General features: G+C 45.4%; 5 protein-coding genes and 1 pseudogene across 5 annotated transcripts; 3 read left to right on the top strand and 3 right to left on the bottom strand.

The window, feature by feature from the left end:
* The first annotated feature begins 11,289 nt into the window (after positions 1–11,289).
* irf6 (interferon regulatory factor 6) lies at positions 11,290–15,872 on the top strand. Its single transcript, XM_068743007.1, has 8 exons — positions 11,290–11,480; positions 11,638–11,812; positions 12,436–12,631; positions 12,711–12,809; positions 12,896–13,150; positions 13,353–13,745; positions 14,232–14,350; positions 14,486–15,872. Exons 2-8 carry the CDS (start codon positions 11,639–11,641, stop codon positions 14,714–14,716), a joined length of 1,467 nt encoding a protein of 488 aa, XP_068599108.1. The 5' UTR covers positions 11,290–11,480; position 11,638; the 3' UTR covers positions 14,717–15,872.
* A 951-nt stretch (positions 15,873–16,823) lies between these two features.
* Positions 16,824–22,528, top strand: eps8l3a (EPS8 signaling adaptor L3a). Its single transcript, XM_068742091.1, has 18 exons — positions 16,824–16,888; positions 16,988–17,061; positions 17,133–17,197; positions 17,268–17,426; positions 17,843–17,992; positions 18,634–18,698; positions 18,858–18,903; positions 18,981–19,097; positions 19,197–19,302; positions 19,377–19,450; positions 19,521–19,595; positions 20,268–20,413; positions 20,920–21,165; positions 21,279–21,375; positions 21,459–21,563; positions 21,652–21,737; positions 22,257–22,389; positions 22,471–22,528. Exons 1-18 carry the CDS (start codon positions 16,824–16,826, stop codon positions 22,480–22,482), a joined length of 1,821 nt encoding a protein of 606 aa, XP_068598192.1. The 3' UTR covers positions 22,483–22,528.
* Positions 22,529–25,339: 2,811 nt separating this feature from the next.
* Positions 25,340–42,385, bottom strand: LOC137897995 (AMP deaminase 2-like). The gene is given in 19 exon segments (XM_068741991.1): positions 25,340–25,555; positions 26,214–26,324; positions 26,425–26,598; positions 27,002–27,122; positions 27,218–27,381; positions 27,469–27,595; positions 27,793–27,956; positions 28,033–28,164; positions 28,246–28,440; positions 28,540–28,669; positions 28,761–28,850; positions 28,920–29,061; positions 29,468–29,654; positions 29,747–29,858; positions 31,372–31,440; positions 31,931–32,061; positions 32,574–32,704; positions 41,949–42,247; positions 42,249–42,385. Coding segments are annotated over 19 exon segments (2,832 nt in total).
* Positions 42,386–46,463: 4,078 nt separating this feature from the next.
* LOC137898096 (G-protein coupled receptor 61-like) lies at positions 46,464–47,867 on the bottom strand. The gene has a single exon (XM_068742090.1). The coding sequence runs from the start codon at positions 47,865–47,867 to the stop codon at positions 46,464–46,466; it is 1,404 nt and encodes a 467-aa protein (XP_068598191.1).
* Positions 47,868–56,034: 8,167 nt separating this feature from the next.
* LOC137898808 (amphoterin-induced protein 1-like) lies at positions 56,035–57,810 on the top strand. Its single transcript, XM_068742859.1, has one exon. It carries the CDS (start codon positions 56,035–56,037, stop codon positions 57,538–57,540), a length of 1,506 nt encoding a protein of 501 aa, XP_068598960.1. The 3' UTR covers positions 57,541–57,810.
* Positions 57,811–63,164: 5,354 nt separating this feature from the next.
* Positions 63,165–67,176, bottom strand: LOC137898390 (RNA-binding protein 15 pseudogene; annotated as a pseudogene).
* Positions 67,177–71,269: the final 4,093 nt, after the last annotated feature.

Here is a 71,269-nt window from a genome sequence, read left to right as displayed (position 1 = left end):
GGCGGAGGCTCCACATTAGGTCTCGTCAGGACCTGTCGCTTCGGTTTGGAAATAACATCTGGAGGTGGGAGCCTTGGACATAGTGGAGGTTTAGCTTTCGGAGGAGGCGGGGGAACTTTAGCTGGAGGGGGAAGGCTAAAAGTCTGCGTTGGAGCCGTCCTGGGAGGGTCAGGTGGAGTGATGAAAGGAGGGGGCTCCATCATCTCAGCGAAATCCTCAAACTCTGGAGGCGGAGGGAGTAACGGCATACTCAACTCCTCTATTTCATCCTCGTGCTGTGTGGAGGGAAACTTTGAGGGCCTTCGCTCTTCAATTTGTGTCGGCCCCCTCAGGTTGGTTGTAATTTGGGATGCAGCCCTTGCATTGGGTGTTTCACTGGCAAGTGTTGGACCGCTGGGTATCCCTTGAGTATGCTCTCCTGGGCTGGCATGCTTTAGACTCTCCTGCATTAGGTCTTGAGATGTTAGAAAAGAGGACGAGCGGGGCCTCGGGGTGACGAGAAAGGAGTTGGGCCGTGTATCACTTGGATGAATGCTTTCGCTCGGCTGCTCGTTCGTTTTGGTGCCGCTATCGTGCGACGGCGTTTGAGCTAACCTGTGATTCTCTCTCTCTTTTGCTGCCATTAAAAGAGCCAGTGGGGAAGATGCAGGTCCGTCTCGCGCTCCGTTGGTTTCACTATTCTTCAGGTCGCGGAGTTTACGATCTAATAACGGACTGAATGTGCGATGTTTCCCCGCAGAACCTTGATGCTTGTATTGGTTTGTCTCCGGTTTCGTCCGAGTCCTGTCCACATCCTGAGACCGTGGTGAAGACTGATGTAGCGTTTTGAGACGGTCGTCTTTCTCCACCGGCGCTGAAACAGTTCCCGCCTTCGCTTCTTTGGTTGGCTCAGGCAGCGGTGATGGAGGTGATTGGGTCATGTGTAAGTTCTCCTTCAGCGCCGGCATGTCTTTGGACTCTGTTCTAGATGGTGGGGCAATTATAGGTGCTTTCCCATTGGTCTGGGTAAGCACAGGAGCGGATTTAACAGATCCAGTATCCTCCAGGAGCAACATTTGCTTCGGTCTTGCATTGGGTTTGTCGTACCCACGGAGAACTGAGGTCTGGGGAACGCTGTAAAGCTTTGCTGCGTTTTGGGGATTGAAGGTTGACAGCATGGGCGTCTGCACAAGGTGAGTTTGTGCAGGAGTCTGTGGTGGCGAGTCAAAGGTGGGCACAGAGGATTGTCTAATGGGCGTTGGCGGCGGTGCCTTATAAGTCTTAGTCGGCATTTCTGAAGGGGGCAGGGGTGGAGGAAAATGTGGACGCTGAAAATCTTTGTCAGGTGGTGGACTAGAGATTGGTAAGGAAGGCGCAGCGGGACGAGGCTTTGGTAGAGCCACTGATGGAGGTTTTAGAGAGGTTAGCTCTTCCTCCTTCATGGACTTTGCCAACAAACTTGGCTTTGGAGCAGGCATGGGAGGCGGTTGTGGGTTCTGCACGTCTAGACTGTTCAAGTGTCCCATGAAGTTTGGAGGAGGGGGGATAAAAGGAGGTGGCGGAGGTGCCATAGAGGGAGGAGGAGGAATAAATATTTCCCCCTGCCCAAAGTCCGGCACAGATATAACCGACCCGCTGGACAAACTATCTTCACCAACTGTGGAATCAGCAAAGAGAGAATAGTAAAGGTTCAGTGTTGGTTCATAGTGTAACAGAAGCACATGCAATATTTAAACGTGTTTCACTGTGGAAGACTTCAGAGCTATTTGAGAAACGTTAAGCATGTTCATAACACAACAAAAAGAACTTCTGAAGCTGCTTGTGTTTGTCACCGGGCATTTTACATCAATGGACACACTCATCAAAGAGAGCCTACCTTGAGAAGGAGGAACAACTTTAAAGAAACAGTTAAAGTTAATGGAAAATAAGTCATGCAGCCTAAAGCCTGATAAATATATATATATATGATAAGAATCTTGCAAAGATTTAGGAGTGAATGTTATCCTTTCATTTTACAAATGGGAACACTCCCATTCAGTAAATATTTTTTGAGCCACAGAGAGTTATTGAGCAATTCTCTGGACAAACATTCACCTGCCCTCCAGTTTAACCCTCGATGAACACATTCTGATTGTGATCCATCAACTAACTGAGTTTGAGTAAAGGCAACACAAATGATCTGGGTTCCTTCAGAGTGTAAATAATAGAGTCCATGCATTACCAATGTTAAACGTAAAGCACATATCAGAGGTTAGTCGATGCACACCTGACCCGTTGATCTTGCCACCATTGGCAGTGGGGAGGAGGGGGACTTTGGGTGTTGGTACGGCAAACCCATGGAAATTGTCGAAACCAGGGGACTGCATGTTAAAAAAAAAAAGATCATATGTTGAAATCTGAAGCACAAACAAAGCAAAGTTAGAGAGCAATGCAAAACATGAAAAGAATGTTATATCCCACACTTAAAATAGATTTTAATGGCTTGTTTTTTTTCCTCAGCTTTAACAAACCAGTTCTCACATTGTGAATATCTACAGTCATTTACAACAGCTCTGCATGCTCAGTTTCTATTACATTATTAACAACAATGGGCAAGTAGTAGATGCCAAAGGCTTCCTTGCATCAATATTCACAAATGCTTTATTAACTCGCAAAGGAAGTTTGCTTGTTTGTTTGTTATTTGTCTGTGCATCTGAGGGAATGCACAAAAACTGCCAGACAGAGTTTCATGTTGTTTTTTGGGGGGTTTTTTCACTTTCTTTAACATTGCAAGATGGAGTTTTTCTCATCATGTTGAATATTGCATAAAAACCTTGATGATGTTTTAAGGAAAACTCTGTAGAAGGCAATGCAGCAAGGACAAACCCATCAAATTACAAGATAGAGCTGATTAGACCATTTTCATCTGTTATGCATTAACCTGTAGATGGGCTTTCATGGCACTGACATCAACCTGAAACCTGAAAGAAGCTATTTCACTCGCTGGAATTTGGATTTGATTTCGCTTACAGGGACAGGTGGACCTTTGGTGAAAGGATGTGAGTGTTGAAAGTTTCAAATACGCTGAAGTTGGATTGGTTAAACAAGACTGTGTAGAATATCAATTAGACTTTGCTTTGTCATCACTAAAGGCTTCTAATTTTATAATCATCACACTCCCATCACACATTCATGTTGATGATTTATGTACGAAGGACTTTCAACGGAAACAAGACCGCATGAGCTTTTTTTAAATGCTCCTCTTAGACAGGATATTTGACTGTACTTGTACTGTAATACATTCTATTGTTTGACTGTACTTGTACTGCTCTAACATTCTATCTAATAAATGTATTCATCATCCCACATACTTCACACATGAGAACTTGATGAATCAGAGGTAACGCCTGTTATTCAACTCATTGTCAGAATCTCAGACTGTCACTTAAATACGCGTGTGTGTGTGTGTGTGTGTGTGAGTGTGACAACTTGCCACCATCGCAACAACAGAGGAGTCACCAGAATAAACAGAGACTGTATCTGCTGCCATGCATGCACATGCGATGTAACTGGGTATGTGCTCCTCCACATAATCAGGAAACCCTTCCAGCAACATGAAATACATTTAAGCGTTGTGGCTCCTCTTTACGTAACAGCGCTGCAGGCCATTTGAAAAGAATACTTTCACTTTTTCCACTTCGCAACTTCTTAAAAAGGCCGATCGAGTTTGAGTTTATTCAAAACAACGAAATGTTGTGCATCTGAAACCTAACACTGGATCGCACTGATTTGCCTTCATTAATAACACCTCTGTTGTGGTTTCCTAAAGAGACGTAAGCACCAAGGGGCGTGATTGGTTCCTGCAGTCGTGACTCACTGCCGTCTCTGACACAGGTCTGAGCCGTCCTCGTCACGCTGCTGGGTGCGCCGCATCCAAAGCATGCCACATATTCCCTGACCGCTCCCCAACGCCGAGGTGTGTGAACCAGAGCGCACCTGCTCCCTGAAGTAAAGAATTCTGTGCTATATCTTATGTGTTTTATCTTATGTAACCCTAACCCAGAGCACACAGGCAGCCTTTCTGTCTAAATATGCGTGTGTGTTTAGCATGTAAGTAAATCTGCTATCGTTTGTTGTTCTAGTGATACATTATCTATGATCAAGTGTGAAAACATTTCCCAATAGATAAAGTACAACGTGATCATTTGCAATTTTCCTAACCATTTGTCCTGATTAGGTCTCCCAGCATTAACATTTGGTGGCGGCTGGGAATGGAACCCATGCAGACATGTAGAGAACGTGAGAACGTCAAACTGAAAAGGACTCGAGCAGATTTGAACCGAGGACTTTCATGCTGTGAGGCAACGGTGCTTCCCACTGTGCCACAGTCCACGCTGTATTCATTTAAATGGTCCTTATCGGCTCGTTTCAATCAGTCCAGCTTAGCAAATAAGTAGTTTTGCAAGTCAATAACAGGTTGCAGCTGTGGCGAGACGCACACGGCGGCACGCCCTCCGTGGCAGTAACACCTGACGCTGCCTGACAAACGGAAACAGGAAGAGCACCGTACGCTACTCACGGCGTGGTGTTTGACGGTGGGTCTGGCCCTCACGCTGGCGGTGCCTGACTCGGTTATTGCTGCTGACTCCAGCACCAGCTCTGCATTGTCTGAGGAGATAAAAAGAGACAGGCCGTTGGATTTTCTTACCTTTGCCGGCGTTTATCTGTCTGTCTGTTTGTCTTTCTGTCGGCGACGTCACCCAAAACGTTACCGACGGATCTTAATGGCATTTTCAGGAAATGTTGTGAATGTTACCAGGTGACTGCTTATTACATTTTGGTGATGATCCAGAAGAGATCCTGGATTATGGATCACTTTGACATTTGTGTAACCATTGCTGTCAATTAAAGCAAGTTCTTCAGTTTCTGCTTAAAGCTCGGAGAAGCAAACATTGGGATCGATTTGAACCACAAGAGGAACATGTATTTTTCAATTAAAAAAACTCAGTTTTTCTGGAACATTTTACAGACACAATGGTTCACTTTTCAGAAAACAATTAGTTTTTTTATTACATTTTACTCATAAACTCCTATTTGTTACCCTTCTTCTGTAGAATTATAATGTATTTTGTGGTCCTTGTGCAGATGAGAACAAACAGGCAGCCATGTGTTCATGTTGATACTCAACCTAAGGATGCGCTGTCACATGTAGTTTAGTGGCAACTCAATTATTGAGGGCCACTGAGCAGGTGACTTTTTTATATTTCAACACTATTTTGAAATAAAAGGTTGACTCTGGAGAAAACCAAATAAATTACAGATGACAGAAATTTGCAAGTGATTCAAACTTCATCTGCCTCATCTGACAAGATGACTGGAGAACGAACAAGAGAAAAAGATGACTCGGTAATCGACTCCTGTTCTGCAGCTGCTTGATTTAAATACACAAATGCTCGCTCTCATTTTCAGCTTTGCATAACTCTTGTTTCCTGTTTTGGGCAGTCTCGTGGAACAAACTAACACCATGTTTTGCAGGAAGGATAATCAGCCGACCTGTATCGTCCTGTACAGTAAATATGGTCTGTCTGTCTATCTGCCTGTCTGTCTTGCATATGAACAGACGGATGAACTTTATAGGGATCTAATGAAACATTCCAGTGGCTCTTGGTGGTGATTTGCTTCATCTGATGTTGGATTCTTTGCCATTATCGGGGATATTGCAAGATTATTGCGTCTAACCTGAAGGCTATTCCAGCAACACATGAACAATGATATTATCATAGCATCTACCGCACATCAGCGTCTGGTCAGAGTCCAAAATGCACCACTGTGTGATAACAAATAATAACAGTAAGGATGTATAACTAAGATTAACTTCTGATTCAGTTTGCAGTCAACTAAAACACACAGAGCTTGATAATGACGAAAATATCCAACAGTGAAATATTAATTATTATTAATAAATAAATGTTGCCAAAGAGATTCCCACTTCTATGGGTAGGTTTTATGGTAAAGGTCAAACTATGCTTTGCCAATTGCTTTCAAATAAATGACGTTCTGTCAACTCTTGCTGCCTGTTTACATTTAGTTCACATCGTTTTGTTAATAAAAGCTCTTCTTACTTTCTTTTTTTTAAAGCATTGCATTCCCCGAGGACTTTACTACATTGTAATGATGCATACAGTACAGTATATACTAGTAATGTCGATACTGCTGGTGTATAATAGTGTATAAGCAGTATCATTAAGTGTTACTATCATATTATTAAGTTAATAAGCTTTTATATTTTCAGCATAATATTACTAATAATAATAATAAAACCATATATATATGCCATAAATACAGCTCGTTTAGTTATAGAATATAAGTAGAATATATATTCTACTTATATAAAATACTAGATGGGTTATTGGGTATTCATTTGCAGTGACTTCTCCGACCTGCCTTGTGTGATTGGACGGTCCTGTACAGAAAGGTACAATCAAGGTACAGTCTCTGACGTCACTAAAGTGTTGTTGTTGTTGGAACCCAAATCTGTTGCTATACATTTTGACACATGAATGAAACCTGCTGCCGCTGGTCCATCAGGACATGCCGTTAAAAAGAAGCCGACAGCCGCGCCAGGTACAAAGGTGGCTTTCCGCTCCGCTGAAGGTGAACCCGACGCGCTCTACTCACCCATGTCCTTCATTTTGACGCTGGTGTCGAAAAGAGACTGGTTTTTCCGACCCAGAATGTTAAACGTTGCCTTCTTCATGATTATTGGTTAGTGCGTAAATACGACTAAAAAAGTCTTATTCGTGCATTTTCAAAGGATAAATCCGAGGTAAGGCGGCGGCTGGGTTTACGCACACACACACACACACACACACGCACACACACACACATATATATATAAAAAATAAAAAAAAGGTCGCAGCAGGTGTACAGCTGCGCGCGAGGTGAACCTGATTCCAGATTTGTTCAAACATTTCTGGACAGACAGAGAAAATGGAGCAAGCCCCGCCCACTCTCCTTTCAGACACTCCCAAAGGTGAGGCCCCGGCCGGAGCAAGCCCCGCCCACTCTCCGTTCACTGCGCCTCCCTCCTTTCAGACACTCCCAAAGGTGAGGCCCCGGCTCTCCGATTCAGGGCATTCCGGCATAGAGCACACCTGAGGTTGTTTGAACAGCCTGCTTTTTTTTTTTCACATTAGCAATCCGGATTGACATAATTTATGATGACGTCATCATCATCATAAATACTTCAAGTACCCAGTCTCTAGGTTTCCCCACCTGACACAGGATCAGATCATTAACACCGTCATGACCGTGGACAGGAAGTAACACGGCGCTGCTTCCAACATGTAATAAGGTGCTGTTACCGTTAGTCTTAAACGTGTAATAAACAGTCAGGGTGTAAACTTTATTATACTCGATATCTGTAGCACCTATTAAAAACAAAGTCATGAATTGATCGGAATAGATAAGAATATTTATTTTAAGAATGCACAACTGTATTTAGAAAACAATAATTTACAACAAAAATTAATAATCCTGTAATATAACAATGGCAAGTTTCATTATGGAGTGCAATATTATGTAGTTTAATTTAAAGTACATTTGATATACATGCACTTTAACATGCAGGCACACACATGCTTCCAACACAGATGAAACAAGAAATTCAGGTAATCATCAAACGAAGAAACAAAAAAGGAAAAGAACAACTGGAGAGTAAAGTTTTTTAAAAAAAATAAAAAAAACCACTGGCGTGTAAAGGTAGATTTTAAAAAGTGAATTAGGCTCATAACAATAATAATGAAGGCGAGCAGTGCGGGAGGTGAAACTGTACGAGCATGACTGTCTTGTGTTTGGTCTGTTGAACTTTTATTTGGTCTTGAAAACACATTTTAAAGCTTTTTAAAGTGTAAATCATTCAGGGCTGGGGAGATTGGTTCTTTAAGTTTAGCGTTTGTCAGAAGTATTCAGAAACAGTATTATTCATTCCTCTGGGAGTTATTTATTAACTAAGGCTGCATTTATGTAATTACTTTAGCTATAATAAATTCCATGGCAGTAAGTACGGTGAAGCGAGTCTTCTAAGTATAACTGAAGATGCCTCACCTGATTACCATCTGATCTAAAGCTGATCAATGTTTCTTAATGTTGCACCAAGGAGGCAAAGTCATAAATCATTACCTTGGTTGCATCACGTGTTATTTATAAACTAGCAATATCTCTTCCATCACTGCTTTATCCACTTCCATGACTTTTACTTACACAATAATTACAAGCCATTTCCTTGATCAAATTGATATTAATAATAATAATAATATATAGTATATCATATCATAATATATCAACAATGCTTTACTTTGTGCATTATTCATTCACTCCACACTTGGTGGTGGTGAAGCTAATTATCGTAGCAACCAAACCACCAACCAGGACGACCCGCTCAACCACCTGCGCCACCGTCGCCCCATATTAAGTAAAGGAAGATACTTAAATTCCCACCGTATGCTTTTAATTACATTCATACAGTTTATTAAAGGCGCCAGCCCTAATGTTTCCATCAAATCTGTCTGTCACACCTCGGCTTGAGTGAGACAGAAACCAGACCGGTCGGTCTGGTCGGTGCTCATGTCTGCTGATGCTGAATAAAATGTAAAAGAATGCGCCGGTGTGAGCTTCACATGCGTCATTGTGCCGAACGCGCCGCACAGCTCCAGGTAGTTATTCAGCTAATTGCTACTTGCCTACAGACTTTAAAGGTCTGACTCATCTTAACACAGGTTTATTTTTACACCTTGACACAAAGTCAAAAGGCCTTTTATTGTATATATATATAAAAGGGGTGTTTTTTTGGCTTCCAACAGTATAGATGCTGACATGAAATCAACTGACAAATGTTCTCTTATGATTGTACTTTTACTCAAATTTTAAATAACGTTTATCATCTTCTTTCTAATCCTATCCAACCTGCAAGGAGAACCTCAGCATCTTCATCTCCTCCACTTTTAGCTCCGCCTCCTGTCTTTTCCTCAGAGCCACTGTCTCTAAGCCGTCCATCATGGCTGTCCTCACCACTGTCTTGTAGACCTTTCCCTTCATCCTCGCTGACACTCTCCTATCACAGAGCACACCTGATACTTTCCTCCACCCGTTCCAGCCTGCCTGCACACGATTCTTCACCTCCTTTCCACATTCTCTCCATCACTCTGCACTGTTGACCCTAAAGGTACCTGAAGTCCTCGACCTGCTTTACGTCTATTCCTTGTAACTTCACTGCTCCCCCTGGGACCTTCTCATTTACACACATGTACTCTGTTTTTCTCCTGCTCACCTTCATTCCTCTCTTTTCTAGAGCAGACCTCCACTTCTCTAAAAATCAGGTTAAAGTGTCTTCGTATTGGGGCTTGTTATAGATAAATGTTTGGCGCCATATCATTAATTTATTATTATAGTAATGGTATATTGAATGAATAGGAAATATTACAGTTGTTGTTGTTTTTTAATCGCTTCATCCTCTGATTGGCCAGCCCGGCCCACCAGGAAGTAATGTCCTCAGACTCCTCTGGGGTAAATGGGATAGTCGGAAAACTCCTCTTGGTAGTAATAGAATAGAAGCTGAAATAATGCTGACACCTGCTGGTTGAAGTCGGAACCGCAATAATATGTTTTTACGGTGATTGGAGTATTTTAGAACTTTTACTCCAAGTAAAATTAGCAGGACAACAACAATCACTGTATACAAAACTATCAAAACGTTACACTGAGCTAGCTAAAGTATTAACAAAACAAACTGAGCCTATGATATGTGATTACATTTATCATTATTTGGTCGCACTTCTTGCTTTTTTTTTTCTTCTTTCTTCTTCTTTCTTTTGAGCTGTTATGATAATGTGGAAATTTTTTGTAAAGTATTCACAGCAAAACTGTTTTGTAATTAAAATAATTTACTAAACTATTCAAGAGTTGTGATTCATTCAGATTCACCTTTCAGGGGGGCAGAAACAGAGATAGTCATCACGACTCTCCCCGGATCAAACCCCCCACCCCCTTTTTTGTCCACCTACGTTGTACATATTATGTGTTTTTTTAATTATAATTTATGTTATTTTGCATCTGTGGAGTAATTTATTTTTATTTTTATTGGTATTGTTAAATGTCGATGATTTATGTACGAAGGACTTTCAACGGAAACAAGACCGCAAGGGCTTTTTAGAAATGCTCCTCTTAGACAGGATGTTTGACTGTACTTGTACTTGTAATACATGCTACTGTTTGACTGTACTTGTACTCTAACATTATATCTAATAAATATATTCATCATCATCATTATTCATCGGAATTGTTTTTTTCTTTAATCAGACTGACTCTGTTTTCTATAGGATAACTATCAGGAAGTGTGAAGCTCCAAATATATATAACACTATAATGTGTTAAAAGAAAGCAGCTGGAAACAACAAGCCAACAATATTAATAAAATATTAATAAAATGAAAGAAACCCGGAGTTCGCGTCATCTCCTTTCACATGCTAAATCCAGGTGGCACCATTTGACGCACCAAAACACCATCGGTCCTCCAGACACGCAGCCCCACTCCACTCCACTCCAGAACGCAAAACGCGTATTCAGCGTCACGCACGGCGACAGGCTCGAGTTTATCACGCCGAAACCAGGAGCGTCGGAGGGAAAGGTGCGCTCCAAAGGACGAGGGGAGTTTCAGGGGGAGGTTTATTATTGTCCCGGGTTCCGGTTCATCCCATTTATCTGTGCCGCCATCGTGTTTGGGACGTTCTAGTTTATCTGTCTGCCGACGCGTCGGTCATAAACTGCATGAAACGTGAGTTCTGTTCAGGAGAGATCATTTTTTCTCATAATAGGATGTATTATTTTGTAGTCGTTAATATATAAAATATCAAAAACTAAACGATGTAATAACTTTAGTGCCTTTCTTTATTGTGATTATCTGCATCTTACAAAATTATTTGGAGAAACTCCTATTTCCCCGATTATAAACAGACGGTAGAGACATATTTGGAGTGTTTGTTTGTTTTATTTGTTTTGTTGGGCATTAACTCGGTAAAAGTAAAAACAAACAAACTGGAAAGCAATGACGTCATAAATAATAAAGTAATAATAAAAGTCTTTGGAGTGTTTATTTGTGCGTGTCAGCGCAGCGCCGCGTTGCGTGTGACGCGTGCGTGGATTCATCTGCTGAACCCTTTTTGAAGAAGCCTCCGGACGTGTCTGCTTCCTGCTGTCCTCCAGCTGCTCAGAAAAGGTGTGTCACCGCTGTGACGTCACGCCCCTGTACCTGAGTTTCGGTGAGGGGGGGGGGGGGGTAAACGGATCAAGGCGAGCCAGCTGCGCTGCGGTTCGGCTTTCCTCTCGCCGTCGTTAACGCGATCATCGGTTCATTTTGGGAATTCAACTTTTGGGGTGACGATCGGCGGAAGACACAGACTCCGTAGCGGCGGACCGACGGACCGACGCGGACAGACGTCGGTCTGTAACTTCCTGGTTCTGCTCAGGTATGCGCCGTCCTCCTTCCAGCGCCTCGGATTTGGCTTCCATTGATCAGATCACCAATGCGCGAGCTGCGGATCAACAGATAGAGTCTTCCCGTCAAACGTGTTCGACGCGCGCAGCTGGGAAAGTGGAGACGATCCATTCTTCTCGTCCACGCAGGATGTCGGTGACCCCACGGCGCGTGCGCCTGAAGCCCTGGCTGGTGGCCCAGGTGGACACCGGACGGTACGCGGGTCTGGTGTGGATCGACCGGGACGCCATGCGCTTCAGGATCCCGTGGAAACACGCCACGAGACACACGCCCCAGCACGAGGACGAGGACACGATCTTTAAGGTTCGATTATCTTTTTTTGGCAGAGATGATAAACTCATTAAAACGGTTTGTTTAACCCGGATCAAACAGACGCAACGCGTAAACGCTCTTACTTGGACACACACACACACACACACACACACGCACCATTTTTTCCAATTTGTGTTGGAGATAGTTTATTATTTATTTATTTTTATTTTAAAGCATAAAAAACAAGTCTGTTCTTTGACTGTGATGTAATGTTTGTTATTGGGGGGGGGGGGGGGGGGGGCTTTCTGGCTTCATGGCTTCCAGGAGTAGTAATAATGGCTCATGGCTCAGGGTATATGGAGCAGAGGGGTAGATGCACCTGGGGGGGGGGGGGGGGGGCGAGTTTCTTCTTGCTGAAAAAGAGAGTTTGTTTCAGGTTCAATAGAATCTTAAAAGATCACTGAACTGAATATGCAAATATATCATCTTGATGACATCATCTGCTTGTGCTGCCCGTAAGCACATTTCACATTTCCGCCTGCACGAGGGCAGGAATGAAACCATCCTCTTGTTATCTTAAATGTTCTTTACGTAATGCGTAAGACGCGTTTAGGGGAACGGCTGAGCGGCGTGATGACATTGACGCCTCCGGCTTCCTTTCTCTGTGCCTTCAGGCGTGGGCCGTGGAGACCGGGAAGTTCCAAGAAGGAGTTGATGAACCTGATCCCGCAAAGTGGAAAGCTCAGCTGCGATGCGCTCTGAATAAAAGCCGAGAGTTCAACCTGGTCTACGACGGCACCAAAGAGGTCCCCATGAATCCGTTGAAAGTGTACGATGTCTGTGACATCCCGCAGCCGCTCGGTAACCAAGGTGATAAGAGGCCCTGGAATGTGACTCCCATTGCTCTGTGATCTGTGTGTTATTGACCACTTTAAATCCCACTGCCCAGGGTCTTCAGATGCTGGGTCGTATACTCCGCACGATGAAGATATTTGTGAGGAAGACATTCCAAATACACCGGAGTCTCTCCCTCCGTACCCATCGAATGGTGAATGGCGTCCCATGTATTACTTGTACATTGTGTTCTTAGTAGGACTGCCGCTAAGCCGCTCCTTCATCTCGTTCGCCCTGCAGGCACGAGTCCCTCTCCTCTCATTATGTGGTCTCCCATGAGCTCAGAGTCCTCCTTGCATCCGCCTTCGAATGAAGTCTGGATCAAAGAGGAGCCGGTCAAGGTCTGGCCGAAGGAGGAGCCTGTGGATGTGGAGATGCACACCACACCCCTGGGAGACATGCCCCCTCCGCCTTTGCCCGATCACTCGATGCAGCCTCCATCCCTGCCCGAAACCCTTTTCGCCTCCCCGGAGACGTGGATCAGCTCGCTCCCGAGTAAGTCCACATCCTCAGCGGGAGGATGCTGCCATTCCACACACGTGATGCGTGATGCATTTCACTATCTCTGCACTTTTGGGGGGAGGCGGAGCAAACCGGTGCCCGATTACGTCTTCATTGGCCTGTTTTGGGATGAACTTCCTGTTTCTTTTTTTAAACGCTGCCTTGCTTGAGTTGTGTCTTCATGCTGTGTGACCAGTGACCGACCTGGAGGTGCAGTTCCAGTACCGAGGGAAGGAGATGTGTCCCACGGCGAACGTCAGCAACCCGCAGGGCTGCAGGCTGTTCTACGGCGACCTCGGCCCCATGGTCAACCAGGAGGAGCTGTTTGGGCCCGTGAACCTGGAGCAGCTGCGCTTCCCAACCACGGAGCACATCACCAATGACAAGCAGAGGGTTTTCACCAGCCGCCTGCTGGACGTGATGGACAGGGGACTCATCCTGGAGGTGAACGGCCACGACATCTACGCGGTCCGTCTGTGCCAGTGTAAGGTGTACTGGTCGGGGCCCTGCGCTCCAAACCAAGCCGCCCCAAATCTCATAGAACGCCAGAAAAAGGTCAAACTGTTCTGCCTGGAGTCTTTTCTCAGCGGTGAGTGAAATCTATTCTTTGGCTGAAGTTATTTCACCGGAAAAATGTTTTCATGTTTCCTGTCTTTGCTTGTTTTAATTCCTTTATGAGGTATCTTAATTTCATGATGATGATGAAGAAAAAATATATTTCTTGACATATTATTACACCCTGAAAACCTCATACTGTTATAATTTCAGCTATACATGTTGGTTTTGCCAACCTTTACTCATTAATGCCCCACGATAAGTAATTTTAGGGTTTAATATTTGTTATTACTCTTTGTGAATCTTCCTGGGGAAGAGTTTTAAGGTGACTTCAGGAAGTTCAGGTTTGTCATCTTCTCCATAAGAAATATCCTAAACATACAGGACTCTCTTTATTGCACTTCTTTCAGGGACTGATCTGACTTTTGCAGACATAATCTTCCCTGAGAAAGAATGCTAATGACTGTGCTTGTATTGTGTGTGCGTGTGTGCGTGTGTGTGTGTGCGTGTGCGTGTGCAGGAGTGATAGCCCACCAGCGTGGCCAGACACCAATCCTCCCTCAGTTTGAAATCAGCCTGTGCTTTGGAGAGGAGTGGCCTGACGGGAGGCCCAGGGAGAGGAAGCTCATCATGGTTCAGGTGAGAATCATCCGTTTCTGTGTCAGCACGGTGCTGAGTGAATCGAACGGCTGGAATCACCCTCAGATTCTAACGTGTGTATTTGTACTCGTCCTATTTGTGCTGCCTGATCGTGCCGTCTTTGCTCTTCTGTAGGTCATTCCAGTGGTGGCCCGGATGATAAATGAGATGTTTTCTGGCGACAGCACGCGATCCTTCGACAGCGGCAGCGTTCGTCTGCAGATTTCTATCCCGGATATCAAAGACAACATAGTGGCCCATCTAAAGCAGCTGTACTGCCTGCTCCAGACCCACCAGGGCCAGGACAGCTGGGCCTTACCGCCTGGCTCAGGCCTGAACATCGTGCAGGCTCTGCAGGCCCAGTGAATCGGCCAGCGCTGTGAACTAATGCTGCTGAGCGTTACCTACTGTTATCAAAGAAGTCCTAATATGTAATCGCCTTTAGAAGTGTGCACAGTAAACAGTGGTATTCCCATCCTTCATGGTTTTATCTCTGTGTGGAGGTATTTCTTAAAAGCCTGCATTGTGCTTGGATTGTAGCTGAATTTGGTGCCTGCATGGGCCGAGGTCCCGCTCGCTTGCAGGAGAACGTTAAGCGTAGTTAATGAGTCACAGATATTGCTCTGCTTTATTTATCTAAGGGGGTCAATGATTGCCAGACTTTTCAGGAGCCAAGAAAAGGAGCTGAAAGTTTTTGTCTTTGGCCTCATGTGAAATATATATATATATATTTTTAGCAGCACATCTATCATGAGATTTGTATATTTGGGATAACACATGGAGAGCGAGACTTTGGGGCTACACTCTTGTCTGTTTTCATTATCCTGTGTTATTGCATGTAGCTCTAATAATAATGTCGCCTTCAGTAGTAGAAACCGTTTTCTGCTCACCTAAGCCTGCAGTTTTTGTCTTCAGTTGTCTCGTGTTTGCATTAATGCTGTCAGATATGTTTTTATTCAGTCTTTGATTTTTAGCCATTTGTTGTATCCAGGCATCCATTCAAATAAAATCACACAGCCCTTTGGCTCCGTCTTAAGATAGCTGCCACTGCGCATTGGAGTGCTGAACAGAATGTAGTTATTGCATTTATCCTGTGATTGTGTGTTTATTTGATCAATAAACTAAAGCAAAGCTGGGGGTTATTGATTAATAGTTCAAAACGTAGTTTAGTTTAGTTCTTTGCAGCTGTAAATCCTGACTAATGTTACAAGCTGGGCTCTGTTGGATGTGGATTAGAGCTCCACCTGTGAACGTGGTTTGCCATCCTGCTCCGGTGACCTCTGCAGGCCTGCTTCCGACCTCCAGCCACTGAGTTTAACGGCAGAACATCCTGGGAACGCTAAAAAGACAAAACATGTCTAACAAATACTTTGTACACACAAAATACTATTAAAAATAATGCACTCAGATAAGAATTTATATCTGAATGCAAAACAGTAAATCAGATAGAAATACTAACTGTGCCTTGGATGTATTGAAGGAGAAAAAAAACTTCATGAAATATATTTATATTCACAATAAAATGACCATTCCTAAAGGAGTCTCTCATTGTCTGTGGATCTATTTCTATTTCACTGTAATGTGCATGTTCTAGGCTTTTGGGTGTTATCTGTGATAGAACAAAAATAAATACATCTTAAACTTTCTACTCTGGTGTGTTTTAGGGAGGGAAGAGAAAGAAAAAAACCAACAGTTGGAGTGTTTTGTCTTGATTCTCACAGTCACGTTACTTTGTGGACAAAACGCTCATAAAGGTGACCTTTGTCCAAACGGGATCCCACACTGGAGCTCCACAGCCGCTGACGCCGGACTTTGTGCTCTCCTTTTATGAGTAGCAGCACTGGGATATAAAACGTTGTTGACTGAGGTGCAGGTTTAAAAACGTCAGTGTGGTTAGACTTCACCTTAATACAGAAGAAGCAGCGCGAGCGTTCAACATCCAGGCATCAAAGGTAAGAGCTGTGGACGGTGGCCGCCAGCAGCAAGCAGGATGGATCTGTGCTGAAGGTGGTCACAAGTCTGAGGCCACTAATCGCCACTAATTCTTTAAATCTGACAGTGAGAACTACACGTCGGATAAAAAAAAACCCCACTTGGCTCATCCGACTCTGACAGCAAAAGGTTCGCTGTTCGCTGTGTTTGTGTTTGAAATATGTCGTATTGTGTTAGAGCCTACTTTTGGTTTGAAACGTCAGACAGTCTAAAAAGAATCTTTACAATATGCAAACTAAGTGTATATAAAGACGACATTTTCAGGTTTTGTTGCCAGGTAACCAGTAGAACCAGTAAAACCAGTAGATGATCAGCAAGGGCCTTACTTATTCTTTTATTTTGTAATAACAATTTGCTAAAGACCTAACTTGCTTCCAAAATATGTAACCGTTAAAACGGAACCTTGAAGCTTCTGTCATTGACGGAACCTTTTCCTTTTTTTTCCCCACTGTGTGTAATATTGCAGGTGTCAGCACTGACAATGTTCAGGAGCAACAGCCCGTTTGAGAACGACACGAGCAGCTATGCAGATTCAATACAGTCTAAGTATATATCTTACACTTTGTTTTTTTGATTGATTGGATATTTAATCATTTGATCCCCCTTCGCTGTTGCATTCATCGCCTTGTGATCCCCATGTGACAGTGGCTACTCCACGATGGACGAGCTCTCGTCGCAGGTCTCAAATGTGTCGAGGCCGAGCGCACAATCCATCTACAGTAAGTTAGCGCTGCTGTCCTTGGCTGTTACCCCCCGCCTAACCTAACGCCCTGCTTCAACGCTTTAACAGTGCAAAGGAAGGCGTACGCTGCAGAAATGAACCAGATGATGAACAAACTCCAATACCGAGTGGAGGTACCCGCCCAAGCCGTTCTAGAGATCCTGTCTGAGTGGCTGCTTTGAAACGCTGGTCCTCTTCTCACAGCACCTGTTCACCTGCGACCTGGATGGGAAGGAGCTGAGAGGCGTCGCTGACTGCGTGGAGCGGCTGAATCTGCTCAAGGGCATGGGTCGGGTGTGGGGGCAGAGCATGCTGATGGAGGTCTGCGGCCCCACATTGCTGCTCACAGACATTGAAACCAAAGTAAGGACCTTGTGAGAGACCTGCAGACAAACGATGACGTCATTAGATTCTACTTATTGGTTTTGGACTCACCCTAAAGATCGAGACTTCCGCTGTTCAATGAGCAAATATTTATTGCGGTTTACCCCGATCTTTTCTTTTTTCTTTATTTTTGTCATTGTTCCTTTTAGGTTCTACGATCTATGCATAAAACGTGTTTCTTTTTTCCATTTCAGTGTCGATCACTTTATATCGGAGAAAGTCTTCCTAGAAAAACAAAAAGGCATAGTTCTGTCCACGCTACGTCTCTCTCTGCTTGTTCGTAGAGGGAGAGCGATTTAGTTTTCTTACGTCTGTCTTTTAATGAGTATTCCTATTCATTTATTTTTCATGCGCTTCTTTTTTTACGACCACCATCGCGTTTTCTGTTCTCACAGACGGAGCTGGAGTCCATGGCCCTTGGTGACATCCTGGAGCTCAAGGCCGTGTTGGACAATGGAGCGTTCAACTCCCTGCTCACAGTGTCCGTCCGGCCCAGGAGAAAACACGCCACCGCCGTCCTCATGTTTCAGTGTGAGGACGTCAGGGTGAGAGAAAACGTCCCGTCATCCTTCAGTGTATTCATGGATAATTTACGATTTGTTTGATATCGATAGATACACAAACCAATAAAGCTGTCTAATACATTGAAGTATTTATCACAAATGCTACTTTGCGCTGGTGGGAATAAAGCAGCAAGGAACAGAAGAAAGGACTGAACGTCCTACATGCTTCAAGTGATGCCACATCCCTCATCTGAGTCCATTGAAAATAGATTTTACTTCCATTTCAGATCGAATCTACGAATACGTATACCCGAGGTTTACCCGGGGAAAACACAAACGTTGCTCATGGGTCACTTTTGAAAGTCGATATGAAGCAGGCAGTCAAAGTAAACTGGGCATAAGCAACGAATCAGAATTGGGCATCAAGACCTCCCACTGGACAGAGAGCATTAAGCCGTTCAGGGCGCCCCCCAGGTCAAAGGGCGTCTGTTGGCTGATGACTCTGATGAAGCGGCTGAATGATGAGGATGTTGAATCTGTGGGCAGCAGTTTGGGAAGTGAAAGGTGCACGGCATGAATGAACCAGAGGACACAAAGAGAATCAACATGCTGTCGGGCGGATGGGACCAGCCGATCGAAACAGCTTGTAAACGTCAAAATGACTTCCTTTTGTTGTTTCGCAGGCCGACTATGTTCAAAAGAATCTCTCACAAGCTCTGTCACGCAGCAAAGAGGATTCAAGCATCAGGTCAGTGACAACCAACACATAGAACCTCAGTATCCACTTATTATGTCCTTTTCTTCATCCGGCACGCCTTTTTGAAACAGCAAGGTCGGGCCTGCAGCTGGGCGTCAGCGAACAAACAATTTAAGGAAGGCTCCAAAATCTTTTGCCCCTGATGTGCAGCGTCCTGCAGCTGAGTCAGCGCCCCGGCGGACGCATCCTGACCAAGGTGAGGGCGTGACAGAAGAATTACGGCCGCCGCATAGAGATCAGCACATATCCCCGGTCTCCTTTGCACATACAGAGGAAAGTGAGATCAATGAACCCGAGCTGTTCTCACCTGACGGAGAGGAGAAGGGCTTCACGAATGAAGAAGAACCTCGGCCTCCTCCCCGCCCATACACAGCGCTGGACAGGAGCGTAGTGAGCGTCTTTATTCTAACACAGGAAATGTGTGACATTTGACTTTGTAGATTAAGAGAGGACGGACATGGAGCTCATTTCTCTCTCCTTTCTTTACAGGATCTCTTGAATCATATATTAAACGATCTAGAAATTTTCATGGGACAAGTAGCTGCAGCTGTGGCTAAAAATGGGAGGAAAAAGAAGAAGAAGAGACCTGGGAAAGGTAAAGAGGGAGAAAACGAAAGAAAGGACTTGCTTTGTGATGGCTCTGTCATGTCGTGACCTTTTATCTCCTAGCGATGGAGGGCATGCCCCCTGCAGCAGAATTTGCAGCATGTCTCCATAAGATCAAATGCGGTTTCAACCTTCTGGTAAGTGTCCTATTATCGCATCCCACCACGCATCACATGTTTCCTCTGAACGCTGTCTCGACTCCGACAGGTGGAGCTCAACGGAAGGATCAAAGATCCCACTGCTCCTGAATTTGTTCACTCCCTATTCTCCACGGTAGCGTTTGTAAGTGGCCGCTGCTCTTCAATTCTAGCTCAGGCTTTTGAGTGTTTCAACACAAGTATGCATTTTAGAATTGAAAGTTACTGTGCATATAGTCTGGGTGGCGCAGTAGTGAGCTGAGGTGTGAGGTGTGAACACTGCGAGTTGGTCCTCTTACCTGCATGGCATCCTGGAATGAATCTCCTGCAATGCTTTCTGGGATAGATTCCAACCCCCCCTGCAACCCTGAAATAGGACAAAGGCTTGTTAGCAGCTTACAATTTAGCACTAAAATCGATCCTTCAGGAGGAAAAGATGTCGAGCATCCTGCATACTTTATGCATCGATTGCTGATCGGTGATTGATTAGTGCCACTACGTTTACATGCAGTACATATTTTGTACGTTTTGCATTGAAGCCTTGCTTCTTAGCGGCTGCTTTACCGTTTTAAGTAGAAGAAGAAGCATTGTATTGTTTATCGTCTGTCCTGGGGGGGGGGGGCAGTGGGCGACTCTGTGGAGTGGAGTAAGGTGGGGTTACGCATCTTAATAAAGGCATGCAGACTGGAGGAACCGGGGCGTGGAACAGCGACCTTTAGACGACCCACATCCGCCCCAAAGCGGTTTATGATTGATTGATTGATTATAGTTGATCATTACAGGACTGCTGAACGCGCTCTATGCTTTGTCCCACCAGCTGCTGTCTCACTGCTCTGAGGATCTGCCGCCAACCATTGTGGCGCCGCTGCTGACGCCCCAGTGCATCCGTCTGATGAGCGAGGAGGCCTCCACAGAGGAGGACCAGCTGTGGCAGTCGCTGGGAGACGCCTGGAACATCCCCAGGTAAACGCTGGGGGACTGGAGGACAGAAGGAATGTCCTGTAAGAGACAAAAGGGAATCAGACATGGATACTAGTTAGTTGTACACGAACTTTTTACATGAAGTTTATTATGTGGAGTTTATTTTCAAAGTTTGAGCTGTCTGGTTTCATAAAAAAAAAAGTATCTACTCTGAATGTCAAAATGGTTGCACAACTGTTTTATTCTTCATGTCAAAGTTAAATAAATTATTTAATGTGCAATAAGCAAATCTGAATTAGTGCAACATAATTTTTTAAAGACTAATCTTATTGCATTTAAACTGGGCTGCTGGACTAATCTTCCTAAACTGATGTGAAGTATTTAAACCAGACATTTGATGCTGTTCGGTTATTTTGCTGATCTCCAACAAGGCTTTTAAAGACTTTAACTTGCCACCTACTACTGGTTTTATTGCTTTGTTGGAGTTAAAGGGATTAATATTCAGTTATATTGCTCATATCAATATCATATATTGATAATATCACCAGCACCAAATGGCCTGAAGATGACGAAGACATCCCGACATACACTCTGGAGTTCTTGGATGGCTGGCAGCCTCCGGAGCTGCGTTCAGCACCTGAAGCAGGAGAGCCTGCGAGCAGACGGGCGAGTCCGCAGCCTGCACCCAGTCAGGTGAAACAGGCCTTCACAGAGGCGGAGGAACAGAGCTGGGGAGAGGAGGATGAACGCACGACTGGATTGGCTTGTTTTTCTATGCAGACTTCAGCCAAATGGTCACCACCACGCACTCCACGAAAAACACGGTACACACACCAGCACAGGAAGCACAAACGTGTGATGGAGGCGCTAAACCTCACACAGCGGTGCCCTTTGATTTGATCTTCAGCTCACGCGAGTCCGAACCACAACAGATGCGTGTCGTGCGTGACTTCGTCTCCAGAAACGCGAGAGAGCTCACAGTCAGAAAAGGGGAAGTTGTTCAGGTGAGTGAACCTGCTGCTGTTTCTGCTGTGTTCCGTCCACTGATCACGTCGCTTCCATGTTTTTGCTCCCCCTCCCCCTCCAGCTACTGGACAGGTCAAGACAGTGGTGGAGGGTGAGGGGTCACGGAGGCCAGGAGGGCTTCGTCCCCCATAATGTCCTGGGAGCTTGCGGTGATCAGTCTGTCCAGGTGGGCGAGCGATAAAAACATAGTCAGCGCTTCAACTCGTGCAGAGTGACAAACTGTTTGCGTTATCGGTGTGCGGTTTCTTTTCCAGCTAACCGGGGGTCCCGCTGTGCTAACGAAGAGGTGCAAGGCTGCAGAAGTGAAAGCCTGGCTAGAAGACAAGGGCTTCAGCCAAATGTAAGTTGTAATGGGATCACGTTTTGATGGCCGACTTCTAAATGAAGTTTAGTCTATAAGTTCCGTTATATCTGAATGTGAACAATCTATTACACATTTTTGTGTTTCTATTAGTCGTTCAGATAATTGACCCGAAATCCAGGTCTCAGGTTTTGCTGGAGCCTATCCCAGGAGTCTCAGGGAGAGAGGCGGGGCACACCCTGGACAAGCCGCCAGTTCATCGCAGGGCCACACACACACAGACAGACAATCATTCAATATTCAAAGTGGTGTTCTTGTGTCTTATTCACACAAACCCAAAGCTTCTACATGACTTTCCATCGCTTCACAACGGAAGCCAGTTTGTCGCTAGTGATGGGAGACGCATGGGTTCTAATGAAGGACGCTACTGAGACACAACACATTTGTAACTTGGCGTTTGGAGCCTTGCATCCGGTATCCGGGCCCGGCGTTGTGATTTGGTTAAACACCTCTGCTAGAATGAACCCCCGAAACCCAATCAATGTTTATCACACGCAGAACCGTCCGCTGTCTGGGCGTGCTGAGCGGCTCCATGCTGCTGGGAATGACCAGAGAGGAACTGAAAACCGTGTGTCCAGAGGAGGGAGGACGCGTCTTCCTCCAGCTGCAGGCAGTAAAGGCTGCCAGGGCTGTAAGTGTAGCACGATGATGATGATGATGATGATGAGCGCTGTGAAAACGCCACCGACTGATTTATGTTTCCACACCGCAGTCTTCCAGCTAAGAGCGACGGATGCTGCTGGGAGGCAACGTCAAAGAGGAAGAGGAAGTCATTTATGTCTTATTAAAAGTCTAAAATGTATCTGGACAATTTCTCCAGCTCTACTGTCCTGAATCTGAAGCACGGGCTAAGCTGAAACCTGGAGGTGATGTAACCTGTAAATAAAAGAAAAGTTATGTCTGACACTCATGAAATGGATTTGTGAACAAACATGCTTTATTTCATTAGTCAGATGTTACAGATTCTTCAGGCATCGGTCCAGCACTGTTGATCCATTTCAGGCAATAATATGGCTACGGATCAAATGACAGAAAATTACATGGGAAAAAAAAAATACATTAAAGTCTCAGCTGGACACGTTAAAATGAGAATTGGCAGATTGGTGACTTAATTAGCAAACAGGAATAGAAGACTCTGACCTCTCGTGAATATAGAATGCATTCTAGTAGCTGGTATCATTTTCTGTCGCCGTCCTAATAACCTGCGCCTCAGCGGCTATAGTGAAGCGCATCCCTCAATCAACAACAAAACAAAAATGTGATGGCTCAATTGATCTCTTAAACAATTCACAGATTCAAGCTTCTAGAATGTGAGGATTTTTTTGTTTTGCTTTTGCTTGCGTAGTTGTGTGCGATTGTGTAGTCCAGTATACTATGCAGCGTAGTAGACACCGTGTCCTCCCTAACGCTGTGTGTGAAGGTGAATGGGGTAGAGTTGACTTAAAGAAAACCAAAATGAGGACAAAAATAAATGAAAGGAAAAGAGGTAAAGCTTCCACATCTCATCTCCGTGACAACATACTACAGCCGAGAATGTTCCCGCTACCTTCCCAAACGTTCCCGAGCAGAGAGTAAGAGCGAGTGTGACGCAGATCCCTACTGTAAACGGCGTCTCATCATCCGCAGGCCTATCCCAGGTGCGGCAGGTGTGTTGTAACACTGAATGGAGAATAATCAGCAAGAGAAACGCCACTGCGATTAAAAACAACACAACAGACATCAACATGTCAAATTAACAAATAATAAGTACGAATAAAATTATACAAACCTAATATTCTATCGTCATGACATAATGCCAACTTAACAGCCACACAATGTCAGCCTCAGCATCAATATATTGAGTATAAAATCTCTATCTGTATCATTTTTACAAAAATACATTTTATACATGAAATCCAAACGCACAAAACCCGTCAAGCAGAGCGCACAACCTGAGCGCATCGCGCACTTCCTGGGAAGCTGCAGCGTTCCTGCTCAACACAGGCGGCTCTCGTCTAACCATCTTTAATGAGAACATGTATAAATGCCAACGACACAGACGGAGTTTCAAATGAAGGCCGACATTCTCGTTCTCTCCTAAACTTGGCATGAAATACTTCTGACCTCGAGGTCCAAACACGAAGCTCACAGCGTGACGGGAAGTGGGACGGTGTCCACAGGGACGACTTTGATGACACGAAGAGTACGACCCAAATGCTACAGAACCATGCGACAGCCTCAACCATGTCCCGGCATGGTTTGCTCTTTTAAATGGGTTTACTGCCTGCAGCAGATTTCTGACTCAAATGCTGGTTGTTGGCAGCCCTGAATTAGTTAAGTTGCTGCAAGCAACTCATCCTCACCTCACAACGGACATGCAAAAAAAAAAAAAAAAAAAAAGCACTTCTAAATACAGAACTAGAAATAAATCTGCTTTCTTCATCCAACGAAGCCCCAGGTGCACATTATTTTTCACCGAGCATGCAGCTAGGGGGTCTCGGCTCCTCTGACGTTGCTGTATGGTCACTGAGGAAACGTGTTACGATACATTTTGCAGGCAATAAAGACAAAACCTGGGCACTGCCCAAACCGGAAGGCACTGAGAAGTCTTGGTTTGCTGCATATCTGCTGAGTGCACTGCATGCAAGGGGGAAAACTGTTCTCGTCTGTCTATGGGAGAGGGAATGAGCAACACGACGGCCATAAGGAGGGAGGGGACCTTCGCAACCACAGCGAGGTAAGGGTGAGGGGATTCTCCTGGTTGCCGTGCTTGAACTCATCATTCTTTGTGCTGCAGCCAAAATGTATGACGCAAGTTTCCCCCTTTCTATCTCCCAGAAAACAATGTATTCACTTCATTTACGACGACAGCGAGCTTAATGGAATGTTTGGTTGTCAGAATCAAGGAAGAACAACCACCTGAAACGGGTCACGGCTGACACCGACCCCCCAATAACGGAACAGTATTATCTGGAATCCTTTGTCATAAGTTGTGAATAATGAGAGCGTAGATGCACTAAGTTTAGTTTTTCAGCACGGCTGTAAAGTGGATCACAGACAACATGCAGAGCGGGTCTGCTGTGGTGAACGTTTAAATGTGCCGGTTGTTTCTGTAGTAGGCTACACATGTACTACCAAGATACTACATGCAATGTGACGCATGTCTGTTTAGTAAAAACATATCACTGCATAAACATCAACAGCTGTGGCTGGACACAATCAAGCGTGCGGAATAAAGAAAGCATCTCTGCTCATCCTCATGCCGAGAACGTAAAAGTCTGAGAAGAACAGAAACAGAGAAGAGCGAGGAATCTTGAATATAAATCTAGACATTTAACAATAATATAACTTTAAAACTCTTTCGCTGCAACTCAAAAATGAATTCAACTCCTAAAAAAAAACAACAACAAAAACACCTGAGGCCGAAGCGCTCTGGCAGACTGTATCCTTGGCTTTTTGGGATGCTGTGCTAACGGCGTAGTCGCTGTGCAGCAGACGTCTATAGCGGTGGTAGGTGGCGTTTATGCAGTAGATAGGAGAAACACTATTTACTGTCACATCACATCTGTTCGGCGTTAGTCGGGCGTCATGCAGCTGGGAGTTCAGCGTCCTCCAGGCAGAGGGCCCATGGTCAGAGAATCCTCCTGCTCCGTAGCGCCCATCTCCACAGTGCGTACAGCATGGGTGATGAGCTGAAGCTCCTCGGAGAGCGTTTCGCTGCGGTACGCCACACGGATGTCTGGGACGTTGGTGCGGCGGATGTCATTGCTCGTGGGGCCTTCCCTGTAATAGTTGGGGCCCAACCAGCAGCTTTTTGCCTGAAGTAGAGAACAGAGTGGGGCCGCGGACAAAAGTAAACTTGACACACACCACTTTGGAGTCAAAAATGTTCCTCTACTAGCAACGAGACCAACAGAGAATGAGATATTGTATTAAAATAAATGGAAAAACTAAATTAAGTGCGATAAAGTTGACTCGATAAAGAGAAGTCCTGTGTCCCATAATCCTCTTTGAAAAAAGCTGAAAGACTGTATAACCTCTACCGAAGACGCAAAACGTTTGACAGATTCCAGTCTTGAAGCAAATCCTTCTTTTCTGACCGAGACACAAGCCACAACTATATAAAGCCCCGTGCTTCTGAGCACTGGGATGCAGCAGTAAAAACCTTCTTCAATCAAAATGAAGACAAAACTAAAACGCTTACGAGTCACCCCGAGAGCCAAAAAGAGATCCGACATCTCAGATTAAATCCAGAACCGTATCCGGGCATTATTCTAGACTCGGATTTTCATTTTATTTCACACATAAAGAAGGAGATCACAAACCTCAAACACACGATGATTTGAACTTTTTAGACATTACTGTCAGAAACTGAATATTATAGATCTCCTTCGTTAACAAAAGACACGTTGTGTTAACTTATGAGTCCAACAAAGACCCCACCTTTAAAAACACACACACAGGAGTGAGTTTTACCTTGTGGGAAAAGCCGCTCATCAGGACACTGTTCCTAGCGAGCTCACACATGTCGCAGGAACTCAGTTTCCACACCTGGGCAGCGATACTGTACTCCTCCATCAGAGGCTCCTGAGCGCGCACGCACACACACACAAATGTCATGTCAGTCTCATCCGTTTCGTCAGCTGTTTTTTGAGTACAGCATGTCATGTGATTCACACAGACTGACCTTGGTGAAGTGAAACTGAAGGGGGTCGTCAGTGGACAGCGAGACCACGAGGCCTCTGGACAGGTACTCCGGCAGCGGGTTGCGATGGTAGCTGAGGAACAGGCTGTTGTTACTGAGCGGCGACATGGCGATGCCGATTTGAGCCAGATAGTAAAGATACTGCAGCACCGGGGCCTGAAGGGCAAGAAACAAAAGGAGCGAGGGCGCGTGAGACGGAGACAGAGATTCAGGAAATGTCCCATATCTGAGCAACACCAGTAGAAATTCAACGTCGCTCCGGCTCAGTTTGCTTTAGGACTAGAATGACCGGTTATCTGACCACACAGGCAGGTTAATCCCAACCGCAGACGCAGAACGAAGAGCTGCAGCTTCGTAAGGCGGAGCTAATCAAGGGCAGGATTGTTGTTTTATCAAAAAGGTTTTTAACTCGCAGTAAAGTCAAATATCCGTTATACGAAAAAGTACTATGGAGTCTGATGTGCTGCTGTGTCCAAAAAGTATTTTATTCTACACTAACTGATGTCAACATCGTAGCAGTCGGCTGGAAACAGTCGCATAGCCCCCCCCCCGCCTTTACCTTTCTGAGCAGCAGCCCGTGGGAGATGTTCTCCGATAGCATGAAACCCGACACCAGGTGGTGGATTGGCCCCGCCTCCCCAGAGTGAGGTCGCAGCACAAAAGCGTGGAAGCCTCGGCTCCTGGGAGAAAGATTTAATTAACCAAACGGAAGCAGCCCTCGTGCATTTTGCGTTAATCGCATTCGTCATCGTAGACTCTGACTTCATTCATTCACCTTCGCAGGTGGTTGAGCACAGTCATGTTGGCGTAGGTGTAGTAGAGGTAGTACGAGTAGGGCGGGTTGTCTTCCTCCGTCCAGTTGGCCGGCAGCGGACTGTCAAGATTGAAAATGTGGTGCTCGGGTTTCGACTCGTCGTCCACGCTGTCGAAGCCCACCACCTAGCGACCAGGAAGAGACGCGGCGACAATCAGGAAGCAGACACGACGCAGAATGAGTCACAGGCGGCTTCCTGCCACGGCGCTCACATGCTCCAGGAAGAGGTGCAGCTCGGGGTGACTCTGGGGGTCGATCGTGACTTCAAAGAGAGGCATGAAGATATTCTCCAGCATCTCCTGGAAGTTTCCCAGCTGCTTCTTCGTGTGGTACACGTCACTGGAGCGGAGATAGCGGAACAGCGAGCAAATAGATTTCATCATCTGGGCAGTTTTTGTACTTTAGGATTTCATTTGAATTATAAGTTTATGTTGAGATATCCAATTTAAAAAAAACAACAACTATATAAATTCACTAAATAAGGAGTTTGCGGTGCTTTTTTTTGTAGTCAGTTTTCCTGAGCTGGAATTACTCACAACAGGCGGGGCAACTGAAGCAGCCAGCGGACATTATCGGAGTACACGCGATGCTCAACGGCCCACTGAGCCAGCTTGTCCCATTCGTCCCGAGAGCGACCATAAATGGACAGGCGGAGCTCCGAGTTCTGGTACTTGCTCTCCTCCAAGTCAGCCATCACCTCCTGGACACACGGCGGCAGCAGGAGATACCGATTAGTGACCATGTAGGCAAACGCTCGCACACGAGTGATTTCACACCTTGATTATGCGGCCAAAGTATTTTCCTTCGATGTGGTTGTCAGTCTTGATGAAGATCTCTCGGAGGATGGATTCCCCGATCGGGTTGTATTTGGCATTGAACTTGTCAAAGCGATGGAAAGTGTTACGGTCCTGAAGAGCGGAGACAACCAGTCAAGCTTCATCTGTAGCTAATCCGAATGCAACAAGCAGCGTTCTGCCGCTACGGCTCACCGCATGCATGTCCAGCGTGTCCACGCTCAGGTCGAACGCCGTCAGGTTCATGCTCTCGAACACCTCCTTGAGGGTCTGACCACGGCCGCGCTCCACATGAACTATCTCCTCTGGGTACTTCTTCATGGCGCTCTTGATGAACCTCAGCAGGTGCTTCTGATTCATGCAGGACGACGCATGGATGTGCGTGTCCACCTGGTGTTCGGAGGGAGTAGAGCATGCGAGAGGCTCAGTCGGCTGTTATCCTCTCAGAGAGCGCCGCTTAAACACTTCCAACAACGCGCCGCGCCTTGCCTTCCGGATGTTGTAGAAGTCCCTGTGTGGAACTTTCTTCTGCGCTGCCAACTCCTTCATCTCGTTCAGGAGGACGTGCATCTGGAATTTAGAGCTGAGATACTGGAGGCGGCGGTAGCAGAAAGACTTCCTGTAAACACCATCAATAGTGCATACAGACATAGTTAAGTCACTGAGGTGCAAAGCATTTGCAGAAAGACGGGATCAAAGGGAATGCTCACACTGGTCCATTGATGATAAGCGCCATCATTACATTCATATCTGCAATATATTCCTTCAGATCAGGATATGGCAGGTCCAGCTCGGTGCTTCTGAGACGGAGAGCATCAAAGTCACACTTTTTTGGGTTAACATGTCCGCCTCCAGGCGTAAGAACATACTCATCCATGCGGTTTTTCTCGGTGTAGACATGGACTACTCCATCCACCATCTTGCAGCCATGTCCCGCGTCTGCCGGCATATTCCTGGGGTCCTGATTGTCGTACGGATGCGTTTCAGAAACTGGAGGATGGACGGTGGCGTCTGGGAAATAGGAAATGTCTATTAGCCAAGCAGTAGCATCAATTAAAAATACACATGTTAAAACCACTGCTGGTGCTGGAAAGCATCCTCATATTCATTTGATTTAGATTTCATTTTGGTAAGCTTGGTAAGGTTCACTGAATGTGTTCTCCAAAAACATTAATCATAACAAATCTCTTGTGTTTTTTCAACTGAGTAAAATGTCAGAATAATAAAATATGCCCATGACACCATTCTGTTTACAAATACATAAAGCCAAGATATTTACTTTCCCATTATGTGAAACAAAGCGGAAAATCGTCTCATTTGAGGAACTGAAATGTTTTGATTATATTTGTTTGAGAATGACTCGGCTATACTCACTCATGGCCTTTTCAGCTGCCGTATAATAAAACACACATCATACCCGCATCTCCAGAGGTCTCTGGTATATCATCATAAGGCTGCAGATCCAGAGGCTTCATCCCGAGCTCCTGCAGGGCATGAGCCGTCGTCTTACAGAAGTTCTGCAGAGACCGATTTATGTACTTCTCCCGGATGAATAACGCCTTCACCACACATTTTGCAGCATCTACCAAGTCAATGAAGGGGACCTGGGAGGACGTCAACAGACGGTCAAAGAAATGAATTTAACTGACTGGAATTTAAGATCAAATATCGGATTAAAGACATTAAATGTTCTCACCCCACATTTTTCCTCCCCAGATATCGAGACTCGCTGATACTCCTTGTCCAGTGGCATTTGCCGCTCCTTAAATCCATCATCAACTGTGTCCACACTCACAGGCATAATCGACCTTGAAGGATAAAGATCGGACGGCAAAAAGAGGAGTTTAAGAAAGAGAAAAGTGGAGGGTGGGGTGGTGGACGTCACACAGAGAGAAAAATAAACTGGATCTGGGCTTTAAAAATCTGTTGGAGCATCACAGCTTAGGGTCCGTTTGAAGTAGTAACACCGTGTTTATTTACACACACAAAAACTTTCATTTGTATAGATACTAATAACCTGTCCTCCAATCAGGTTGTAGAAATAGGGATATTAGGCAAGACGTCTCAAAGTGCTGCAGCATGAAGGTATCATGATACACGGTTACACGGTAGTGCACTAATGTTGCAGCAGTACTTGTCATATTTACATTGGATCAAAAAGGGATAAAAACAGAAAGCTAAAACATGAAACGTATTTGTTATGAGCCGGATTTAACTTGACAAACTCGCAGGCGCAGACGGACGAGAGAACTCACTTCAGCGTTTAGACGGAAACGCCAGAATGTTGTTTTATTTTTACCCAAGTCATAAAATGTAACCGGAAATAATAGCAATGCATGCAAGTTAAAGATGTTATAAAGTGTCTGACAAAGACTTTACAGGGAAACAAGCACAATTTTTATGGCATGACAAGCATCAAATGTGATACCAAGGCAACCTGTGAAACCAACACGGAAACACCGTCACAATGATTTAAGGAGAATCAACCGCCGATGTAACGTCAAAGGGTCTGGCAAAAATACCTACGCGAGCCATCTCTGTGGGAATTACTGCATTTATAGCGCTGGTAATGCAATCATCTCTCTGCGTTTAAAAGTGGGAAATAAATGAATTGGACAAAAGGGGAATAATTAAGACGCCACCGATTGGCTGGTGTAGCTGCTACTGAGCAGTCAGGCCAAGCACGCAGTCGATCATGCAGCAGCTACTCTACACAACTGTACAGAACTCCTCGGGGCACGTTAGAAGCTTCCATCCATGTAGAAGAGACGATGGCCTCGCCTACAGCTGCTTTATCCGCCCTGTGGGACACGGGGCGATGCCGGAGCCTATCCCAGCTGACTGCGGGCGGAGAAAGGCGGGGTACACCCTGGATGAGACGCCAACTCATCGTGGGGGTGCATGAAAGACAAACACACACGCTCGCACACCTAAGCTGTATGTTTTTGGAGGTGGGAGGAAGCCGGAGAACCCGGAAAGGACCCACGCAGACACGGGGGGGGAGAACATGCAAACTCTGCATGGAAAGGAATTGAACCCAGAACCTTCTTGCTTTAAGGCAACAGCGCTACCCACTAAGCCACCGTTCTGGCCAGGGAAGTTGTCATCGTTCTCTATGTGCTGATAAGTACAAAGTTCTCCAGAACCATTGTCAGAGTTTATTTCAAAGTTCAAAGTTCTTAAAAACACTGGAAATTGAAAGTATATAGTCCTGATAAACGATAGAATACGGAGGTTAGTAGAAGTTTGGGAGCAAGCCCCCCACACACACACACACACACACACACACACAACGTACAAACCAGAGCAGTTCTCACTCACTCCAAGTCTGGCGTGCTGTCGACTTTCATGAAGTCCTGTTTGGCGCGGAGCAAGATCTCTGGCTCAAGCCTTTGGGCGATGAGCAGCAGCGCAGGAGCAGTGCGGGCAAGGCGGGCAGGAATCAGCGGGTGAGAAGAAATTAAGCACAAACATATGCACAAACACAATTTCTCACAAAAACACGCATTTCACACACTCACAGATCGAGGAGTTCGATGCAAACAGTAAAATATCCCCAAATCAGCACTGGCACACGCTGATTGATCGCCATAGGCTTGCAGGAGCTGAATAGCCAGCAGACTGATCGGCTTAGCGGTGCAGAGATCATCAATATCCTGGCAACTGGTGCAGAACACACAGGCACCAACAGCTGCTCAGACCAGTTAGCTTATCGCTAGGGTTAGTCCAGCAGCAAACTGGCATGTTGGCAGCTGATGAGCACGTGTGTGTGTGTGTGTGTGTGTGCGTGTGCGCTTAAGGAACGATGGCGTTTGAAAGGTGGCTGTGGTTTTCTGAGGTATCCCGACTGACTTTCTGTGCGCCGTTTGATGTTTCTCACTTGATGTCCTGGCTGATTTGTCTCTCGAGGCGATGCCGTCGCTCTTCCAGCTGTTCTATGGGGATGTTCTCCGGGAACTCGTACGGAGCGCTTCGCATTTCGCTCTCTGCCATGCTGAGAGTGAACAGCTCCTGGTACAAACGCAGGTCATTACATTTATGGAATCAAAAACAAAACAAAAAGGCCAGCAGGTCAGTTTACATAAACTTATGATAGCAGACTTCCAGTTTCACAAAAAATATAGAGAGAGTTTCACTTTATTTTTGTACGTGCTTTGATTCAAAGTAAGTGATTGTTCTAGATATTCAAAGTTTTATATATTTCATTAACAAAATAAAAATCTTAAAGCTCATTTTGGAAAATGTATAAAATCTGCAAGCTCCTGGAAATTATTGTCCAAGCAGTGACCGTTGAAGTACTTTAAAGATGTTGTTTGGTTAACTTCTGAACAGTTTTCAGTTTCCCCAACATGCATTTCAAACAAATATCAAACAAATATTACTCAAAACTGTTGAATATCGGGAAACTTGCTGCACGGTTGCTAATCAATAGCACACGTAATTTTGGATTATTTAAAGTCACCCCACATAGAAGAATATGATAATGAACAGGAAACATCATCCATCTGGCTTGAATGTTTTACCTCAGCAATCTCTTTGTACTTTTCTTCCATTGATGTACGCAGATCAATCGGGCAGTGGTTGATAGACACGGGCGTCCCTGGAAGGGATCTTTGGGGCTTAAGGGGTTTGCAACCAGATGCTCCAAACAGATCTGTAGAGAGAGACGCAGACAGAGTTACGTCTGGCTGAAATAAAGACGCAACAGGCCGCAAAGCATGAAAGCATTAGAACGGAAAAATAAAAGAATCTTTTCCTGTGCTCGTCGGGCCACGCCGCTGTGATCTGTTGTGACTGGACCCTCCTGCAGAAAGTCGCTTTAGTGTCGACTAGTGCAATACTATCCCTCACTAATCATCATGTTCATAGTTAGTCAGCATAAAGAACAAGCATGAATCCTCATACCGCCACCCAATATACATTTTCATATTGTATAAAACTAACAATTTTGACTTTGCGATGACTATAATTTTGTGTTTTGCTAAGCAAAGGTTGCAACATGTGCTGGTTAGAGTGGAAACTCGCATGATTGTGGAAACCACAAGTTTGCCTCCGATTTACAGCTCCATGTGGCCGTCTAGTCTGCAGGCCTCGAGATGAATGCGAGGACAATTTTAATGCCGTTAAATAAAAGGAACTGTAAATTCAAACAGCAAATGTAAATCACTCAACTAAAAATGTCACACTCCATAGCTGATATCCATGTCCACAATGTCCACAACCAAAGACAAGGCAATGAATTGACCCGCATAAACATGAGACTCTGGCGGCAGCAGCTTTGTGCTGAGGACATCCAGAGACAGAGCCCGTCTTCATGGACACAGCTGCGTAAACTGCACCACTACACACACACACACACACACACACACGAGAATGACAGAGGGGCTTCCCTACTGCAGACCTGCTGGAAACCGATGGAGGCCGATCTCCTCAATAAACACAATGGAGGAAAAACAGAAAGGACAGATCTACAGGCTCTTGTTTACCGTCTGAACCAGCCACGCATTTAAGAGAAAGAACTGTAATTTAAACAGTACCACGGTTTACATAATTAGTCCATGGCTTTGGGAGTGGTGTTTGCGGCCTTCTATACTGGCGTCTGGCCCGCAACCATCGGCCATCTGCATCCAAGGACGTGGAGTTAGAACTAAACCGAGGATAAAGCTCCTCCCTATAGCAACAGGGCACGACACGGTGAAGCGTTTCAACAATGCAGGCAAGTTGAACTATCAGGAGTTAGAGCAGCGACCACGATCTTCACGTATGTTTGAGGTCAGGCTGGCAAATACCATAAATGGGAGTTTTTACAAAGTTCAAACATGAGCAAAAGAAGCAATTCAAAAAATGCGAAGGATTGCATTACCGGCAATTAGATTTTAAATCATGCTAATAGTATGAAGGAAACAAACTAAATCCTCACAAATGTATAAAAGTCTTAAACATACCACATGAACTTATGTCTGCCTGATCAGTTCATTAGATTAAAGCACTTTAAGGACCGGCCCCATTTCACACGGACATTTCACGGTCCACTCTTAATCCAGCACTCAATCCAAACTCTATTTATCTCATGGTTACAAGGGGTGGGGGCGCTTGAACATTAATGTGGCTCGATGTGAGACAAGCACCCCCCCCCACCCCATTTCCTCTTTGGGGGTAGTTTATCTGTGTTTTGGACGCAGGCAGCTTCCCCTCAAACACGTATGCGCGTGTGTCTTATTTTAGAACGACACGCCCGTCATGCTGTCATCGTGAGTTCCTATCTCTGCCCGGTGAGCAACATTGACAAAGCTCTCATCTCAGCTTTCTCTCACATCCCTGTGACCGGAGCGCGATGCCCTTCTAGTTCACATACTGAGAGCTGCTGGACGAGCCATTTGCTGTGAGGACGGATGCTACGCTGTCCAGAAAATCAATGACATTCAGCTGCCACTGAATACGAGATCGCTGGCACTAACCAATGCTTGTTTACCATTTTAAATTAAGTATAACCAAATATAAACTCATGAAATAAGAGACTTTGTTCTGCCTTTGAGGCAAGCCAGACAGCCCCCACGTTGGGGTTCCGTCTCCGGGGGGGGGGTCCAAGCTGGCCAGGAGCCGAGGAGGTTCTGGAAGTCAAATATCACAATGTGACACATGATAATGAACAGTGTGTTCAAACCGTCTGAAAAGACTTTTAAAATACTGCCGAGCCCCATCTCTTGATAAACAGCTGACCTTAGGTGAGCAAATGCATTATTCACACAAACACACACGAGCACAATCGGTTTGTGTGTGTCGTTGCTGAATCACAAGAATAAAGGATGCCAGCTTAAATCTGAGTGATATTAAGTTGTGCTAACAGAAACAGCAGCGAGCACAGAGGCGCGGCCGCCGTTCCGCCGGCATTGTGGTTCCAGTGCTTTGGCACATTTGTTTTTCCGATAAAGAGGCAGAGCGACGGCACGCGCTTCAGATGTTCCTTAGCAACCGCAGATGAGACTACATCAGGTCATCTCAAAAACATATTACCGGTACCAATATTCAGATGGCAGGATGGATGGAGAGAAATATGGGAAGTAAAATCTAAATGTTAAAAATATTTAAAGCAAAAAAAAAAAAAAAAATACTAACTGTAAAAGTACTTTATAAACAGATGAGAAATCATTTTCTTTAATAATAATATATAAATAAAAATGCTCAAAAGGCCCGGTGCAGAAGAGAATAAATTTCATCGTTTGCATAAAAGGCTGTAAACACCCTTGGAGTGAATTCTCATACACGACATACAAAAACATTTTTTTTTCATCCTAAGCAGCAGCAGGCTCACCATGACGGGACTTTATCGTAGGACTGGGACCGGAACAAGCTATGCCCGAGCGCACAAAAATAGGGAGGATGCAATTCTGAAGAGAACATTTCTTGACCTTGGTGTCAGCTTCCTGATTTACTGTGCCATGTAGCACTTACCTTGTTTCCTTGAGCACTATCACAAAAATCTATGCGATGAACCCAGCTGGCATTACTGCTGCATCACACTTCCTCAAACTGCCTCCTGCTCACTTGCAGACGTATTCCTGCACCCAGAGACCGTTCAAGAGCGTCTCAGCCGGGTCTCTATTTTGAAGTGATAAATGTCATGAATCACAAAGAACTGCTGAAACTTGTAGTCAGAGATAATTCACCCTAGCGGGCTGTAGAGTGTACACGCCGCTGCAGGGGTTACACTACCTCTCTCTCCCTGCCTCCGTCCTGTTCCACAGTCCCCGTCACGGCTGAAGTGGCCTCGTCTGAGCTCCTACGGGATGCTGGGACATGTAACTAGGCCTGGGACAGCCGATACACCCTCCCTCCCCCCCCGAGAGAACGGCAGCAAAGACAGATGAGAGAGAAACAGAAGGTACTTCCTCTCCTGAACACCGTTCCGATATCAGAATCACACACGCTCCTCTTCTCCTTCCTCCGGGTCTCCCGTTGGTACCGCCACCAGCTCGAGCGTGACAGCGAAGCAGTAGATTCCCTTTCCCTCGGATTCTCGCTCTGCCCGCCGCCTCTACCTCTCAGCTGCTTCCTGGATTGCACTGGCGGTCTGTCCATGAACAGCACAGCCTCCAAGCTCCCGGATTTAAATACTCAGTTGGAGCATACCACGTGGCAAAACAGAGGAGGGGCTGCAGAGATCCCCTCCAGCCTCTATTGTGCAGTAAGATGGAAGAGGCCCTGCGTCTTTGGCCACTCCCACTTCCTCTGTACGCACCTCCTCTTATTCATGACGCTCCTCTCCATTCACCTCCTGCTGGTCCCCGTGTAAACCTTGATATTTTATTACGATTTAATTATACAAAAGCATATACAAGTTATTTCTCACTCTATGAATGTCTTGCTGGCATCATATAATAGTGTTTTAATGAATGCCTGTTAATCTGCATGCCGTCGCCGAGGGTGCGTTTCATCGATGCTTCCTCGCCAGGTTTCTGACGCTGGAATATTAAACACTGGATAAACAAAGAGACTTTATGTTCCATCTTTTGACGTTTAGATTTAATGCCTGGAGTACGAGTGTGTGTGTTGACTGTTGCCAAGTGAGCTCATTTGCGTGCTGCTTTTCGTGCTACTTTTTCTACTCACATGACGAAGGGAGGTTACTTCCGCCATCCCCACCCCCACATGACTGCTTTACGCCACAAGGAAGGCCTGTTTGCTATGTTTCACAGTAAACAACACATCCAGCACACCTATATTTACGTTCCATTTTTAAAGCAACAAACAGGGCAAAGATGCTCATGGAATTTTCCAGATGACGTCACAGAAACCCACAAAAGCATCAGTGTGAAAGGCACACAAAAGGCAGACAACCTCTGGAGGCATCCTCATTTGTGTGTGTTACCGTCACATACAGCTGAAACTAATGCCAAGGCATCAATGCAGCATAAAAAGGAGACAAAAAAAACACTACAAAGTACTACTACAAGTATCAATCAAATACGGTAAGTCTAAGATGCTACATTACCCAGCTCGGACCATGAACCGTGTCTTTAAGTTAAGTCAAAAAGCAATGTGAAGATGCCTCCATGAGATTTCAACACAAGGCAAACATTACCTGATCCACAGTACAATTATACTCATGCTAATATCACTTGCATACTAAAATGTTCAAAACCATTTTAAAAGGAAGTGTTCAGGTTTAACCAGCTCAACCAGCAACATCATTAATGTTTGTGCAACTTATTTGACAAGTGATGAGAAATTAAAAACGAAAGAAGATTAGCTATCGTTTCTCTGACTACCAGATTAGGCCGCTTCAACTTTAGGAAAACAGATAATTCTAAAAATCCTGAGGTGGCTGTGGGAGTGAGCCAATCAGTTACATGAATGCTCCTGGGTAATCATTACGTTTGAGTAGTATTGAGAGGAACAACACAGACAAGCCATTAACAGTTGATTTCAATTGATCGTTTGCTGTTCAGAAATCCGTCCACGTTCACAATCAAAATGCTAAAAGTTACCGTTTTGAAACACCAGAGATTCGCTTTCTAGATTGCTGGAAAACCAAATACTAAAGATATGAAACAGCTAAAACAGGGGAGTGAAGGTGAAGCACAGAAACAAACCGGGCTGATGAGCATCTTGTGTAAATGCTAATTGGGAGCTAAAAAGAACCAAATTTTCATTTTCTTATTGTCCTGGTATTAGTTTTTATTTTCTCATTTCTCAGAAGCATTCCGAATCTTGCAAACAAATTACCACAAGAATAAAACAGGACAGGGATTCCAAACTCGACACTCCCGGCTTCCCAGGGTTCAGAATGATGACGCACGTCTCAAAATAATAAATCCCACCTGCAGCTCATCACACACACACACGGCCTTAATAAACACATTGACAAACTGCAGTTACACACTTTAATCATCTGTGATTATCCTGAATACCATGCAGAGGACCGGCGTGTCGTGTCATTCGGCGCTGACAGCATGTAGGGCGCTACAGTGAGCGCCTCCTGGGGGCTGGGAAGGCAACATCCCATTCCTGAGACTTATGGCTGCATCAGGGTTCAAAGGCAGAGGCATTAGAAAGAGCTTCCCTTCACTTGCTTAGGATTAAAGCCAAATGGTCTTTCTAGGAACCTGGATATGGACTCACACACACACACACACACACACACCTCAATTACGCTCGCTATTTTAGGAAGACAGTTGAGCGCTACCATTTTTGTGTCTTTTGTTTTACAGAGCTGCAATGAGTCGCTACCAAAACTGACCAAAAGGCCGACTATCATTTTAAATCAAAGTTTACGCTCTTCTACCCCGCTGTGTGCTTAAGTCACCGTTTGCTCATGCCATATTGAAATAGCTGCATCGTAGATTACATTTGATAATATTTGAAAAGCTGGGAGTCGTGCCTAATGAGCATTTCTAAATAAAAAGTAGTGACTAAAAGGCTCAACCGATCACCGAAAACTGCTGCTCCTCAACAAAATGCATGATGAGTGGGGGGGGGGGGGGGTATGGATACGGAGCGGTGTGCAGACAATCCACTGGCTCAGGTCAAAGGACAATGAAAGTCAGTCAGGGGACTAAACATCAGCTGCCACTGGAAAACGGATCCTCACGAAGAGACAGGCTAAGAGCAGCTAAAGACCGATAGCTTAACTGTGCCGCTGCTGTGAAACACAAGCCATCCTGGCCATGTGCATGAGCACCAACCGTCCGCCTGCAGACCACCTCAGAGAGATACGCCGTTTGCAGCGCTATGATATTGTGTCGGCGTGTATTTATGTGGAGAGGAGGAACGCAGGAGAACACGCTGCGGGTCCGATGGTCATCTCCATCCCAGAACTGGCAGCCACACCTCGCAGTGTCATTGATCACAAATCCAAAGTCATTTTTTTACCTGAACTGACACTCTTCCTCCAATTGCTGGGAAGAAACGGAGCTATTCATAGAAGTCCTGGAGCATTCCTCACATACACATTGGGGAACAGGCCGTCCTTTATGCCCGAGTGCAGAAAGGCACAAGACCTTGGGCGTTTGTTTAAAACCACAAACCACTTCTGTTCCACCAACTCCCTCTGGTGGTAGAACCCGAACCCGTGTTCTATAACACGCTAGAGAAATGCAATTCATCAGAAAATGTTCTGTATATTCACATATTTAAATCAGAATAAAAAGTCTCCACAGACCCAAGTTGAAGTCGCAATGTTCCACGACACAAAATCATTCTTGCCATACCTTGTGGTTGCTCTCCCTCCTGGTTGTGATCAGAGTGTCACACTTAATCCTGTTAAACTGGTCACTGAGGTATGGCTAGTCTTTCAGTAGCATAGGCAAGAACTAGCACCGACACCTTTACAGGAATAGGTACGGGGTTTGCGGGGTCACGCGTTTCTGTCCACTGCAGGGACGGAGAGTGCTTGTAGCTAGAGGCGGGCCGGCTCTGGGCTCGTCAGTGGGGGGAGGTTGAAGTCCAAAGGGTAGCACAAATGTGCCGCAGAGGACAACATTGCAACAATGGCTCAGCATGTTGCGAGACAAAGAACACACAAGAAAGAAGACAGGCGTCCAACAGGCATGGAAGGATGGGAAAGATATCAATCTGTATAAGTGAACAGCACAGTGAGCGCAGACCGCCATTGCTCAGATTCCACGTTGTGTCATTGCAACGAAAATCAAGAGCTTTATAGTTAACTATTTCAGCACGGCAATTTTTCCATGAAGCTGATCAATTGAAAACGCAAGATCCAGAATATTACACGGATCCAGATCGGACCTTGACATGTGGTAGAGTAAGGGGATGTCCATGTCCAATCATTGTAGACATTATCAATGAGATAAGGGGCGAGGACCTCATAACTGCCTCCGCCGAGACGGAGGTTATGCGATCGCCGCCGTTTGTCCGTCTGTCTGTCTGTCAACAACATAATTCAGGTCAAGTTACTGCCGGATTCTGTTGAGATTCTCAGGAAATGTTGGGAATCTTACCAGGAACAGATGATTACATTTTGGTGATGATCCAGAAGAGATCCTGGATTATGGATCAGCTTGAAATTTTCGGCAACATTGCAATTAATGGAGCTTCAATATTTGTTCCTCAATATCTCGGTTGATTATTGACCGATGTTTACGGGATTTGACACAGTCATGTAGGGGGGGGGGGGGGGGGGCGGCTCTATCTCAGAATGACGTTAGGAAAAAACATTAAAAAGAAATGTAATTGAAAACTACATTTACAGATTTAAGAATCAGTTAAAAATACGCATCAACACCGATTCACCTTTACTTTTCATGGTTGGTGTATAAAGATAACAAGAACAATTTAGAACCTTTTGATGATGATCCAGATCACCATGTGGACGGTGTAAATCTAATTAGGTTGGGAATGAGCTGCTCGGCGGAGGTCTGTGCTCTCTGAGCTCTATTTTGCAACTCTGGACACAGAATATGCTCCAGATCACCACCGAAATCTGATTGATTGTTCCTTGGCTAATACTGTACCTCAAATCAAATCAAATCAAATCACAGCGAAATGAGCTGGCAAGTGGAATTCCCTCTCCAGGCCTCCAGAGGATGTTTAACAACCACCATCTATCTCCGACCGCGTCACACAGCCTTGGCTGCAAAGGCAGGCCGTTACACACAGTATTCCATGTGAGCCAATCAATGTCCAGTGGGCGGGGACGGCCTGCAGCGAGAGTCGGCTCCCTGCAGTTGAGGAGAGTGACTGAACGATCAATGCTTCCACCGGCACACGAACAGCAACACTAACATAAGAGAGACGCTCCAAACGCGCACGAGTGGAAGATACAAGAATCGATTTGCCTGTAAACTCAACGTCTTAGACTTTAAAGGGCAGCAGTGCTCTCTGACGTGTTGCTACACAAACAGGAATCCAGTTCACAGCGATGGGACCAGCAGCAGCTGCAGCAACAGCAGATCGTTCTGTGGCACTAATCGGACACGAAGAATGTCAACAGACCGGCGTGTTGAGACGGAGGCTCGATAATGAGTAACCTGCATGTGGCGCCGATAATGGACTGGGAGCAGGACGACTCGGATGAATGCACGGATGGAGAGGGGGGGGGGGGGGGGGCTCAGAGTTATTCATTGCTGCAGCAAAGACAAGCTCTCTCAGCAAATACAGCTCCGTGCGCGACAACACGATGCAGCTGGAGACGTACGGCGGCGTCACGCCAAACGCTCGCCACTTGGCTGCGCTACGGCGCGCTGGGGACGTTAGCTCAGCCACGTTTAACTGGTCCACGGATAATTTGCTGGTCGAGGTCCTCCCAGTCGGAGACCAGTGAGCATCGACTCCAGTGGTAATCACCAACGCCAAGTTTTTTTTTCCGCCTGTGTGTAAACTCACTGTAACACTAATTCATTCACTACTATATCGCAGGTGTGTTATAATATCAACGTCATTCCCAGACTAGAACTTGAGATTTAGCTGCTCAGCCAAAATGTTTTGAGACAGCATTTTCAAAATATTTGGTTGCAATCCATCCAACTTTGATTGAAGTAACTAGAAAGTCAATGCCATTAAAGCAAGATAAAATATACGCGAGACAGTTCACTACAAAGTTATTCTGTCTGGAGAGTCAAAGGAGGAATGCAATTTAACTTTAAATAAAAAGGCAATAATAGACGCCAACTATGTGCCTGCTCCTCAAACGGGCTGGCGAAGCCGTGAATCCAATTTACGATGGGAATGAGCTGCTTCAATCAAAGCTTCATACAAATGAAACCGTAAACGGAAACAACAAAAAGACAGCAGCCGACCACAGCTGAGGTTGTCCCCCCTTCCCGGGACGCAGCAGATGCTGCTGCCCCAGGAATCTGCATGATTTTATCTCCACGCTAACGTAGCCAGCTGAGAGTTTGTTCATTCTGAGCACGGGCCCCCGCTGCGCACACACTCACCGGGGCTGGTGGTGCTCTGCAGGCTCCCTCGCTTACAAAATTGGGATTTAGGTTTCCCTTGTCCACCGTTGTTAGAGGAGGAGGAAGACGATGACATCTTGCTGCCTGTGCTCCCGTTACGTCCGGAGCAGAGTGAGTCAGGGCTCCGCAGTGGCCGAGAGAGAGAGAGAGAGAGAGAGAGAGGAGCACACGCTCCAATGCTGGAGCTGCGTCTCACGGTGGGGCAGCGAGGCGGCAGCACCCGTACGGAGCCAGGAGAAGTTCCCCCGCAGAGTTCGCTCCTCCTCGCAGCCCGCAGCCGGGCAGCAGGCCAGCTGATATGCAATCTGAGGGTTACCCTGCTCAGGTTCGGGGCCCATTCTCCCTGGTTGCTAGGGCAACCAGGGAATGAACCTCCTGTAGCCGATTCGGAGAGAAAGAGCCACCGAGGAGGGCATAACAGCTAGCAAGCCTAGCGTACAATCGCCAGCTTAGTGCCAAGGTGAGTGAAGGTCAAAAGGTTTTCCCACTTGTCCAAAATATAACAACATACTACACCAGACATAATGAAGAAAAGTATTCAAGTAAAAACAAAAAAATAAGCTCCAGATGACAGAAAAGTCGAAGAAGACAGAATCCCGTCCCAGAGTAGGAGTACCAAACGCCGTCTGTGTGATGAACACACCCACAACCGTCTCCGCTGGAAAACTCTGAAGACGGAAAGCCGGAAAAAAAACACGCCCGCCTGGCATGAAGTATTATAAATAGTGGCAACCAGTGGCTTGAGAGAGCCAGTACTGCGAGCTGTGACGAGTCCACGCACGACGTACTGTTCAGAGCAATGAGACAGGAAATAAAAATCATTTTATCTTGTAAAACATGCATTAAATTCACAGTCATAAAGGGTCTGATATGCACCATCATGCAGAATGTCTTCCGGATCTGACTAAGTCAGAGGTTAACGTCAAACCCTGTTTGCGAGGGTTGCTATGGTAACTTGCTGCAGGTTGATTTCTGCCCCTGCACAGCTGGGGAGGCATCGTTGAACTGAACACCTGTTACACATCTCACCCGATCAGCTCCTGTTTTCTCTCCCGTTCTAGCGTTAATGCCTGAGGAAACAGACCCAGCTGAAATCGGGGTCCATTTTCCCAACAAAATTACTTTGTTTTTGAACACTTTCATTAACATCTCTGTGATTACCTCCACAAATGAGGTTCTGGTTTTACTGGCCTTTACACCAAGACACTGTGGAATTAGTGCTAGAATTAGATTTGCATCTTCAAAAGCTCTGGATCTATAAATCCAGAAGAATCCAACGTTACTGAAAGTGACACTTTCGGTGAATAACTTCTAAACAAACATTTGAGAACTGGATCCAATTCTTAAATGTTTGTTTTCATGGTTAAGGAACCATTTTATTTTTTTATTTATATTGTTATCTTTGAAAATCACAATATAGCTCCCGATACTGAGGTCTGCTTTTCTAGTCTGGTGTATTTCCATCACTTGCACTGAAGCCAGAGCTATAACAAGCGAAGATCCCCATCTAGTGGCGTAAAAGTGTCATGCATTAACACAAAAACACACTTTACATCACCAAATACATCACTGCTGTCGTGTTTTCAGCATCCTGATTCTATGAGATCCTGGTAGCGTTTTATCTGGTAACAATTAACCAGATTAACCCAGAGGTCTCTCAGCCATCTTGTTCTTCCAGGTCAGCACTTTTTGTACATTTTGAAACTTTTTGCCACGATCAGGCCTCAACATGAAAGTAGCTTCTTATTTAAACCATTATTGCATAATTTCTTTGTTGCTGATTTAAATATGAAATGCTCAATATTACAGTTTATCAATAATAAGCTTAACAAACGTGGGTTTAAACGCGGTTTGTGCGTCCAACAGTGTGCAGTATTTAACACGTGACAATAACACCCACGCGCCATAACTTTGATGACGTCAGCCTCCACGCTACGTCATTGTTCCTCACTAAAGGGGTGCGCATGTTCAGTATTTATGTCGCCCAACCTTTCCGCGACTGACATTTTAAGCGCCTGTGAATGGTCATCGATTGATTGGTTAATTGATTTGCTGGCTTACCGGCTGACATCGTCGGTGTCCACGGGAGAGCAGTTAAGCGAGGACAGGAAGACACTGGGGACAAAGAGACGGGACAGACTTTAGCGATAACTACCGGTAGTTTAATGTCTGAGTCCCGGCTAAAATGTACCAGCGGCAGCCAGCGCGTTTACCGTCACGTACCGCCGTCTGGGGGGACACCCGGTAACGATAGTTCCGTTCCGGGATGGAACCAGATGTTTTCTACAAGTGGACGCTTTTCCGCCTGATAAGGCTGAAGCCCCGCCCCGCCCCCACCCTCGTTTGCGCGTGTTGGATATCGATTATATCAGGCTCGGTCATTCTCACAGTTGCAATCCAACATTATTATAACTGTGTTTTGCGTGTTTTCATTCTTTTCCTGGTGTTGGGGTAATTTTCACTTTTACATTTAGGTGAATTAAGAATAGTTTAAATAGAAAATATTTAGTGCTTTCTTTATATGAGGCCCTAAAATATATATATATAATTTTTTTTTTAATATTTGTGGAAGACCTGTGGGAATATTGTGAATCTATGAACATATTTGAATAGATAGTAATTTTGACATTTGAAAATTGTCAAATGTCGAAATTTGGCAAAGTTATCTTGGATATATGCAAATCAACTATTGTTATGCCTTTACCAGAACAGTTTTTTTTTTTTAATGAGGCAGATGATGTTGGGGTTATTCCCATACCCTTATCTGTACTGTGACATTCAGTCGGTGGAATTACAAGAATGCACACAAAATACAAACATAGAAACTCTTTATTCAAACAGTATCTCACACTTCACCTTTAGCCATATTGGTTTCTAAGCACATTAGTATCATTGCTGTATCTTGGAAGTTAATCATTTATTGTACTCACAACATTAAAAAATAAATTATAATATTTCTGAACAAGAGTTTTTTTTTTTTTAACAAACATTCAACCTCATTCACAGTCTGAGATATTTCAAGTGATGAAAATAAACGATCAAGCTCCACAACTCTTTGTTTGGGTTGGCATCGTCACTCAGAAACAACCTTTGAAAAAAGTATCTTAAAAACCCTGTACTCACATTATGTGGAAATAATCTGTCCACATACAGTTTATCAGACCTATTCTGAGCAGTTTGCTATAAAACATTACATCATGTCATTAAAGTCAAGATTTTTTTTTTCAAGTTTCTTTAACCACATTTCTGGTCTAATTTTCATATGCTAGACTAGGGAGGAATCATTCCTGACGTCTCCAGTACTGTGGGGTTTTTTTTTCCTGCATGATGTAAAAACCTATAAAAGCAGACAACTCAGAAAATCAAAATCCATTTGCCTGCTAGGACGAGAGCATCTTGAAACACAGGAGGCAGTTCCTGCATACCTGTCAGAACATTTGAAAAGAAAAATCATAAAAAGTACTGAAACTAAAAGTGGGTGTGTTGAGTGCTATACACAACCCACAACATATACATTTACACTAGAAACTAAACATATAAAGTTACATACAAATACACATACACATTAAACAAATGTAACAGAATCATATTTGATGCAAAAAGCAGAACATCAAGAGAAATACTGCATTTTATATCTATCTATAGATATAGATCTATATCCAACACTGATTGAGAACACCACCTGGCAGAAAGATGGTCATGGTGACCTCTGGAGTCGACCTAAACTTAGTCATTACAGAATAAATCAATGAATAATAGATTAACTATTATCACTGTGGCGTTAGCAATGATGAAAGCTCAACTACAAAAGTGACAGCAGTGCTTTTCCCTCGAAGGATCCCCAAAGACTCGCCACAACGTTGTTTTATTGCTGTCTTGTTTCACATGACTTGTAGCAATTTACAAAACTCTGTTCAAAAATAATTACTTTACCAGAAATCTCAAAAGTGATTTGGAAATTACAAATACAGTATTATTTGGTATATGTGGAACTGTTTCAATTCAATAACAGTTCATTATATAAAATAATGAAGTAATTTACGAGAGGAGAAGGGGGGGGGTGAAATATTTCAGAAAGTATTCCCAAATTTGATATCAAAAGAGAAAACATTCAATGCTGAAATTGATTATCTTATATTTATTGAGTAAAACACGTAATTAATGTTCTTGTGAGCCTCGTCAACTGTGTTTCAAAAAGGCTTTAACATGTCACATCGCTTTGAATTCGCTGAGTCATTATCTGTACGGCGCTGAGAGGTTGGGTGGAATGTTTTAAAATCTAGCAGCAATTTCCCTGTTCGCAAAACAACAGTTTGAAATCTCAGACAACTGCATGTGATCTTATCATTGAGACAGTTTGGGGATGAAAGTGCAATGATTTGACGGAACAAGTCATTCCAACCAACTGTGAGAAGGTTTTCAGTAGAAATAGGGAAACGTGTTTTCACAGAAATCACTCCTGGAGGTGTGCGTCTGAAATAAAGCTGCTAAAACCTATTTTTCTGTGTATACATGGTTGTTTTTTGCATTTTCACTCTCAATAAACTCTGGTGTCTCCTCTGCAATTTGTCCAGGGATCCGGAAATCAATTGGCATGGGCTCCACCGGTTCCGGTGGTGAGGGCTGAGCCGCTGGGCGGCCGGTCGCCCCTTTAGGACTGGAGGTGCTGTGAGAGATTTGAGGATCCAGGTTGCAGCCAGTTCCCTGAAGAAACTGGAGGAAATTCTCCTCGATGGATCCTTCACGGCTGGGCAGTCTGTCCTCCACCTCAACCCCCGCGCGACCAAACAGGCGAGGCAGATGCTTTCCCAACTCCTCCCGGATCTGTCTGTTGAGGCAGCCGTAGAAGAAGGGATTGGAGGTGAAGCAAAAGTAGCCAATCCAGGTGACCACCTCCTCCAGAGAGGCCAACGTGGCTGGAGGACTGGCAGCCAGTGCAGAATACAGGTGGAATGAAAAGTAGGGCAGCCAGCAACAAAGGAATTGCCCGCCTACTGCTGCCAACACTGCTGCGGCCTTTCCTCCTCCAGAAGGGCGCCGTGGCGTCGCTCTCTCCATCCCAGTTCCCGTCCCGGAGCTGGTGACCATCGTGGAGCGGCTGCTGAGGGATTCGGATCGCTGGCGACGAGGCGTGTCCATCCAGGTGGGCAACGGCCCATGGTGCATTGCTGCTACTCGAGCAACTTTGAACATGTTGCAGTACACGACAAGAATGACCAAAAGCGGACACAAGAAATACACCAGTGTAAACAGGATCATAAAGGCCAAGCGGTTTGACCCTCCGCCCGTCCAATGAAGAGAGCATCGCCTGTGACCCTGAGGAGGGGGAGAAGGCACTGCCCCGCCTCCGGCCCCCCCAGCCTCGGAACCTTCTAGAAGAGGAGGCTTTCCACTTTGAAGGAACCAAGCAAGCAGTGGCAGAGCAGACATGGCCAAGGCTTTGAGCCATATCCCGACCAGCACGGACGCCACAAGGCCAACAGTCATCTTTACTTCGTAGCGCATCGGGTGGATGATGTAATAATATCGCTCCACGTTGATCACGGCGATGGAGAGGATAGCAGCGCTAACCAGGCACACACTGAGAAAGAGGTAGCTCCGGCACAGGGCCTCCCCGAAGAAGGCCCGGCCCGAGAGCATGCCGAGGGGCATCAGCACCAGGGCTGCCACAAGGTCGACCACGCACAGGTGGAAGACGAAGGCAAACTTGTGCAGCTGCGGGGATTTGGCAATGACCGCCATGACAGCGAGATTACCAACCACAGCCAGCAGATCCATAAGCAGCATGGCCAGCAGGGCTACAGAGTGGGACAGAGCCCAGCCCCCGGGCAGAGGCGAGGCAGACGTGTTGGGCATGAGCTGGGAAGGTGGGTTGGAGGAGTTCCACATCGGTTCCATTGACGGTCGGTATGAAGTAGGCAGACAGGATCAGCTACAGGCCCATCACCCATCATTCAAAGCCAGGAAGTTACGGTCAGAAAGCAGGGTCGGGAGAGAGGCCGTGCAGTGGAGGATGTTGCTGCGATCGCCAGGAGATTTAGGTTTTATGAATCCCATCCATTTACACAGTTTTCACATTGTCATAAGTTGCAACCCACCCTAAAAAAAAAGAGAGAGAGAAAGAAAGATGAGGCACTTTGTGTGTGTGTGTGTGTGTGTGTGTGCGTGTGTGTTCACCTGAGTTTGCATGTTTTCTGGGTGATAGAAATGAATCCTCGCACCAAGATGTTTGTGCCGAGTTTCATGTTCGCCCCAGCTGTATATATTCTATAATGCAATGTTACTAAAACAATGTTATACAGTTCAGGCCTTAAACCAGTCAGCCCAGTTAAGTGGACATTATTCTGTGAAGTACTTTTGACATATTGCTGAGACAAAAGACTAAACCGATGTCAAGCATCCTAAACCATCGCGTACGAGGCTAATGCAACATCTCATAAAAATGCAGGCAAATCATGATGTTCAAAGAACATTATTATGATCATAAAACCATACATTAAGGTTCTTGACCTATCTGGGTCACCTTAGTTTACTGATATCGCAGTAAAAGCCCGATACAAATGTCTCCTTATTTCTACAGGTGATCAATATTTTTCATGCATGAATCCTGCAATAGCCAAATGCATGCTAATTCATTGGTCGCAGAGGATGTCCATGCATCCTACATCCTAGCTAACACATACAATAAACAGACATAAGTGACTAGCTATATGTATGTGTAAGAACCTGGAAATCCAGCTGTTGCCACCCTGACAAAAGTATGGGATGTTCTGTCTCCTGTCTACAGGGAAGACATGAGGAGCAAGCAAACAAACAAACAGACAAACAAACAGACAAACGGACCCAATTGCAATACCCTCGCCTCCCCTTCGGCGAGGGTAATTAGTTAAAAAAGGAAGAAGAGCTCTAAACTCCCTCATCACTTGTGAGTGACATCTCTAAATGCCACATTGGGGTACTCCCAAGTCAGGTTCCCTTCTGCCTGGTCTATTCCAACATTCCTACCTATACTCACGTATATATTAATCATGAATACTTTACACCCACTGCATGGAAGCAAGGACCACATGCTAGGTATCACGGTACAGTTGAATTAGATATGCCGGCGCTTCTCAGCTGCACATCAGCAGATGAGAAGAAGAGGGTGAGAAAATGTGGCGAGAGTCACAACGCGAAAGGGAAAAGCAGCAGAGAAAGAGGAGAAGACGGAGGGAATGCTGTACCTGGATCAGAGTGCTTCCTGCTGCTGCTTTGGTCTCTAGGGATGAGAACCTGCTGGAGCTCCCACTGCTGATGTACACAGTGGACGTCAGTCACGTAAAAGATGTTGATGTGCGTCCTACACGAAGCCCGTCTCTCTCCTCAGCCCTGATCTTTGTCCTGCCTCCCTCCCCGGGTGGCTTCAGCGGTAGAAGCTGACATGTCTCCTGAAGCGATGCTGATGTATGTGCTTATAAAAAGGCACCGGCTCACTCCCTACATTCCCCTCCACTCACACACAGTGACTGCAGAGATGGAGCAGGAGGCAGCAGGAACAGGACCAGAGTTCCTCCCGCCACAGGGTCCTAGTGTCCTCGCACAGTGTTCAACATTTCCCTCTCTGAATAATATGGAAGTAGGGAAGTGCCATTCCTCAGACCGAGGCCATGTGAGGGATGACATATGCATCGAATGCACTTTGTAAACATGATCATACTGCACATGTGATCTTGTGATGCAATGTGATGCAAGCCTGCTAATATGAGCAGGTTTGCATGTCGGTGAGAGCCTGATAGAGCTGCCGCAGGACAATTAGTTTGCTCATTTTAACTTGCTTCTCTTTTTAGTGTGTGATGTGGTAATGTTATTCAGACCAAATGTTTTTTTTAGCCCCATATAGCCCGGAGGATCTGGCAAAGCTGTTTGTTTCATCATACTTTCTGCTATTCAGGCTGCAGAGAAACTAGCATGACATTTATTCTTATGTTACACATGCAAATACTTTAATCCTTACGACCTCCAAGTGACCTCCGTATGCTTGCTCCTAAACTAGGAATGAGCACAAGGATTCCTGATACTCATGTCTAACACATTATGTCATCCTCCTTTCACAGTTTATTTGTTGTTGTTTTTCTGAGTAATGATTCAGGTAGTAATCTCATGGATTAAAGTGTCCTCCAGTACAAGATTTACTGAGGCAGCAAGACATTGATTAGGCCAGACCTTAGCCTCCACCATATCAGCTTCTCAAGATGGGGCTCCTGTTGCCACGGCAATCTTGTTCATATACAGTCCATCTCATTGCTCTCATGACAGAAGACAATGAAATCCAGGCTACTCTAATGAAGGCGTGGAGCGTGCAGCTTCTGGGTGTTTTTCATTTGCATTTGTAAGGTTCTCCATGATAACACATAAGATTAGCATTTTATGGAAATTACATCTGGCACCCGTTTCACGTTCAAAAAAAGCATGTTTTCATTTGCAGCACTGCTCAAGAATTGATAGATTGATCATACTTACTGTTCTCCTCATGTAGTAGGTGTGAAAGGATGGATGGAGTGAAACACATGCATATTATAAAACCATTAAATATTATAGATTGTATGAAATCCACAAAAATAATCAGCAGTCGAATGCAGAGCTGAACGCAGGTGAGTTATTGGTGTTGTGTGACAATAAAAAAAAGAGTACATATTTGCATTCTGACCTGAAGTCAATCACACAATAAAAGAGTTTTCCCTTGTCAGTGAGGCAAATACCCATGAGAATTTATATACTATTTACTATATGCAGGTATGAGGGTATTATTGACAGTGAAGACTACTGTTGTCATGGTGAAGGGAATCTGGATGTCAGCAATAGAAGACTGGAAACACTCACATGCCTGTGTAACAGTAACAAACAGCACACGTAACTAAAATAGCTATACCGCTTTTTCAGGCAGGTACACTGTGTGTGTGTGTCAGGTGTTGGCTCATGACAAAAATAGCAGTCTTGCTCAGTCGGCAGCACCAATTGCTGCTACCGCAAATACAATGGTTTCTATGGCAACCTTGAAAATAGACTCTACATTCGCACTCAGAAATAGCAAAAGACGCTGCAGTAACCCCGGAGCCCTGGCTGCCAATAATACCCATGCATGGATATGGACATGCAAATATCAGCCGCTTTCAGAAATAAAAGAGCCCGGGCTTACATTTACCAAAACATAATTAGGACAACACACACAATCTAGTTAAAAATCTAATGCACATTTAGCATTTAGTGCACACAAGCACGGGGGAAACGTTTACCAGTCGTTTAAAAGCATCACAGCAAAAGCACAAGGTTACCATGTCTGTCACATCATAATGACAATGTGTCATGTTGTATGTTTAGATGTGTTAAATGTGCTGCAGCATCGTTACTATACAGAAAGAATAAAAGGACGAATGTTGCCGTGGAGACTCGTGGAGAAGAGGGTTTACATACTGCAGCAGCCGATAGTGAACAACTAATTACCCCCGCCAAGGAGGTGATGTTTTTCTATCTCTGCCTGCCTGTCTGGCTGTTAATAATTCAGTTCAAATTACGGATGGATTCTGTTGAAATGTTCAGGAAATGTTGGGAATGTTACCAGGAAAAGATGATTACATTTTGGTGATGATCCAGAAGAGATCCTGGATTCTGGATCACTTTGAATTTTTCTGTAACATTGCAGTAATTCGAGCCTCAACATTTGTTCCTCGATATCTCGGTTGATTATTGACCGATGTTTATGGGATTTGACACAGTCATGTAGGGGGGGGGGGCCTCTATCTCACCACCGAATGTCATCAGGATGTGATCCAAAATGACGTTAGGAAAAAACATTTAAAAAAGTGTATCACCAAATTACATCCAGATTGCGGATATTATTGCGAATTTAAAAAAAAATGGGAGTACACTTGCACTTTGCCCTCCTGATCATTTAAGATCAGAGATAGAGATTTTGAAGAAGTGTTGCCTTATAGCTGAGTCAATTCCACATCAGAGCAGGTCAGCGGATTTGTTCTATCTGAGGAAATCCAGTTAAATGTTCACATAAGAAACATTTTATTTTGCTTTCATTAACATCTCTCTGATTACCTCCACGAAGGAGGTTCTGGTTTTACTGGCCTTTACCAAGACACTCTGGAATTAGTATTAGAATTAGATTTGCATCTTTAAAAGCTCTGGATCTATAAATCCAGAAGAATCCGCCGTTACTGAAAGTGATGCTTTTGGTGAATAACTTCTAAACTAATAATGATATCAATCCAATTGCTAAAGGTTTGTTTTCATGGTTAAGGAATTTAAAGTATAAATAAAATAAATGTCGGAGAATATTTTTTTGTGTAAATCACAATACAGGGAGACTGAGGTGCTTGGCGGAGGTCTGTGCTCTCTGAGTGCTTTTCGAGTTTTGTTAGCCACTGTAAGATTTATGAATTTAACCTTAACCTACAACAACCACAAACTAAATTTAAAATTAGACAGCACTCAGAGAGGGTGTATTTCAACAAGGGCAGTTTGTTTCCCCATTTTGTCACTGCGCTCAAATGCAACTCCTTAAATCTAGTAATCGCCCATATCCCCACAACGGTAAAAGCAAAAACAATCTGGATCCAGGTGATGCTCAAACACTCTAATGCTACAAAAAGTAGAACCTCCTTGATGGAGAGCATTAGGTCGCTGCATGCTCTCATGCAAATACATTTATTGAATGCGTTGTTCTGGCTGGTATAGTTACCCAACTGTCTAAGCCCAGAGGAATTGGGAAAGTTTGCTTTGGTTCTGAATTTTACTCAGCAAACCTTCCTCAAACGGGCCTCGGAGCATTCAGGCCGAGCCAGACGGTGGCAGTGTGTCCACTGTGTATGGTGGATGTGACTGTAGCTGCGTGCTTCTCCCACCGTAACAGAGGTGGCAGTGATATTTCTCTGTCATTTGGTACTGCATTATTTGACATTATTATCCTTGCAGTTATTAACTAACTAATTAACTAGAATTACCATGGACGCTTCATATGCCGAGGCTCAGGCATCAACCAATGAAAAATGCTGACTGTGTGCAATTTATCCCCAACATCCAAAATATCTTTCATGCTCATCTCTTCCTTTAATGATTCTGAAGAATTAGATAAAAGCAATATATATATATATATATATAGCCAAAAAATTATTTTTATATTGTTAATAGTATTGTTGCATATATGAATACATATTTTCTGCAATTAAATGCATCCAAAACAGAGCTGTTATTGTTGAGACTGAATAAATGAGGACATTTCTTTGAGAATCTGAATGGAAATATAATACTGTCAGACCCCTTGGAGTTATCTTTGATCCCTGTATCAGTCTCAAGTTGAGTTTTTTTTTATGTTGCTAAGATCCAGCCTGTTTTAACACTATGTGATGCTGGATTTTTTTATTCCTATCTTCCAGGCTTGATTACTGTAATTTACTCCCCTCTGGTCGTCCACACTGTGTTATTAGAAGTCTGTAGCTTGTCCAGAATACTGACAGAAACTGGAACACCCATGCTGGTCTACACTGGATCACTTTCATATGAATAAGATGGGGGGGGGGGGGGGGGGGCTCTGTGTCTGTCGTTCTTGCTTTTAAGCCCTTTTTGTTGCCCTGTTTTAATTTAGCCACTGTTTTCTCATGTGGCTGATTGATGGTATGTTATCATTGTTGGAGCCCCTCCCTCGTGGGACTCACCGTCCATTGATCCCATAGATCTCTTTCACCTGCAGCTACATTCCAATAATTCCACGTCCTTGTCCTGACAGGTTTTGTGGATTATACTTCTCTCTCACATATCGAACCGTGTAACACGTAGCAACCGGGACCCTGACATAGTGCATAGTGGTACATATTTGATTTTATTTTTTATTTTTATTTTTTATTTATTTATTAATTTGTTTCAAGCAGAATAAAAATTAACAAAACAAACTTATACCTTTTTGCGTACAAGAAAAAAAAAAAAAACAATAACAAATATGTCCAAAACAACCACCAAAGTTCAATAAATTATATAGTGCTTGAAAAGGAGTGGGAAGAAGAAAAACGTATTAAATCCCACCCCCATAATACAACTGCTATTGTTCATCTATTGGACAACCAGCAATGGAAAAAAAAAACAATTAACACAATGAAGATGAAAAAGCAAAAACAAACAAACAAACAAAACAATTAAGTAACCCTCATACATAGGATAAATTACAAAATATATCCCTATATATATTGAGCCATTATAATTGGCCATTATAATTAATGATTCACGTTTCTGGAAAAAACAGTTTGAAATGATAAAATTACAAACCAAGGATGGAGTATTAATCTGAAAACTGTAAATAAATGGATCCTGATAGCAAATTGAGGACATAATCCTAAAATGTAATAAAAAAATAAAAATAACTTAATACTTAAGTCTAAAAAATCTAAATGGACCAACCAGTGGATTATAACAACTGTAATGATGAAGATTAATGTGCCAGACATGCATGAAAGCATGTTATGATTAGATCGCACAGCAATAAGTAAAGTGTCTGCATGTGCTGCTCTGAACCCCCCCCCCACTGATCCCACATTCACATCACGTCCTGTGGAAATGATTGCGGCAGCTGCAGCCCCCCCCCCCCCTCCACACACACACACACATACACACACACACACACGCACACACAATGACTGTTTGTCCTGTCCTTCGCATGATTACTTAGTCGAACCAGGAGGAAGGGCTTCATCATCAAAGGCAATGTCACAGCGCATGAAGGGGGTTATAAATGGGGGTTAAAACTATAAAAACATGCCTTCTGGGGGTGTTAAAGATCACTTTAATTACGTTTCCCCCACATATTTATTGTACTGTATATTCTATGTAAAAGATTTAAATCCTGTAGCTGAATTCAGACACACCGTTTGATGTTTTACAGCCTTCAGATAAACAATAGTGTCCTTGATCAGCTGGCAGGAAAACATAACAGCCCACATACAATGATGGACATCTTCAATTTAATGCTCTCATGTCTGAAATGGACATCTGCGTTATTTAAAAAGGAGTGTAATGTAAACAAGGAGAGGAGAGGAGAGGAGAGGAGGTGCGACGCTCCCCTGCGCTGCGGTTTGCCTCAGATCAACAATCAGATGGTCTCATTTCCTCATCAGTCGGGACCGAGGACAGCCTGCAGAACCGAGGACACGCTGCAGAACCGAGGACAGCCTGCAGGACCGAGGACACGCTGCAGAACCGAGGACACGCTGCAGGACCGAGGACAGCCTGCAGGACCGAGGACAGCCTGCAGGACCGAGGACAGCCTGCAGGACCGAGGACAGCCTGCAGGACCGAGGACAGCCGGCAGGACTGAGGACAGCCGGCAGGACCGAGGACAGCCGGCAGGACCGAGGACAGCCGGCAGTCTCCGGCCGTGGTGACCGACCGGAGGCTCCGCTGATCGCCGTCCTCGGGGGACGGACAAACTCTCGCCTCTTTCTTCCCGGACCTGCAGACGCCGGACCGGGTAAACCGATAAGCGCCGATCGTCGCGGCTTTAAAGGGGGCGGTGGTCGCTGCAAGGTCGAGCGATGACGTATGCATGGAGTTATTTTAACTCCACGATTCACGGAGACACTCAGTGGATAGTGACGTGATGACGTCGTTCTGGTCAGCCAGCCGTAACTTTTCTGAGTGTCTAGTGAGCCAGTGGCGTTGCTAGATCTATTTGAAGGGGGGCCCCTGTCCCAGTATTGAACTGCAGTTGAATCTTTTAAACTCAAGTTCTAAACAAGCTCATCTGTTTGGTGGTGGATTTATTTAGAGCACAAAGAATGGACTATTATATTTAATAGTTTCAATAGAGCATTCTATGGTATACAGTAGTACAGTTCATATGACTTGCACCCTGTGTGCATTAATACATCATGTCCTCGTCACTGTAATCTAATCATCATCATCATCATCATCATCTCAAACGAAGCGACGCCATCACAGCGGTCTTCTGAACCCACCGTAAAACAGCACTGATATATCGATCACTGTCCTTACAGCTCGGTGACCTTCTGCTCGACGTCATCCAGACACGATGAGGCGGTCGCCCTGGATACCCCCCCGTGCCCGTGGGGCAGCGTTCAGGAGAAGCTGCTTCATCTCGCTTCTACCGCTGGCCTTTTTCTTGCCAGCAGTGAGAGTCAACGCACAGTTTGTGGGGAGCCCTCTGAACTGCCACAAGACTTGTGTGTGCGCCAGTAACATCATCAGCTGTTCCAAGATGAATCTGACCAACGTACCTACTGCTCTTCCACAATATACCGCCGTTCTGGACCTGAGCTACAACTCCATCACCAGGCTACGCGCCGAGTGGACGCCCGTGAAACTGAGCAGGCTACGCAGCCTGCTGCTCAGCCACAACGGCCTCACCTTCCTCTCCTCCGAGGCATTTGCGTACGTGACAAGGATTCGCTACCTGGACCTTTCCTCTAATGGCCTCCGTCAACTGGACGAGAACATTTTTGAGCCGTTGGGACACCTCGAGGTGCTGCTGCTTTACAACAACAACATCTCTCAGATAGATCGCTCTGCCTTCTCTGGCCTCTTTAGCCTGCAGAGGCTCTACCTGAGTCGGAACCAGATCTCACGCTTCCCACTGGAGCTGGTCAAGGAGAAGAGCCGCTTGGAAACCCTGAGATTGTTGGACGTGTCCTCCAACCGCATCAAAGCCCTGCCTCTCCACGAGCTCCAGGCGTTGCCTGCCTGGATCGTGAACGGCCTGTACCTCCATAACAACCCTCTGCCCTGCAGCTGTGAGCTGTACGGTGCGGTGGCCCGGTGGAACCTCAAGGAGCTCAGCTCTGTCGTTGACTTTAAGCTCAGCCACACCTGTCTGTTGCCAGGCCCGCAAAAGCGCAAGATGGCAATAACCGATCTGAACGAGGTCCACCTGAACTGCAGTGAGGTCAGAATTGTGGATGAAGAGGCCTATCTGGAGCAGTTCCTGGTCCTGCACTGCGACACCAGGCAGAACGGGATGATGAAGAACTGGTCGCTGCCGGGAGAAATCCCCTTGTCTCCGGCACACAAGACCGCCGTGATGCGCCACGACGGCGGCCTCCAGATCGGACCTCTGAAGGTCGAGGACTCGGGAGTCTACACCTGCCGCGCCACCAGCGACTCTTTCAACGAAACGCTCTACGTGACTGTAGTGGTGTTTAATTCCACCGCGAGTCGCGGACTGGATAACCTCAAGACCGCTTACACCACCCTCGTAGCATGTCTGGTCAGTATAGTGATGGTTCTCATCTACCTCTATCTCACGCCCTGCCGCTGCGCTTGCTGTCCGGGTCAGGATAAGGACAGCCCCGTGGAGAGCCTCCACTCCTCAACCGTTAGTGTCTCGCATGGTGCAGCGGGGCAAGAAAGAGCGGCAGGCACAGGGTTCCCCTACAGAAATGTGGCCTTCCTGGAAGCCAAGGACCAGCAGGAGCAGAACGGGACGCTGAATCAAATAGGCGAGGAATTCAAGGGGGAGAGAAGGATGTCCGACACGGGTTCCGTCAGCTCCGTGTGCTCCGATACCCCCATGATGGTGTAAACGTTAGGCTCACGGCACGCAAAGCTAACAATGTGATGGCTCAATCCATATGAATGCTCCACAGGGGTTTGCTTTCCGTGAGACAAAAGAAAGATAAAAAGAAATAATTAGCATCTTCCAAACCAAGTCGAGCTTTTGTTGGCTCACACGGCTGGCGCCGCTGTAATAGTAGCATGTCCTCTAAAAACAAAAAAAGCAGTCAGCGTAACGTCTTGTTATGAAAAACTACAAACGCCCTCGAAGGATTCCAATAACTGAATCATCTGTGACCTAGAATATTATAAATCAATGCATTTTTGTTCACGTCCTACAGGAATGATAGTCCCTCACTAGAACTGTATTCTATTAATGGTCTGAAAAATTAAACAAATATATACAAACCTTTGTTCTTTGCATTAGGGCTCACACAACTAGAAAGTATAGACGTGTTAAAAATGCTGGAAATAAGCTGCTGCTTTTATGAAGAGCTAATTGTTAGGCAGAGCCTGCAGAGCTTTACTGCAAGCTCTTTATACGTGTGCACTTTGATTTGGTTTGCTTGTGAACCACATGGCACTGTACAAATTACTCATATGCAATTTTATCAATTTATGTTACGTACTTTAGATCTGAATGTAATTTCACAGTCCATAATACCGGCATTTGTAAATGTTTGTTAAACTAAAATACTGTATCTTTAAACCTTGGATGCAGTACTAGTTAGTATCTTTGACTACTTCGATTCAGTGTAGTTTGAGAATCATGACGTCACCCATCAACGTCTCATCTAGACCAGACTATATAGTAAAGTTATTCATATGACATTGACCACAGGTGTTTACGTAAAGCCGAGATCTAGTAGTTTGCACCAACAGACGTATAAAATTAATGAAAGAAAAAAAGGAGATCCACTAGTACAGTAGCATTGGGTGCTAATTCTTAGACAAAGCTCAAAGCTATGTACCCACCGATTGCAACATAGGGCTAATGTGCATTTGTGCCTTTTATTTTTTATTTGTTGTATTTTTAGAGAGCATCATGTAGCATCCATCATCAGGGCTATTTAGCTGCAGCTGCTCGTCTGTATCCAGGCCTTTATTGGTACATCAACGTCTCCTGTGGGCTCTGCAGAGACGTCATGGCTTTTGATTTGAAAGTCGGATCACGTTAACGAGATGAAGCTCATTTACATCTACGACTCAACATGCTGCCTTTTATGTCACTTGTATTGTTGTTTTATTTTCCTAACTGTCTTTACTCTGTCGTTTTACTGACTCAGGCAGACTTTGCAGCTGAATGCACTTATCGTGAAAGCGTGACATGATCACTGTGTTCTACCCGGCACTAGGGGCTACAGGAAGTCTGTTCCGTTACCCGTCTGCATATAATATCTATGTTGGAATAACATGGTTAATAAAATCTTCCGATCTGTTAGCGCGTCATATTATGTATTTTAACTGGGCGAGCGCAGACCTCCGCCAAGCACATCAGTCTCCCTATATTGTGATTTGCACCAAAGCGTGTCTACATTTATTTTTATCTATATTTTTAGAATTGTTAAGCATGAAAACAAACATTTCGCCATTGGATTTACATTTATATCATTATTAGTTTAGAAGTTACTCACAAAAAGCATCACTTTCATCAACGCGGATTCTTCTGGAACTCGATCCAGAAGAATGAAATCCGTTTGTCCACCACTGCGGGAGCTGGTCAGGTGAGATGTGCAACAGGTGCGTCTCGTTCAGCTCAACGATGCCTCCGCAGCTGTGCAGGTGCAGAAATCAACCTGCAGCAGTCGTCACCATAGCAACCCTCACAAACAGGGTTTTCAATGTAAGAATAAAGTTGTTTTTTTCCTGACCTCATTCTGGATCATATATTGGACCCCCTTTATGACTGGGATTCTTGGTGAGTGAATTAAATGCATATTTTACAAGATATGATTTTTTTCTTAAGATCCAGATGAAATTTGGTGGCGAGACATTGTTCTCCGAACGTTAAATTTAAGGGGCGCTCCAGATGTGACATAGCGTAACGTAATGAATGCCTGATCCTGACGCCTGTTTATTCCGTGGTCAGGCTTCGTATTCTGTGTCACACCAACAACACAGCCTTGCTTACCGGCGGGTGAAAGGAAGGACCGCTGGAGTGGAGCAGCGGTCGCTCACCCAGAGCTTTGTATTTATTGCACCTGTTCCTCACACTTGTGTTCTTCTGCCAACATTCGGTGTTGCTGGCTCTTTGCTTTCACCCTTATTTGGCTTGTTGACTGCACAGCCTCTCCGCAGAGAGAGAGAGAGAGAGAGAACTCTGGTTGGTACTCGCTCTCCTCTGCATTGTGCTACAGTGGCTTCAGAGATGAGGTCTCAGACGTGTCGGAGCAGCAATGAGACCAATCACTGCATGAACCTGCTAGATCACACATTCTCATGCGATAATGGAGTACATGTGTGCAGAATTATTATCTAATGGGGCCATTTTTGTTCAGGAGTTGGTTTAGCTTTCTGATGCAGCAGTATGAAACTTCACCTGATTGATTGAGGAGGTCTGCAGGGAGGTTCATAGCCCCCCCCCTTTTCACTGGCTACCGTTACCATGTTGATCCGCATGACACACAACACCAACCTATTGTGTGAGACTAGATTTACCCATTTTGGAAAACGCAATAACACAGTGTTGAATTCAGAGTCGAGAAGAAAAAAAAAGAATCTCAATATCAAACATGTTGAATGCAGTGTGTTCCTAGGAGGTACGAGGGGTTAATCACGGCTCGTCTGTGTGTGTGTGTGTGTGTGTGTGTGTGTGTGGATGCACGTGTTTAAATGGAAGAGCCGAATGATGCATCCCTCCTGGATATTAAATCACAGATTATATTTAGAACAAATGCAGCCGCCTGAAGGAAACCTCAGATGACGGAACATCGCGGACACAGATGGCGCCTGTCGGCTGTGAGCGACTGGCAGTTGCTGCTGAGGCTGAATCCTAAGTACGATGACTCATCCCTCTCCTCAGGCCCCGACCAGCGGAATCACATGAATGGTAGAGTGACTGGATGTGCAGCTTAGCGGCTCCTCTGCCATCTAGTGGCGACAGAACCACTGATGCACACCAGAGTTAAACTGCTTTTTCCTGACCTCATTCTGGGTCAGATCCAGAAGACATTTTTACAAGATATGATTTTTGGAAAAAGTCAATTTATACAAGTAAACGGGAAAATCCAGATCGATTTATCTTTTTGTATCCAGACAGATATCCGGATCAGAATTCAATGGGATGTAAGTTAGACTGAGGCCCATCTTCAGATTTGTTTTCATCAAGATCCATTCAGCAGTTTTTCCATAATCCTGCTAAACGCAAGAAGATCTCATTTGGAAGAGTAAACATTTGAAGCACTTGATCAGCTGTTCCGATCAAGCCGATGTTTGGCGAGGCGACTGGTGGGGATAAAAGAAAGAAAATCTATTTTTTCACCTCGTTTTTGTGAAATATTTCCTCATTTTAAAGCCATTTTAAAACCATTTGCATAAAATCCTTTGAAGATTCTTTGGAGAGGTTCACATTTGGTGAGGCGTTGTACCTTAACATGGTGCATTATTACAGAACCCCTAGCCTGGAGTTAGAGTGCTCAGTTATTTCCCACCACTTGGGTTAGGGTTAATTTATTTCTGCTTTCTTTTTATCCCTCTCCTGTAAATCAGATTCCGAAGGGATAATCTCATCTCAGATATGAAGCAGGTTAATGTCACTCGATCCAACTCTGCCCTCTACAGGACTGAAAGTCTCAGATCCAGGGTCAGTCCATGGCCGGCATTTCAAACAACTGAATGTAATGAAAAAAAAGAGACTGAATTTGTTTCTAGATTAACTTTCTTTATTTAAACACATACCAAATGCAATAATTACTACAAAACAGCAAAGGCATAAATATGAAAGGTGAAAGTAAGGTACTCACCAAGCCCGAGCTTCTCTCTACTGTCTTGAACGCAGCTCCGTGATAACTCACTCCCAACATGACTTGTGTTCCCCCTCGGGTAAACTAAAGGATGATGAAGTGCACCGAAGAAGAGTTCTCGTCCTCTCTTCTCCGTCCTTGTGTGGAAACCTGAAAAACTCAACCTCTCAATTAGACTTCAATAAAACATGCAGAGTTCATTCATTCATACAACTTCTAAAAAACATGAACATAAATCCCACACATTAGTCAGTATTCCCAGTTTAGCCCCCCCATATTGGCTTTAAATACATGACTATGCAGAACTGAGACACTTAAATGGTGCTCATACTAATCGGCTTAATGCTGATCTGGCGTCAGTGATAAATAGCTCGCTTTACAACCATGTCAGAGCTGCCTGTAGAATTGTTTTCTGAAACGTGCCATACTGGAGGGTAATTTTGAGACTATTATGTCTACGTCTCACGACGCTGTGCAGAAGCCTTTAACCGACTTTCTCTGCTTCGACCACCTCCTGATCAGTTAGCAACAAGTTCTTGTTATAACTAACCAATAAACTCTTAATTCTACATCCTGCTACCTTCATTACCCCAGAGCTGCGGCTGCTCCGTTTTTAAACGTCAACCTGCCGATTGAATTGATGCTTCTGGGATCTTGTATCTGAGGAATCGCCCAACAGTATTTTTAGATCCAGTACAGTGTGACCCATAAAGATTCGACTACGTCCCCAGGTCGGTAAATCCGACCGTCCTAATACTTAACCTGTGGAGCAGGAGCGGGAGCATCCAGGGATACGGCTGCCACGCCTCGCAGGAGGATCCTGAATCCCATCGGCAGCATCGCGGGGACGTCGATGGAAGGCGCTCAGGTCGGCGTTCAGGTCGGCGTCGTTTACAGCGGCGCCATCTCGAGCACGTAAATCCTGTGGCAGACTCTGACTGGATGGCAGGACGCTCTTCATCTTGCAAATCGCAAAAAGCAGGTTCACCGAATCATCTTTAAAGTGTATAAATCAGATTTCGACACGTCTAAAAACGATCCGCACAGGCGCTTCCTCTTGGCCTGCGGCGTTTCCTTCTCACAGCCAACAGACGCCGTCTCAACCTCTCCTGTGACACAGGATGAGACCGTTTTTGAGGAAGCCGGGCCCTAGCACAGAAAGCCTCCATCAAAACTCCGATGCGAGGACAATCGGGGACGACACGTTGAACCGCCGCTCCCCTTCTCTCCTCCTGATCCGGTCCTGCTGGGTCCAGACGAGGCAAGACGAGCGGGGCGGCCGGCAGACACCCTTGCTGGGAACCTGCCGCGGTGGAGGCGACGACTCGTGATGAAACAGAGGAGCAGAGCCGAGCGTCACCTCCAAGCCCCGACAGGCCGGCGGTGACCCGAGGAGCAAGCCACGTGTCTGATCCGTCTCTGCAGGGGGGGGACTGAAAAGACGTTTTCTAGTACGGCCAGATTTCAAACTGAAAGAAGTTCAGCGAGAAATCGTTCGGCCAATGACGATCAAACAAAGTGAAACCAGATCAGAGAGGCAGGGGGGGGGGGGGCGGGGGCGCCCCTCTCGAATCACACTTCCTCTTCTTCCTGCTAGGAATGCTCCTGCTGTCAAAGTGACAAAGCCTTTTGAAGTTTGAGACAATTCCGAGAACAGAGAAGGTCACAAAAGTTGTCTTCCAAGGCACTTGTGTTTCCCCACGAAAGAGTAAATTTATTGAGACAAAATCAAGTGTGCTTCACACTTTTGCGACAGGTCTAAGTCTCCGTTTCTGTCGAGAGTCTTTTTCTCCGTTTGAAACCACAGAACTCAAATCAAAAGCATGAAAAACACGACAGTCCTTGAAGGCGTCTGCTCCGATCCACTCGGTCCACCGATGGCGGAGCGCCATTTTCAACCTATCGGCATTTGAGCAGCTGTTAGAGGATCACACAGGACAGGTACAACTCTTAATCCATACTTTACACCAGCGGGGTTTTTTTTTTTTTTCTTTTTTTTTTTTTAACAGCACATGCATTGTTTGGGTACTGATTGGAGAGGAAGGGAAGTGCCTGATCGATAAAGAGAACGAACACCAGAACCTAATCTACACCGTTCAAAGCAGATGTAACTTTTCAGGTTGTTTTTAGCCTCTCAGATCCTGCTCGACTCACGGTAACAACATTCACACTTTTCGTCTCGTCTCTCTACAACGGACACTGAAAATCTTTGGGTTTGTGACTGATGAAGAAGCACGTAAAAGTAAAAGCATCAATATGGAAAGAAATGGATGTTTTTTTTACTAAACAATCGATTCAAACTTGTAGAATCACCAAGAATGGAAAAGAAATCAAACATAGAAATTAGCGTATACGATATTGCAGTTCAATTCAACAACCTTTAAAAACAGAAGGACTTTAAATCCTCTCGCCTGCATCATTTCAACAAACTTTTTTTTTTTTTTTGAAGTTTCAGCGTGAAACTGCAATCAATGTCCAATTAATTACAATACAAGTGTTTCATGTTCTCCTCCGCTACCAGCGACGTGAAACGGCAGGAATCACTGCATCCATTTCTTACTGTAATGTCACGTAGACATTAACGTCATTTCATTGAACCCTTAAGGTTTTTATGCATTTTTAACATATCCACAAATTAATAGGACAGAGGAAACTATTTTATCAGTTACGCTCTAAACAAGTACGACTTCCCGAACCCGACCGATTAGAGAAGACCTGAATTAGGCAATAGTAAAACTGACTCTGTCGCTAGAAGGTAACACAGATGCACGTCTGAAACACGCCCATCAGTGAGCCCCACGGTAAATAGATGCATTTCCTTTATCGTGAAAACATTTCTATTGACATTTAATTGCGACTGTACCAGAACATCAGAGAACTCAAAACGTACAGTTCAATCTGGGCGGGGCTTCTAAATACTCAAACTCTCTTTAGTTTGGAGGCTGGCATCAAATGACGGGAAACAGATAAGGCAACACGTTGTCATGACGAACACACGCGTGACTCGCTGTACTGAACTACTTTAAGTGCAGGACTCCTAAAGTCATGCACATTAATCTGATAACTAAATGGAGTTTTATGAACCAATCAGATTTGATTAGATTGAGATGGACGCTAGCCGATGCTCTGCTAACATCACAACTCACATTTGAACAGCTCAAGAATGTGAAAGACATTTACAGTGACTTTTTCTCTCTCTTTTTTTTTTTTTTTTACGACGCTCCTCTAATGATGACCATCAGCATGTAGTCATCCTCCGATTTGGTAAAGGCTTTGGCAGAGGCATCCAAGAACTGCTGCGAGAACTCGCAGGGGGGGAAAGCGTGAAGGACTCCCCCGTGGTCCTTGTGGCGGCCGCCCCCCACCGGGAGGATGATGATGCCGGCCGCCTCCTTCTGCTTCAGGTAGGACACCAGGTTCTTCAGCGGCCTTTCGGTGGATGAGCCGCCGCCGCTGTCCTGGTCCGCTTCGGGCTTCCCGGGAACCGCCAGGAGGACGGTGCACCCGCTGGAGCCGGCCGCCTTGATGCGCCGGGACACCTCGTCCAGCATGTGCTTGTCCAGACGGAGGCGCTGGTTGATCTTGAGCTTGGACACCCGGCCCCCAGTGGAGCCCTTCACCAGCAGGCTGGTGGCCACCGCCATGTCGCCCTCCAGCAGGTGCAGCGACGTGGGGAAGCTGCAGTTCTTCAGCAGGAGGTCGCCCTGCCAAGCCTGACTGAGCTTCTGGCCTCCAGCGAGCGACTTGGGAGGCTTGCCGGACTTTGAGGAAGAGGAGGAGGAGGAGGGGTGGCCCTCCTTCCTCGCTGGGCTCTGAGAGGAGTCGGCGACTTTGTGGCGTTTGTGCTCTTTCTCGGGTCCCGGCGGGCTCAGCGTTTTTCTTCTCTTGTCTCCGAAGCCGGCGTCTCTGGGGGGGGAAGCGCCGTCAGAGCGAGGCATGCGTTCAGAGTCGCTGTAGCGTCCGCCGTCCCGGCTGCCCCCCCCGGGGCTGCGCTCGACAGAGCCGCCATGACGCCGCGGGCCGAAGTCGCTGATGTCAGGCGAGCGGTCGGACGGGCGCTCATTATCCAAATGTCTCCTTTTACGACTTAGATCCCGGCTCTTTAACTCGCGCTCCACAGACCAGCTCTCGCGGGGCGGCCTTTCCAGGCGGGCCACGGGGTCGAAGCCGCCCCCCCGCATCCTCTCGTGGACGGCGAGGCCGGACCACCCGGCGTTGGCGTACAGATTCCTGTCTCTGAAGTGGGCAGGAAGCGGCGGGGACCTCTCCCTCCCCCGCTCGGCGTCGAGGAGGCGATGGGCGAAGGGCTCGCGGACCAAGTCGTAATGCGGCAGCGGCAGCGGCAGCTGCAGGTACGGCTGCTGCTGGTAGCGGTGTTCCGCTTCTGCAAAGTCCACCCTCAGCCTCCGGTCGGCGCCGCCGAGGGGAAAGCCTCTCATGTGAGCGCACGCGGCCTGAGCGGCGTCCAGACTTTCATACTGAATGTACGCCCACGCCTCGCCTTTCCTGTAGTCGATAGTCCTGATGGTGCCAAAGCGGTCAAACTCCTTGGCCAGCGCGGCGAGGGAGACCCAGTGTCCGAGGCCGCCCACCCACAGTCTGGACGTGGGCGTGGGTTTGCCGTAGCCCACCTTGATCGGGCTGTGGCCCAGGATCTTCCCCGACATCGCCACCTTGGCGCGGTGAGCCATGTCGAGATTCTCAAACTTGACGAAGCCGTACGTGTTGGTCTGGCCCCTCGCCGCCCGCTTTATGTTCACCTCCGTGATCACGCCGAACCGGTCGAACGCCCTCCTCAGGTCGCTTTCCGTCAGGCCGATGTCCAGGTTGCCCAGGAATAAAGTCCGGTTGGCCCTCTGGTCGTCCTCGGGGCTCACCGGCTCCTCGTTGCGGTAAACGGCAGACTCCGGTATGAACGGGGGCCTGTTCCTGGCGTCATACAGGGAGAACTCTCTCTCCAGATCCCTCATCTGAGGCGGCGGGGGCGGCGGCGGGAGGCGGCCCAACGCCAGCTGCTGCAGCCGGTAGTCTCTGTAGCCCAGCCCGGTGGGGGACAGAGGCCTCGGCGCGTGGACGTGCCTCTGTCCCGCGGGGAAGCCGTCCTTCAGCACGGGCGAGCGGCTCCTGCGCCTGCTGACGTGCACGGCTTCTATCTTCAGCGGCTGGTCGTACAGCACCAGCTTGCCGCGCGCGTGCTTGGCCGCGCGCGCGTCGTCCGGCCTCCGGAAGTTGATAAACGCCACCCTGTCGTCGTTCTCTCGGCCGATCTTCACGCTGACGTCCCCGAATCTTTTAAACTCGTGGAAAAGTCCGTCCTCTATGTCCTCGTCGTTCAGCTGAGAGCCCAGCTCGCTTATCTTCAGAGTCTTGTACTCACTTTCGGGGTTCGGCGGAGGCCGAGCGTCGCTCCGCGGGCTCGGCCTGGGCGTTTCCGCCGTCACGTCGGCGCCGACATACGGCTTGTTCACGCCGAAGTCGTAAGCGCTACCGGCCCGGCTGGACGTGTAATGGCCGTCCGAATCCCTCGTGTCTCTCTTCTCGGTGTTTAAGCTTCTCCGTGGAGCAGAACCGTCGCCGGTGCTTTTCCCAGACGTGGACAGGGAAACGGTCTTTTTGACGTTGGCGCTGCTTCCTCCGCGGTCTCTGTTCTCCTCGGGCGCTCGGGCGCGTTTCTTCAATGGCGATCGGTCTTTCCCCTTCATTTCCTATAAACGGTGACCGCCGTCTGCAGACTGATGCGCGGCGCGGCTCCGTCTGTGTGTCGGTCTTGTTAAGTCTAAGCTAGATATGCACGTTTACTGGCGGTTCCCCCTCCCAACTCCCTTATTCAAACAACACAGCCGCCATGTTGCACTGCGAGACTAATTTGCAACGCTGTAACGGATGTCCCGCCCATTCGTCTGTAGAAGAAAACGATTGGCTTGTCCTCTTGTCGCTCGCGTGAACCCCGGAAGCTTGTTAGCCTATCAGCATCATGGGCGCAGCTCCGCTCTGTTTGGGGGGGGGGGTTCAAATTCCTGGAGGCATTAAATTGTTTCTAAGATCGTGGTTTTTTATGGCTTCAGAAATAGTCAGAGCTGAGTAAAATAAATTCTGTGTTTTATATTAGTCAGGCCATCTGAATTAATTCATGTTTATTTAAATATGCTGCTCTTTGATTAAGTCCCCCTAAACAAATGTTCTGGTAAACTTATTTTCACAGGAAGGATGATGTGAATATATTTAATAGATAGAATGTTAGAGTACAAGTACAGTCAAACAGTAGCATGTATTACAGTACAAGTACAGTCAAACATCCTGTCTAAGAGGAGCATTTCTAAAAAGCCCTTGCGGTCTTGTTTCTGTTGAAGGGAACATGGTAATTGAGTAACTATTGAGTAATGTCTGACAAACTGCACTTCATTTGAAAGTGGAGGAGGGCCATATAATATGAAGCAAGAGTGTGCACGGTAACAGTGTAGTAAGTCAAGGCTAACTGTGCACTGTAAAAGGTGGAGCTGCAGCAGATATAACATGTAATATAGCCTGTATGAAAGAAAGTCCTGTGGACTCTGTTGAATTGTAATAAAGCATGCTTGGATTCCTTGACCTCCACCGCTAGGGGGCAGAGTGGTTCTTCGAAGCAACCCCCCCTGCAGATGGAACAGAAGAGTAAAGCTGTAACTTTCTGCTGCTTGTTCTACTGAGCTATATTTCTATATCCTCATTCCTGTTTGCTCAGTGGCTCTGAATGAATCTGTTCACAAACCTCAGGCACGGTGCCTTTATTCTCTCTCTTTATTCAACATTAAAAAGAAGTATGTTTCTTTATCTTGAATTTCCTATTTCATATGTGAGCTTAGTACTGATAATATTCCTAAAAACACACGCCTGATAAAATGATATTTTCTCTGTCCAGACGAGCACACTCACTTCCGCAGGGCTACCAGAAGGATTGTTGAGTCGTGCTTTTTTAAATGTTTTTTGCCATCATATGTTTAGAAATTAGTAACCAGAAAGGCTACACAAATTATTATTATTATTATTATTATTATTATTATCTTCAACAAGAAGGATGATACTGATAGTGCGATCTCTGAGTGCTTTTCAAGTTTTGAATTATTTTTCTTTCTGTCTAACCCACATTTGTACATGATTTGAAAGAAAAAAAAGACACTTTCTTTCGTAGACTATTTTAAAAGGATTGTTCATAAAATGGGGACAGACGCTTCAGCCTCAACCCTGAGAGCGTGACTGGCCCCTCTTTGAGCGACCATCTGCTGAAGTTCCTCTTTATGCTGTCACGTGACCAGGAAGGCACGCTGCCACAAAATGGGATTAAAAGTCCATCTACAATAAAGACAGCATGAAATTTGTTCCTGTTTTAAATCTCTTTCCAATATCCAGGTCAGTTTCCTGTTTGTGTGACCACGAGAGTTTCCTTGTGTTTGTACTGTATGTGTTAACCCTTTCTCAAACTGCCAACCTGTCCAGGGCATATCCCACCTCTTGTCCAATGTCAGACGGCATAGAGTCCAATCCCCTCTCAATCCTGCCGGGTTAGAGTTAGACCAAGGCTGCCTCTAGGAAGTCATGTGACGTATGAAGCCTGAATATACTGCATTGTTTTATCAATGAGCTGACAAAGGACACATTTGCAAATGAGGAAAACGTTTTTTCATGAAATAACATTTCTATTCATCACATTAAGGTGAGCTGCACGATCTGATCCACCGTCCTCTCGTGTTCATGTGAGACCAACGCAGAGTAAAAGATCTTTCTGTGCAACCAAACCTTGATGTGACACACATCGAGATCTGCAGTGTGTTCAAAAACACCACAACCCAGTTTCTCATAACACCTGCAAAGCACCAAGACATGCAATGATGCATTGTGGGAAAGCACAGAGCAGAGGCTGGAAACGTGTTTTCCCGTGTGAAGTACGACAAAGCACACATAAATCAAAGTACTTTGTTTTATTATTGGTCTGCGATGAAAGAACAAAGTTCCCACAAAGTTCTGTGTGATCTTTATAAATGTAGCTTTATGGAAAAGAATCGAGAAAAGAGAAAATTCCAAATCAAAACTTTCAACTTTAGATTGCATCAGTTTACTCGGTTTCATGCACAGATTGAAAAAACTTAGACCTCCATTGCTTTATCTCATCCATTCACATCTGTCACTAGCGATGACACTCACCTCCTATAAGCGGGATTTAAAGCGTAAATGTAATTACATTAATTGCAGTGCTTCTAGTGAGAGTGATGGACTAGATAGGCGATACCACACAGCCCAGTGCAGGCGGAGGCTTTTTTTAGGAGCTGAGAGTGACCCAGACAGTGCAAAACACAAGGGGAGAAACAGGAGGGAGGGAGATGGGGAGAAAAGGGAACGGGGAGGGGGGGGATAAATGAGGCAGGAGTGAAGGAAAAGTACTGGGTGGATGTGGTGGTGCTGATGCAGAATGCATGAATGCACGTGAGTGGAAGTGGGTGTGGGATGGCACAAAGAAAGCGGATGCTGCAAAGCGTCAGAGGAGATGATGTGAAGTCAGAGGCGACTGAAGGTGAGCAGCAGCGAGGAGGGGAAGCGTGCTGTGAAGAGGCTGCTGACGTCAAACGGCAAAGAGCACAAGATAGAGAAGCGAGATCTGAAAGTAAAGATAAAAGCCTCGTAGGCACGGACGTTTCAATCCTGCCTGGAAATAATCTCACTCACTTTTGCTGATATCTTGCTGACATTTGTGAGATTTTTAGTCTGAATTTTCATCACAATCATGTCAAAGAAAAACTATAAATATTATATATTTATGACTAAATGCCTGCAGAGGAATTGATATTCCCATCAGCTCTGCACTTTGCAGTAGCAATTAGGAAGGATGATGACCAATATGAATATATCGTTCACATGCTTCCGATAGCCGATACAATATGAGATTATGTAATTTAATAGTCGTGTATTTTAAAAAGAAATTCATAACCTGTGGGGTTTTTTTTACATACAACTGAGGAAAAAAGGAGGCTGAGCTATGTAGAGAAAAGACTCACAATTTAATAGTTATAATGCAGCACTGCCTTCATTATCGTTTTTGTGGAAGAGCAACTTTACAATTTTAATGTTGTGCTACATGATTTTAATCTATATTTTAGGACTGTTTTTTAATCAGACTTCATTATCCTGTACGTCTTCAATCATATTGTGTGTCTCAGACAACAAGTCCACCCATCTCAGAGACATGTTCTCCCATGAGACAAGGCAAAAATCCACTGGCAAAACCTGCTAAAAGAGGAGGGTAGGGGGGGGGACAAAACGCTGCCTGTCTCACCAAAGGAAGTTCAGAGACCGTTGACCATCGAGAGGAGAGAATATCGAGCAGGTCGCTCTTCTGTGAATGTTTAAAAAGCTATTGATTTATGCTTTAAATTCAAGTTTTAAAAAAAAGCAGATTATCAAGGGACTGATGCAGAAAGGAGAGTGCAGCGATGAAACGAGTCTGTCGTGTGATGCCGAGGTTGCCACAGCAACGGCTCCCAGTCATCAGCTTGAAGAAGGTCCTTCAAAAGCGTCACAGAGCAAAGGGCCCATTGTAGAAGTAGCTCAGAATCAGAACTCTTCATAATCTAATATTAACGATTACTGATTGTGTAAAGTATTTAAAGTCCAGTTATGTCACCTGAGAAATTGATTATATGTTTATTGGGTTTTTTTTTTATATAGCTCTGATTTAGTTCTGGCTATTTATCTTTGTTAATGGTTAAAGTAAAAGCATCGAAATACAAATTAATCTTAAACGATCAGGAGAGAAGTAATATTTAC

The sequence above is a fragment of the Brachionichthys hirsutus genome, chromosome 8, assembly GCF_040956055.1.
Source record: "Brachionichthys hirsutus isolate HB-005 chromosome 8, CSIRO-AGI_Bhir_v1, whole genome shotgun sequence".
NCBI classification, from domain to species: Eukaryota; Metazoa; Chordata; class Actinopteri; order Lophiiformes; family Brachionichthyidae; genus Brachionichthys; species Brachionichthys hirsutus.
Note: the sequence above shows the minus strand (reverse complement) of the source record. Positions and strands in the feature narration are given on the sequence as shown.

Coding starts and splice junctions, on each gene's coding strand:
- irf6 (XM_068743007.1), top strand. CDS start 11,639: ATGTCGGTGACCCCACGGCGCGTGCGCCTGAAGCCCTGGCTGGTGGCC. Junction 11,813..12,435: donor ACGAGGACACGATCTTTAAG/GTTCGATTATCT, acceptor CTGTGCCTTCAG/GCGTGGGCCGTGGAGACCGG. Junction 13,746..14,231: donor CCTGGAGTCTTTTCTCAGCG/GTGAGTGAAATC, acceptor GTGCGTGTGCAG/GAGTGATAGCCCACCAGCGT.
- eps8l3a (XM_068742091.1), top strand. CDS start 16,824: ATGTTCAGGAGCAACAGCCCGTTTGAGAACGACACGAGCAGCTATGCA. Junction 19,451..19,520: donor AATGCGGTTTCAACCTTCTG/GTAAGTGTCCTA, acceptor CGACTCCGACAG/GTGGAGCTCAACGGAAGGAT. Junction 21,564..21,651: donor GCGGTGATCAGTCTGTCCAG/GTGGGCGAGCGA, acceptor TTTCTTTTCCAG/CTAACCGGGGGTCCCGCTGT.
- LOC137898808 (XM_068742859.1), top strand. CDS start 56,035: ATGAGGCGGTCGCCCTGGATACCCCCCCGTGCCCGTGGGGCAGCGTTC.
- LOC137898096 (XM_068742090.1), bottom strand. CDS start 47,867: ATGGAACCGATGTGGAACTCCTCCAACCCACCTTCCCAGCTCATGCCC.